The following is a 72,089-nucleotide window of genomic DNA, read 5'->3' on the forward strand; positions in this document are numbered from 1 at the left end:
GCTTCCCCTCCTTCGAGATTTTTGCCAGAACAACATTTCAAACAAGTGGCTTTGCCGATTTACCATCCAAATCAATGCCTTGGCCAGATTATCACTCAAATCATTTGTATTTTGCTTTTCCTACCATTTTAGCATTTCTAATCCTTTTTTCTTTCTTTTCCTCATCCAGGCCACGTGAAATGACACCTTTGCCCTTATCCTTTCCTTCAGCACACGAGACAACATGAAACAAATAGATGGTCGCTCGTTTCTATCCAGCGACACGAACAAAGGAGCGATTGCTCGCTCGTGCCACCGCTGCCACTAGGGCGCGTAGGCCGCACCACCACCGCTCGCCAATAGCCTACGCGCTACCGCGAGCCCGCATCGCCGCTGCTAGTACCTCGCACCGCTAGCCCCCAGGAGCTCGTGTCACCGCTAGGAGCTCTGAAGCCCCGTTGTAAGGACCTCTAAACCCCGTCGCCGATTCGAAGCATGTCGTAAGAGAGCTCATCCTGGTGGGGTAGCAACTCAGTCCCACTCTGATTCACAGGGAAGGTTGGGGAGTGGATTGGCTACCCAGTGGTGTTCAGTCCCTTGTGCGGCGACGAGGTAATCGAGATGCTATCTGGCCTAGGTGCAAGGAGCCCAAATAAGATATATTTCAATTAATTGCTACCAGAGTGAGCAGAATGTCAGTTGTACTTGGTTGTTCAGCCTTGGTTGATTGATGTGAATTGTAGTGATGCTCAGTGCTCAGTTCATCTTTGCATGTTCCTGGGACTTGCAAGTTCTACTTGTTTGGTTACAAATATCGCCGGATGTTGGAGACAAAAAATGTTGCTATTGGTGAATGTAGAGCAATGTCTATGCAAAATGTGAATGCATTGCAAGGGCATGGAAACATGGAAGACAATCTAAGAGTGTTGTAGGTTGAACTAAGTAATGTCAAGAATGAACTTGTACTAATGAAATCAATTGCTTATGGTGTTGATGCAAAAATGTCAAAGTTGATCAACATAGGGCAGCTTTTAGTCAGTGGCATTGTATCTCTTGTTGTCATTGTAGCTTTAGGTGTCTTAGTGATGTTGGTGAAGTAAAGATGTAGATTGCCAAATATGTAATATACTTTTGAGATGCAATTGAAATAAAGAATGGTCTTGATCTCATGTTTTTGAGATGCCTTAACGCAATTTTTATGCCTAACATCACCATAATTCATTAATGATTTTAGAACACATAAATCTTGGTCACAAGTTCCAGGATGCAACCATTTTACAATCCATCGTAGGTTTGCTCTACTGAACAAAATTGAACAAAATAGTAGAGTCATCATGCAGTTTACATGGCTCAACAAAATACATCAGTTTCATGATTCAAAAGAGTGTGTTTAGTAACAGTCTAGCAAGTTCCTTTTCCTCTTCTTGGGAGTAATCTTCTTGGTAACAGTGTTGGCAACAATTTTGACTGGAGTAGATCCTGTTAGAGCCTACACATGCAAAAAAGATAGATAGTAGTGGACAACAAAAAAGATAGATTAGCAGTGGATAGCAAAAAGGATAGATTAGTAGTGGACAGCCAAAAAATAGATTAGTAGCGGATAGCCAAAAAACAGATTAGTAGTGGACAGGAAAAAAATTCATTACCTTCTTGTGAGCATCTCAGGGTTGTCTTCTACTAGTGGACCTCTTGTATTGCTTTGCTTCACTAGTGTAGAATCAGTCCTTGCCTTCTTTGTCTTGTTTGTTCTAGGCTTTCTTGGCCTACAATATAGTTTCAATTTGTAGGTTCATTGAATTTGCAGACATGAATGAAAAAAATATATAGCGATAGCATCAGATTGCCTTTTTTTTGTGCCATTTAGTTTACATTTGTAGCTAGCTTGTCTATGTCCCTTCTCTCCACATCTTTTGTATGTCATTGGGCCTCTAATCATTATCTCCTCCTTCTCTTACCCCTTTGCTATTTGTCTCTTATTCTCATTATCCTTTTCTGATTGTTTTTTTGCTTCCATCCTCTAGAAAGCTTTTGATCCTATTCTTTTTCTGCCTTCCAACTCCCCTGTTATCAAGAGGTGCCCCTAAGGTATAGCCAAGGTCGACCTTAGGACATTGACTTATGTCAGTCATTGGTTGAATCACTCCTTCATATGCTGCTCTAAACCTCTGAACTGAGAAGTACTCGTGAACATAATTTTACCATGGGATATTTCTTTCCGTTGATAGAAAAGCCAAGACATGCTCACATGACTTGCCTGTATGATGCCACTCCTCACAGCTGCATTCTCTCAATAACAATTTGACAACATGCCTAACATGGTTATCTCTACTGTAGTCCCAAACTTCTGCAAAATATGTAGCGGACTTGATAACTCTAAAATGTCTTAAGCCTCTAGTTCTTGCCTTTAGCTAAAGCCTGACAGTTGGTAGTAGCCATTCATTAAACCTTTCTCCAATCCTCCCCCCTCTCCCATGGTACCATTATCATCTCCCTTATCTTGTCAGCTAGCTCCATAACTAGCAAATTTTTGTAGTCCTTTACCTAGTTATTAAACACCGCCAGCAAGATTTTGTTATGTAATCACACTTGATGGTTGGGTTGAAAGCACACCTCGTCCACTTGAGTGAATTGCTCTCAGCTGGATACTTGCCAACATCCTCACATTGTTCAAGAATTTGTTTCATGTGATGATAAAAAAAGGTCTGTTCTATATGCTCTAGCGGCTGGATACATCCTACCAAATGTGTCACCAGAGTACTTTTTGATGAAGTTTTGCATGAGATGCCTAAAGCATTCTCTCTGTTCAGCTTGTGGGAACACTTTCTTCACTGCATTTTCCAAACCTTTACAAGCATCTGTACAAATGGCCAAAGGGAAAAGATTTCCTATTGCTTTATTGATCTGACTCATAAACCAAATCCAATTGGCCTCAGTCTCTGAACCTATGAACCCAAAGGCTATTGGATACATCCAATTGTTACCATCTACATCAGTCGTAGCTGCTAAATTACCATTCCACCTTCCATTAAGTGCAGTCCCATCAATAGATAGGTATGGCCTACAACCAGCCTTGAATCCCTCAATGCAAGGGGCCAATGCACAAAAAATCTATGAAAATAAACTTTTCCATCTACAACCTCAGTGTCAATCTCAACAACTCTACCTGGAGACACCTTCTTGATCTCCGCCTTCCAACTGTACAGTTCTGAAAACTCTCTTCCCAAGACCCATATATATGTTTCAAAGCCAACTCTCTTTCCTTCCAAACGATATCATATCCAATAGTGACATTGTAGTCATCTTGCAACTTTTTCTGTAGCTTTGTAGCACCCATCTTGTCGTCCTTCACGAGGATAGGGACAACTCTTGCATCCACCCAAGACTTAGAAGTTGTAGTAGTTTCTATTCTGGTGGTTTGATACACAGTCATGTTTATCCACTAAAAGGCTGATCTATAATCAAATACCAACAAAAAATTAAAGGATTAGACTATATAAACAAGTAAAACACATGAAAATTGCCGCTTGACAGTTAACACAAACACATGAAAAATAACAAGTTAGTACCACGATGGTTCTCTTATCACTTTGTCTATTGCCGACAATTCTCAAGGGCATCCATCACTTGTGCAGTACCCTCTAAATCACTTTCGATCTGAATATGTTCCCAATTCAAACTCCGAATTGATTGCATACTACCTCACAACCAACTTGAATTCATTCATATCAGGTAACAAACACCAAGTCTAATTGTTGGATTATCCTTGTCATAATTTATATAGCTCTCCTCCGATATAGAATCATTCACTAGAATGGTTGCACCGTCTCTGTCAACTGGTATATTACCGCCTTGGGTTTTAGCATACTTTGTTGCAGCTTCCTTTGCAGCAGCCTCCTTGGCCCTTCATCCTCATCCCTCAACCCCAAAATAATATAAATCTCATCTTGTCCAGTGGTTTCAATTCTTCCTTATCATGGCTTTCCGGAATCTCCAAAGTGTCCTAGTCAATCAATGAAAAATTAGGTTGCTCCCATGGCACAGACTTAAGGAACAGTGGGGGTTCATGTGTGGCATTGTCAGAGAAAGTCAGTCTTGACTGACAACATAACTATTTCCTATGTCAACACTATCATCTTGATCTAGGATGTGCCTAACAAAGATGAAGGGATGAACTGAGTTAGCATTCAAACTAACTATAGTTTCTTCTTCTGCGCGCGCAACAATAGGGAAAGAAAAAAGGGGCCTGGGATTCGAAATTACCCAATAGTGTTGTCCTTCCTGCTAGGCCATAGCCCCCTATCGCTTGTTCTTGTCCTCAATGGCTGCTCCTTGCCGGCATCGCAAACCTAGGGTTTTAGGTTGCCGAGAAGAGGGGAAATTTTAGTTTCAGCCAAGAAAGATGGATGGGAAAGAAAGGTACTAGATCCACTTACCTCGGCTGGAGCAGTAGACCCGCCTACTGAGCTCGCCACCATTGTCTTCCTTGGAGGAGCAGCAAGTGAACCAAAGGCTGAGTAGCTCATGAACACAAACCGAGCAAGGAGCCACGAGCTTTCTATGTACAAGGGATAAGGGGGAAAGGTGTCATTTCACGTGGCCTGGATGAGGAAAAGAAAGAAAAAGGGATTAGAAATGCTAAAATGGTAGGAAAAACAAAGGCAAATGGTTTGAGTGGTAATCTGGCCAAGGCATTGATATGTATGGTAAATCGGCGAAGATACTTGTTTGAAATGCTATTCTGGCAAAAATCCCCCCTCCTTCTCCTTCTCCTGCACCACTGCGACCTTGCCTCCATCCAGTGTCGTGGAAAATGGCCGACTCGGCCGTTTAATCGGTGACGGTAGTAAAACCGTCCCGTATCGATGATACGGTCGTCATTTTACATTTATGAACGTTAAATTTCCGTATTTAGCGATTAATCATCCGTTTTTCCATTTAATCGTCCGCATAATCCATATAAATAGAAAAATCTACCGCCACAATAGCTAACCTATCTAGACTCTATACATTTTATTTTGGTATATTTGACATTTCTATCATTGGCAACTAATTATACTTATATTTGTGCCTATGTTTACTACCATTTATATTTTATTATATTTTTTACAATTTATAATAAAAATAAACTAAAAATATTACTATTTGGAATGAAATTCTAGCCTTTACACGACATGATTATTTTTATGATTGCTCAAATTAATAATGGTATAAATACATCTATTTTATATGATCTTAGACATTTAAATATCCCCAAAAGAAACAGTAATACTAATGTATACATATATTAATATAAACGTTATATTTCCGTATAATTCTGATTAATCGTCCGTATTCCGATTAATCATTTGACGACACCCTCTCTGTCCGACATCCGTATTCCGTTTTCCACAACAGTGCCTCCAGCTAGTGGTGAGGTGAAGGAAATGGATCGAAGCTCTACTGACATGTGGTCTTCTCATCAGCCAGACCTCCACCAATGTTCCCATGCTCAACTTGCTGAGGGAGAGAAGAGAGATGAGGGGAGAGAGGTCATAATAGACATTTCATAGGGGTACATGGAAAAAAAATCAAGGATAATGGTAAAAGCGGCATTTGAAGATTTGCATATCGTAAGAGTGACAAATAGTTAATTTTCCCCTAATTCTTTGACTAATGAAGGGCAATTCTTTAAAACCACCTAAACTGCTAGAAGATGTAGAGTTATTTTTTTATATGTCGACATATGCGGCAATAAGAATAACAAGGTCATCATCTCAACCCAAATTTGTCTTTGGTGTTTTCTCTATTTTGAATCACTAACTATGTGTTCCCTCGATTCCATGTTATAAGATTTTCTGGTCTTGTCTAGATTCATTTGTGTGCTAATCTAAACACATATACAAAACATATACAATGATACATGAATGAATCCAGGCAAACTTAGAAAGTCTTATAATATGGAACGGGGGAGTAAGTTACAATTTTGTGTTGCCATATTGTACGTTTGGATCTTTTGCCGATGTTGCCCAACTAGGCTATGCTCAGCTTGCTTACATGGGATATAGCTTATGGGAGCAAAGACACATGTTTGGTTCTCGGGTTACAATCTTAATCACGTGTTGGTAAACAACGTTTTGACCACTCAGCACATGCTTGCCATCGCGGGAGAGCCAAATCAGCTCTCCTCGCCAGGCAAGAATTTCTCAACAATTAGAGGCTCTAGATTGGTGTCAAAGGCAAGAAATTTTCACCTCTACCAAACACTAGGCCTTGGTAAGAAAGGTTATGTTGCTTTTGCCCAAGATCCAAATGCCCCCATAGTGTTCCAATTAGGGACGACAACGGGGCGGGTCAGGGGTGGGTTGGACAGGGACGGACCTAAACCCGTCACCCGACTTCTATACCTAAACTCGGACCCAAATGGAGAAGCGAGTCAGAATCCATCCCTGTACCTGACCCGACCGGGGACCCGCAACCTGACCGGGTGACCCGCTCACCCGCATTGAGTAATGTCTCACTTCAATCAACACAAGAAGTAAAAGACAATGATGAATTCAATAAGAACAAATATTGAATTGGATGGATGTGCAGTACTGGAGTTCAGTGGATTGCAATAACAATGATCAATTCAACAGATAAATGGTTTGCTATGACAGAAAATGTGGGCTTAGGATTGGACTTTTGTACCTTCTATGGGCTGTAATAATGGGGTCATAGTCTAATATACCCCTCTCGGGTCCCCGCGGGTCACCTACGGGTAGAACTCCATCCCCATCACCTCACCCGCCCAAATGCAGGGCCCTAGACCCGGTTACACATGGGTCAAAATTGGGACCCAGTCCCGCGGATGAAATTGCCATCCCTAGGCTTCCAATTGATAATTGTTCGGTGAAAACAAAATGACATACCCCCACAAACCATGGAAAACATTAGTCCACACATAGTGAAGTCCCAGAGAGACAGCCTAGAGGGGGTGAATAAGTGTCCTGAAAATTCTTTCGAATCGCAGCGGTTAGTAAGGGCTGGACCATTCAGGCCTATGGCCGGACCGTCCGGTCGGCACTCTCGGGTTGGGCGGAGAGCTCTAGCCGGACTGTCCTAATTAGAACACCGGACCGTCCGGTCAGTGAAAAATGTAGAGTTGACAGTCTACTTTTTTGGTGATGTTCCTAGGAACGTGATATGATTGTGTGTGGAATAAAACAGCAGAAAGATTGCAGGAACAAACAGAACACGAAATCACAAGAACAAAGACACGAGAGATTTATCCCGAAGTTCGAATCTTTCGATCCTACTCTCCGTTGAGGCGCTCCTACAAGCGGGATCTCTCTCGATCCTTTCCCTCTCTTGGCTTCCTCCCACAAGGTCAACACGGGTCTCCGAATTCACACCTAAGGACTAGCAACCCCTTCGATTGACCACCAAGGTCAAGATCAAGGCGGCTTGTCCAGCCCTAGGTTGCAATCCGCTCTACCCTGCAGCCTTCTATGAGAAGGCACAAGAATCCATTATCAATCTTACTTATTTCCTTACGGAGGTTAGGCAACAACCTTCACAAACTTGCTCCCGAGCGATCCACAATAATCGGAGGCTCGCGGGCGACGCCTATCCGTCTAGGAGATCAATCTCCAAGAGTAATAGGCCACCTTGACTTCACATGCATCCATCAACGCCCGAGAATGAACATTCTTTCACTCACTAACCTAAACACTCTCCCTAAGATATGATCCAGCGATTAATCTATCTAGGAAGTGTTTTTGGGTTAGTGGGGAGGCTTGAGAGGTGCTACACTTGTCCTAGCAACCAGAGAACTCGAACAGAAAGCCTCACCAATGGCTAGATCTCAAGGGGGCCTTATATAGGCTGGCAGATGTCACTTAGCCGTTGGAAAAGAAACCTAACCGGACTGTCCAGCTAGGGGGGCGGACCGTCCGGCCGACACTTAACTCACTCACTTCGAGCAGAGGCCGGACCAAGGTTCAGACCGTCCTGCCACCGGACTGTCCGGCCAGGAGCCCGGACCGCTCGGTCCCTGCTGCTTGTGAAAAACATCAGCGAGCCTCCGCTCGACTTCGACTCAACCCTAACTTACTTTTGGATGCATACTGAGCTTCTGGTGACCCCTCTTAATAGTACGGAGTTCCTATGACTGAAAACAAAAAATAAAATCTTCTTCGAGCCCCTTCGTCGTCATAGAATTGTTGCTCTGGGTCACACATGCATCAAGTCAGTCACGTATTTCTTTAATCGAATTGATCCCTTAAACTTCTCTGCAATCACAACACATTAGCGCACACATGCTTGACTAGTATTGTCATTAATCATCCAAAACTTCGTTTAGGGGCTAGATGCACTTTCACATAGAACGCCAATATGTCTATGGAAAGGAATCCTTAGAACAAGGGTAGCATCTCGATCAGATTAGGGATAAATGACATACTATGGAAAGATCCCAAGAGTCCTGATCCAACCTAGATATAGCTAATCTGAAGCCTTTGAAGAATTGCCATATGAGTCCCTCATGTGTACAAAGGGATCCAAGGGTATATAAACACCACCTCGGGAGGAGACGAGATCATTGAACAACAAGTCAGGCCAAGAAAATCTGGAGCCCCATCGTGATTGAGCTTTAAATCCGTTAATCTAGAGTCAAAGAGCCTTCAGTATCCGGTTGGCCACCTTCTCGTTGGAATCCCCGACATACTGGACAATAGGTCTAGACTTAGCTATACATATATTTGTAATCATACTCTGTTCATATATTCATACACAAACCCATGACAAAGTCAAATGGAGTAGGGCTTTTACCTAGAAGGGGGGGGGGGGCTGAGATCTGTATAAAAGTCTTCCCTAGTCTGACACATCCAACCCAAGAGATATGAAACATAAAGAAGACACAAGATATACAAGTTTATATTGTTAAGATGTTTATCGATGACAAATTGTCATGTTAAAAAAATATCATTTTTCTTAATGCTAGTATATTAATCCCCGTCCTAGGAAAGACTGGGGGTACACCATAACAAAATCAATAAACATGCACATGTTTAATTATTACATTGGTAATATTTCCAATTATTACAAAGGCCCACAAGGTCTGACATACAAATAAACAATAACGAACTAGCAGGCTTACGTCTCTAACTTCACAAACGCTCAACTAAGGTATAAGCCGAGACTCCACCTAGGACTTCTTCGCAAGAGCTGCCTTCTGAGCATGGGGGAACTTGAGCAAGAATGAGTACTACTGATAATACTTAATAAGCATACCTAGAAATTAACTATAATAAAGGGGAAATAAGTAGTTGGCATAATAGGGCTTATTTTTGCAATATTTTATTATTTGAAACTACATTTATAAATCTAGTTATATGTCTAAGAAATAACATCACGGTTGTGCTAAACAACACGTTGTTGGCCTTAAACCTCAGGTTAACAACTTGCCCAGGTTAACTACTTGATTAAGGGACCAAGAATTCTGACAATTCATCAATCCATGTTATTACAAAGAGAACACTAACTTGGGTACATTGCTAGCCTTGCCGATAACCGAAGGCGCAACTATTCAAATAGTTTTTTTTAACTCTGATCAAAGCTGTGTAATTTAATCCACAAGACACAATACTTCATACTAGCCATGCATCATGATACTGAAGTACCCAAACAATCAAGTTTGTGACAAGACTTTCCACACATATCAACTCAAAACAGAAGGACCCGCTAAGGTTTTGTAGCAAATATTTAACTATTGGCAGATCCCCCAAGACGAGACATGCGCCCTTGCGTTGTGTTAGAATCAGCCGACCATGATTGCAAACTCATTGTACTAGTGGCATATGTTCGGAGATGCCCTACCCTTCTCTTCAGGTCTTCTGCAATAAACATATGGTTGCACTGATATGCTTTGTAATAGAGGTTCGAAGAACGTTCCATATATTGGCCGAGGTACTTCTAACCAAACTGTGCACATTATGCCCCACCAAAAACAGGTTTTGAGGATCTTGAATAGTGATTCATCATGTCTCAGCTATACCAGGCATGATTCCATCATCTAAACCATATTTCAATTATTACCATGGTCTAATTATAAAAGAGTGATTTTATGTTGGATCTAAGCATGGATAAGCTCAATCTAAAGCAACTAGTAAGTCCATCATACAGGGAGTCAAACTAGTTATTTTACAATTTTACAGGGTTCACATGATATGGATAAAGAATATCAAAGTGGCCATAAAGCAAGGTTCATAGGATTAATAACTAAATGAAACGATAAATTTTATAAAGCAACATAGTTTTTGAAATACTAGGATTCAATATGTTCAAGGAATAGGATATGACTTGCATTGCTTAAAGGAAAAGGGCTTTCGATACTTCCATGAGATCTTCTCCGATTTGTTGAAGTTTACCAGAGACGAACAAAACAAGGCTAAACCTAAGAAAAAGGTAACAATGATACGTAAAAAGCTCACAACTAGATTATTTATATTTTAACAGAAAATTAGAGACTTGAACGTAGTTCATATGGCTGAGATACAACCATCAAAAGATTAACTATAGTTTAGAGATCTCCAAATTATTGAATTAATTTTGAAATCTTGATTCTAGCGTCAACCTCTCCAGAGGGAGAGGAGGGTTGAGCTACCGACATGCAGGCTTCGTATGGCAACTACTAGACCACGATGGACCAAGTTCACCAAGACGGTCCACGGGTCTAGAGAAGCGACCACAACAGGTCAACCAAAGGGAATGGCTAACAAGCAGGTAGGAGGGAAGGATGAGACGGAAATAGGAAGCACACCGAAGCAGAGACAAGTAAGGCGTCCGGTGATGAAGACAAACAACAAGCTTCACAAGTCAACGAGGATGATGACGATTCACATGACTTCACATGGTGAGGAGACAAAGCCGGGCTTCATGGGTTGAAGACGACGACGAGGTCTTGCAGTTGTGCGAACTAGAAAATTGACGGTAGAAAGTGCTTACTCTGATGAGCTATAAACAACTTTTACGCTAGTGTCAAATCTAGAAGGTAAATTTGTTGTATTCTTGCCACAACAGTGGCAAGTGAAATATCAAGCTTGTCAAATTCATATTACTAAATGTTTATATAAGATAAGTTACTATATATGGTGATTTTGATACTACTAGTTAGATAAAACAAATGTTCATGCATATGGTTACATTATATAAAGTGTGCACCAAAAAATATAGAATATTCTAGTTGGCCAAACCAAAATATGTACCATGCCCTTTCTCTATGAACCTTCCCACAACACAAGTGCATGGATGCTTCCCCATGCAATGCAATCTTAAAAACTAGCGCTGATTAGAGCATGCATGTCTACTTTTTGGAAAAGAAAAATAAGCATGCCTACATAAGATTTTAAGTGTGTAGAATTAATGCTAATTTTTCTTAGTCACATCTGATTATGGGACCATCTTTATGCACACGAAGCACTTATGTGCTACTATATATATGTGACTAATTATGCACCCAAACTTAAACATATTTTGAAACTAGTCTCTTTTAAAAACTTCAACCAAAAATAGATTGTCTGCTTAGAGCCTAATACTTTGACGCTGAGGTCGTAAAGGGAGACGCCACATGTGTTGGCGTTGAGCTCTGCCAGCATGGAGGTTGAGCTGATACCTCCTACTGACGTGGCTGAGAGCTCAGCGCCAATGTGCCTGGTGCTCAATCTCCACGCTGGCAGAGCTCAGCGCCAACACATGTGGCGTCTCCCTTTACGACCGCAACACCAAACTATTTGGCGCTAAGCTGACGGTCTATTTTTTGTTGAAGTTTTTGAGAGAGACTAGTTTCGATATATGTTTTGGAGAAGGACCAATTTATCAAAAAACGGTTAAAAAGAAGTTTGAATTATCTTTCATAAGGAATGGGCCTTAAATGCATCTTTGTCCGTCTGGTCACCAATATATATGGGAAGAATATCAGTGTCATTTAGCCCAAGTGAGTCTAGAAGATATTCAATTGATCTACCCATTGTCTCAACTTAATATGGGGTGGACCTTTAAAAATTGGGTTGGAACACACATGTTTAGAATGAGTGACAAATTCTGACTTAAAATAAACAATTATATATTCATATCATCTTCCCATGAGTCATTCGAAGACAGAGAAATTCTTACAATATATTAGTAACATTTTTTTCAACCAACTCTCAATCCCACTGCCAAGAGGGTAATGCACATATAGACAAAATTTGTTGCCCTCAATTGTTGCCCACTCAACTTTCACCAAAAACTTGTTTAACACTAATATTTGCAACACTTTCATCTTAGAAATTCATACCCAAAGGGACTTATGACGCCATGTTATGGGGGACCTCAGGACTTGTGCCCTCTCTCTTTTTTTTAGTAACAACAATTTATAAAGAGGTGTTATGCCACACCTAATATAATACAAACAATACATATATTCAAGTTACCTTTCATATGTTAAGGCTTAAAGGTATATTGAAAATATTTTTAACATTAGATAACTAGCGATTCGTATTGCTAAATATACCACATCACTATTTTTTTAATTAACATTAAAAGCCTATTATAATTTGATGTAAACTGAGATTCTAAAAACAAAACAAACACGCTAAATGAGCAAACTCCACTGACCTATAAACAACTTTTGTGCTAGTGTCAAATCATGTAGGTAAATTTGCCGTATTCTCGCTCCAATAATGGTGACCGAAATAACAAGCTTTTCAAATTCATATTATTAAATTTGTATAAGATGATGATTCTGATACTACTGGTGAGATAAAACAAATGTTCACGCAGATTACTACAATATATAGAGTGTGCGCTAAAAAATACTTCCTCCGGTTTTTTTGATGCCGTTGACTTTTTGATTTATGTTTGACCCTTCATCTTATTTAGAAATTTTATGCAAATATACAAAATTATAAATCATACTTAACGTTACTTTAGTAATAAATCAAATCATAACAAAATAGTCAATAATTATATAAATTTTTTAAATAAGACGAAGGGTCAAATGTATATTAAAAAGACAATGGCGTCAAAAAAATTCGGAGGGAGTATAGAGTATTGTAGTTGGCCAGACCAAAATACATACTATGCCCTTTCTCTGTGTACCATCCCACAAGTGCATGGATGCTTCCCCTTATAGTGCAATCTAAAAAGCTGGCGCTGATTAGAGCATGTCTAGTTTTTGCAGCAGAAAAAAAAGAGAGAAGATGACTACATAAGGCCGACTATTCTTAGTCACATGTGATTATCATAGCATTTTTATGCACACGAAGCATTTATGTGCTACCATATACATGTGAGAAATTATGTAACTTAAACCTAAAAAGATGTTCATTTTATCTTTAATAAGGAATAGACCTTAAATGCATTTTTCCCGTCTAGTCACCAATATATATATATATATATATGTGTGTGTGTGTGTGTGTGTGTGTGTGAAGAATATAATATATATGGTAAAAATATTAGCATCATTTAGACCAATTAAGTCGGGAGAGGAGATCTATCACATCTGATTATTATTATTAAATTTTCATGGGTGAGGACATTGGGAATTTATACGACCTCACCTCATTTGAAGAAGCTACAAGTAGTGAAAATTCATGAAAGTAGCTTGAAGCCATGTAAGATGAACTTAAATCAATGAGCCAAAATAAAGTGTGGCATCTAGTACTAATTCCTATCTCCTATCAGTAGGCTATAAGTGGGTCTACAAAGCTATATTAGACTCCAAAGGAAATATGGAACAATTCAATCCAAGGCTTATGGCTTATGGTAAAAGGTTTTTTGATGAGAGAAGGAATTGATTGCAATAAAACTTTTTATCCGGTCTCTAAGAAAGACTCGTTTAGAATTATCATTTCACTAATAGCTCACTATGATTTAGAACTTTGACAGATGGATGTGAAAATGACATTTCCAAGTGGAGACTTAAATGAAAATGTTTATATGACTCAGCCGAAAGGTTTTGTTATGGAAAAAAGAACCATTTGGAATGCAAACTGAAAAAATCCACCTATGGACTTAAACAAGCATCAAGGTAATGAAATCTTAAATTCAATAAAAACATTAAGAAATTTGGATTTAAGGAAAATAAGGTGGACAACTACATCTGAACAAAAAATAAAGGTGGGAAATTCATCATAATAATACTCTATGTTGATGACATTTTATTAGCAATCAAACGGTAATAAGTTGCCGCAAGAAAGCAAATAATGCTTGTCATCAAATTTTTATACGAAAGATCTCAGAGTGGCATCATATGTTTTGAGTACTAAAATTCATCAAGATAGGCCCAAAGGTGTACCAGGACTATCTCTATCTCAGAAATCATATATTGCCAAAGTGTCGAAAGATACAATATAAGCAAATGTTCATGGACATCACCTTCTCCAATAATAGAAGGGGACAAATTTGGTTAATTCCAAAGTTTTTGCAATGATTTAGAAGCAAAAGAAATAAATACATTATCATATGCTTTAGCCATCGGAAGCTTAATGTACACTGTCAACATGAATACGATACCATATGCTTTAGTTATACTGATGGTCGAGCAAGAGGCTGACTATTGTCAACGCCAATGAGGCTTTCATCATCTGAGCATAGAGTAGAAAACGAGCAGTGTCACCATAGATCAAGTAGGCCTAGATGGTGGCGGTGTAGATCGAGGAATGCCTGATTGTCAGATGTAATAGCCCTGATCAATGGAGGTACAGATCAAGGCGAGATTGATATGGGGATGACGGGTGATGCCCAATGGTGGTTTTAGAATATGATCAATGGTGTCCATCCCTTCTATGTGTGGTGATGACCTAAGATGATGATGAGGAGGTGATGCCAATGGTTGAGGTGGAGGGGCTTGACGTGGTAGCTAGAGAGACACATAGGCAACGTGATGGATCGGCGGGTGATGGTGTGACCGTACAATGAAGGGGTTTAGGTGGCAGAGGATCGACGATGAGGCATCCAACGGTGCAGTAGAATGGCGACGAGGAGGCAATGGCAGGGCGAGGGTGGTAGCGGTTGAACGGATCGATGGTGAGGTGGATTAGGCAATGACGCAACGGCGAATCAACCGGCAGAGGCAGCACACGAAGAAGGCGAGGTGGAGATGACGCTGTATGTGGGAGGACATTGTATTGGGGGACCATGATTTATTGAGGGAAAGGATGTGCGATGATGGGCGTCATTTGTCGATGATGGTAGGGTGCTAGTGAAGGCAGTTGATCTTGATCATGCAATTTAATGTGGCAGATATGGAACGTTGTATTTGTCATGTGAAACCATGAGTCTTAAGTCACAGTGCACCGTAGGATAGAATATGGGACGTTAGATTTGTCACATGAAGCAACGAGTCATGAGTTGGTATACTATAAGATAGATTAAGAAAATATCTAATAATAAGTAAATTAATCAATCATCTACTGTGAACCTTTGGTGAATCTATATTCTTATAAAAAGCGGTAACGATTTTGCCAGGCTTTTCGTCCGTCGTGGGCCCCACGTGTCAGCCACGTGTGCTAAATTTTTGTTTGCGAAGAGCGTTTCCTTCATCCGTTAGTCCTGACAGCGTACGTATAAATAGTGGATGCGCTCAAAGCTGGCAGAAGTATAGCTCTCGGACGCGCTGGATAAGGCGCTCCACTTGCAACTTGACGGTTCAGAGTTCGACTCCCGCGGGGAGCAGCGTGTCTATTTTTGCCAGCACTCCGAAGTCCCAACTCCCGCGGAAGCAAGCTGCAAGCTTATCCATTTTTTTCCCCCAAAATTCCGAACTCCCGCGGGAAGCTAGCCTGGTTAGGGGATTAGCGGATTAAAATTTAGAATTGAGTCTCTCTTTTTTTGCGAGTGGGAGCTCTCCTGATCAGGGGATTAGCGGATTAAAAGTTAGATTTCAGTCTTAATTTAAAGTGTTGTTTTTATTATCAAACATATTAGACAATAGATTACAAATTTAACACCAAAATTTTGACACCTAAATAAATTCTTAAATCAAGTCATTATTATTGTGATTTTAGGGTAGATTATTTTGACCGTTGGGATCAAATATATTTCAACATATAAATATTTTATTTAGGTATACAATTTATGAATAGAAATATTTTATTTGTATTTAAATTTTGTGAATACATATGCATAAAGATTATAAAAAGAAATATTTTATCTACGTATAAAGTTTATGTCTATTTATGTAAAAATTTTATAAATAGAAGTTTTTATTTATGTATCATGTTTATGAATCAAAATATTTTGTATAAGTAGAAAGTTTACTAATGAAAATTATTTTTCATATATGTAATTTCAAGTAGAAGGACAAAAATTTAATTGCACTTTTATTTAAAAAGAGAGCTTAATCTAAGAAATTGCAAAGTGCAAAATTATCACCGTGCCGTCATAGCCCGTCTTCGACTCCCTCTCCGCCCTCAGAGGAAAATAATGAAGAAAAGAAGAAGGAGAAAAGAAAGAAGAGAAGACAGAAGGAAAAAAAAAAGGAAAGATAAAATAAGGAGAAAGCTAAAAAAATCAGAATTTAAACTAGGAGAGAGTGTGTGTAATGTCCTTATATCCATCGTACATCCTCGCTGTTCTCTGCTCCATCTAACTAAGGGGTTGTTAGGATACATGGACTTTTTGGTAGTCCCTTGTTACATCGAATGTTCGTACGTTAATTAGAAGTATTAATTATAGACCAATAACAAAACTAATTGCATAAATAAATGCTATTTCACTAGATAAATTTTTTAAGCCTAATTAAGCCACGATTAGCAAATATTTACTGTAGCATCACATTCGCTAATTATGGACTAATTAGGCTTAATAGATTTGTTTCGCGAAATAGTCCAAAGTATGAGGATGGTTTTATTAATAGTCTATATTTAATACTTCTAATTAATGTCCAAACATTCGATGTGACAGGGACTTAAAAAAAGTTGAAGGGAAACAAACACCCCCTAAATAACTTTTGATGGCTTAGAAATGTACATTCCAAGTCATCTGTTCTAAGTACGTACTGATTTTTTTTTATCATTTATGCTAAGTAACATTTTGTCTTCTTTAGATGTGTCCTATTTTATAAAGCGTTTGACAACAAATTTATGATCGAAGCCTCTGGGTTGTTTGAGCCTGCTGATGTGATTTTGATAGTATTTCTTAGTCATTATCTCTAGAATCTTTTTTCTTCATGAGAAATAATATCCTGGCTATATTTATGAGACTAAATGTAAAATGATTTTGCAAATTATGAAGTCTTAGCTAGACAATTTCACATTCACATCCCATTATTGTTGAATCATGTATAGTGAAAACATGCAATGATTAATTGCTCTTTATGGGATTGATTGTTTGTTAAATTTTACTAACATGATATATAGTTATCATAATTAATTAATTATTACTACGTTTCATATATGTTTTAGTGGTTTCTTTAATATATAATGATTTTTTTATCCGTAGTGAAGCACGGTCATCTTGCTAGTATAATTACTAAATGTACGAGAAGCCAAAAATCCATGCGTTACGATCAAACAGAATCATTGCACCGGAGGCAAGACTTATATATATCTCCACTTTTGTTTCACTCGCCACCCCTTGGTCTCCCCTTGAAATCTAATCCGTCCTTTGTTCCTACTTCCTACAGACAGAGAGGGGAAACAATCAGCTTACCTAGCAGCTACAAAGAGAACATATGTCTCCACAATGTGCCGCTCCTGATCAAGGTGATACTAAGCAAGATAATTTTCTTTCTGATGGCCAAAGAAAAAAAAAACAACGGTTTCACCCACAATTGTATGAAACGCCTTGGAGCAGCGTGGGCTCCGTAGCCGTCGTCGTCCCTTCCAGCAGCCCGAGACGGCGAAGGCTACAGACCACGGCTCACGCACGCACGCACGGCCGGCGGCAAGGTCTCTAGCGGCGGGAAGCCGGCGGCACGGTGTCGCCGGTGAAGGAGTCGGGCGAGCGCGTGCGGTGGTCGCGGAGGAGCGGGCGATGCGGCGGTGGAGAGGTTGAAGAAGAAGAACCTTGCCGTGCGCCCGTGGCCCGGGTGGAGGCCCTTGGGTTGTTGGGCTGACAGGAAACCTAGCCCAAACTGTTGTTACCAATTAGGCCGGGCCAGTTCCGATTGGCTGGGCGGTTTATATCGCTTAATTTTTACCCTATCCTTCTCTAAATATTTGACGACATTGACTTTTTTATACACATTTAATTATTAGTCTTATTCAAAAATTTTGTCAAAAATTTAAAATTATATATATATATATATTAAAAATATATTTAACAATAAATAAAATGATATAAAAATAATGAATAATTGATATATACATAAAAGTATATTTAACCAGAAATGAAATGATATAAAAATAATTAATAATTGTGTAATGTTTTTAAATAAGACGAATAGTTAAACGTTTATAAAAAAGTTAATAGTGTCAAACATTTAGAAACGGAGGTAGTATATGTTTTTGAGCTTAAAACTTTGGATTCATCTAATGATTAAATGTTTAGAAATTTTAATTTCATCCATCAAATCTACCCATTGTTATTGGATGATAATTTAAAAATGTGTACGCAAGTTAAAAATTTCATACACGTCCTCGCCTCAGCCCCCATGTATTGCGTGCGTGTTTGACAGAAGAAAAAAAAAATCAAACATTCAATCAATAGCAAAAGTGAAAAATTTTTAACTCTACTGCGATGCTAAAAAAAGTTCAACCAGGTTGGCAATTTTAGGCAGTCTAGGCTGGCAACGGCCTAAAGCTGAGACGAGGAGGGAAGCTTCAGCTGCCCGCTTTGTCCACCGAGCCGGCAGCCTCATGATGCGCCCATGTCACGGCCCACATGCACGCCACAAACACACTACAATAATTAACAAGTAAAATCTTACTCTACTCGCAAATAAGATAGCCATTCCTCGCGTGGCGATCACTGCCGGTAGCTGACTAGTTGGTTTCTCCAATTTCTCGATCGGTTCTCTTCTGCCGGCCGGCGGCCATGAAAGGCGGCGGCGACAACAAGCTGAGGGGCGGCGGCAGAGGAGGAGGAGTGCCGTCGTCGCTGCAGCGGCTGGAGTACTCACGGCGGCTCAGGCTGCTCTCCCTCGCCGCCGGCTCCTTCTTCTTCCTCCTCGTCTTCCTCCTCTCCACCCGCCACGACGCCATCGTTCTCCTCGACACCCGCCGTACGTCAGCGCTTGCTGCTATGCTAGCTCTTCCCCTTCCGTGCATATATGCTTCCTCGATCTCTGAATCATGATCCTCACCTCTGACGCAGCGGGACCGAGGGCGCCGCCGTCGTCGCTGCGCGCTCCGGCAGCTATCTCCGGCGACCGAGCAGCAGCACCAGGTACGTCGTCTAACGTGGCGTCTTTCCACGACCGCACCGACGCACGCACAGGCGGCGAGGAGGATGTGGCCGGAGAAGACAAACCGCTGCAGACTGCCGCCGCCGTGCAAGCGACGTCTCCTCGGCACGAACGACAATCAGGTGCGTAAGTGTAGCTGTTAAAGCATATGTGTTGTGCTTTTGACATTATCTAGGGCCGTTGTTTTGGTCCATCACAGATGATTTATGATAAATGTGAGGTGGTAGGGACATCAAAAATAGTAAGAAATGATTTTTAAACCAATAAAAGAATTAGGCTTAATTAACGGGTTTGAATATGAAAATCTTTTAAGGTTTTAAAAAGTTCGGTAGTTTTTGGGAGTTGAAAGGGGAAAATATTTAAGATCTTGAAAACCTTGATAAATAATTCTTAAAATTAAATTATGGCTCGTGTGTGAAAGGTGAGGGTCTTCCTTAGAGCAAGTCCAATAGTATAACCAACTAATAACTCCAAATCATCTATAGTCAATCTAATAGGCAATTTATATAATAGTTACCTACAAAACATATACTACACTATTAATACTTAGTCCCATCTATCATACACACAATGCGTCTTGAAATCCGTGCTACAGCTGGCTACAAAATTTGTAGCTCGCTGCTCTTCTTTCTACTCTCATATCTCCTTAAAATATGTTTATAGTTGGCTTATAGATTGCTATTGTTCCTGCTCTTATCACTCTCGTAGTTAGGACTTATGATGAATTCTTGAGAAAATTGGGTGTTTATACTAAATTTTATTATTGAGGGATCCTTACCTTGAAAGATGAATCTACATTTCATATTTTACGCGTAAATAGGGGAAGCCTACCAGTCTGGATAATCTAGTTGCTATGTTCACATTTTTTTTGTTTATCCAAAATAAGTTATTAGAGTTGTGCTGCATTCACGTCATCCTCCTCAGGGCGACTTGGGTAGCAAGATAGCAACCGGAGCACCGATAGTTCCGCCCTAGCACCGTCCATCTCCTCTCATTGTCACTAGAATCGGCCGTAGGAAACTGTGCGGAGGAAAGGATGGTGGTGGCGGGGTGTTCTTCTTCCTTGCTTCGTTGGTAGTGATGGTGTGCGTGGGCTCCACAGAAGTTGCCGGTAGGAGGCTCAGGGGTAGGGTAGGATGTGGTTGTCGTTAAGGTTGCCACGAGCAAGGTGGCTCTCGGGTTGCGGCCCGGAGGAGCTCATGGCCGACGGCGACTAAGGGGCTTGGATCTAGCCTTCCCTCTTGAAAAAATCTAGGTGCCCCCAGCCAAATCTGGCGGTGACGACGTGCCGAGGACATGCAACTGCGTCATCTCAATGGGATGGAGGCAGCGACAAGGTGAATGTGGCCAGACGTCAGTCAGATGGAACAACGACTTGTGGCTTGGGCTCACGTTCGGGCAATGGATTTTAAACCCTCGAGGCGATATCCCCTCATTTATTACATGATATTTAAATAGTCATAAAAATTTTTGAAAAAAATTATGACGATAGATTAATATAAGATATATCACTACATAAAAATACAAATTTAAATATGACTTCTACAGTATATAACAAAAATAACAAATATGACTGTGAGTATACGTATACTATCTAGAGTTCAATTTGTTATTTTTGTTATGAATTGTAGAAGTTATATTTAAACTTGCATGTTTATGTAGTGATATATCTTATATTAATCTATTTTCATAATTTTTTATGACTATTTAAATAACATACAATAGACGAGGGGACATCCCTCGAGTGATCAGAATACGTTCCCCTCATGTTCATGGCGACGAACTCCTTGCCACCGATGGGGATGGGGAGAGAACCATGTTCGGGTCTAGTAACACTGGACAATTTGGTGTGTCGTCATGGCTGTACTCTATCTTCCATCGCCTGGATTATGAGACGGCAAGGCAACAACCCAGAGGAGCTAGGGTTGGTGTATGGGGTTCTGAGGACGCGGCGATGGAGGCCGTAGCAGCACCGGTGTGACAACAGGGGTTTAGCCTCACCGATGACTGGCGCAATCGGCGGTGGCGGGAGTAGTGAAAGCATGGATGGGGCGGTGAGTTATCATATCCGGCGAGAAAGCTGGTGGACGAGCGGTGGAGGAAGATGGAACCGAGAAAACGCTGCTGAAGTTTGCAGCACCAAAACTCTCTGAACTTGCTCTGTTCTTCCCCTGTTTTTCAGTTCGCCAGGTTACTTACAGTCACCGTCGGATTCTACCCAAATTTACCACCAAACCCCACAATTTGCCTTGTTCATCTGGTCTTTTGTCAAAAAACCATAAGTATTTAATCCAAATAAGGGCATACGTTACATTTTTTTACAAAAATCTAAGGATCTTTGCAAAAAAAAAAAAAAAAAAGTTTGAAAGCGGCGCGCGAACCGCCGTGAGGGCGAGAACGCCTCGTTAAGCTCTGCGCTGCTCCGTGTCTCGGTTCTCTCCGCCGCATCCTCTGCACGAATTGCTGTAGTTTTAAGCTCGTCGATCGTCGGCGATGAAAGGCGGCGGCGGCGGGGGTGGCGACAAGCCGGCGGGCGGCGGAGTAGCGTCCCTGCTGCGGCTGGAGTCACAGGGGTCGCTGAGGCGTCTGTCCGTCGCCGCCGGATTCTGCTGCTTCTTCTTCCTCCTTCTCGTCTTCCTCCTCTCCTCCGGCCACGACGCCATTGGCCTCGACGTCCGTCAGTGCTGCCACTCCCATTCGCTTTAACGCTCCAGGCCTCGCCGGTGCATGAATGATTCATCTCTGAGCTAGCTTCCGCATGAACCTCACAGCGTTCCCGTTGGTTCCGTGCAGTGGGAGCAAGGGCGTCGCTGCGGCTGCGCGCCGCGCCGCCGCAGGGACAGGGAGCGAGCGAGAGCCACGGCGACCTCCTGCAGCAGAGGAGCAACGCCGCCGCCGCGGACGACGAGGCAGCCAAAGAACGCGTGCACGTAGCCAATGTGGCCAACCAAACGGCGGTGGCCGGAGCGCGGACGACGAGTGACGTGGAGAGAGAATCGGAGATGGTGCCGGCGGCGAACTCCGACGGCGACGGCCAAGCGGCGGCACCAGGTATCTTCGACAACCGCACCGACGGCGACGGTAGCAGTAGTTAATAGCCGCACCTGGTGGCTGGCACGCACTCCCAAGTTTGACGTGCCAACCACCACCCGCGTGCAGCCGGCGACGACGCGGCGGGCCAAGACAAAGCCCGGTTGAGGCCGCAGTCGCCGGAGGTGTGTAGAACACGCCCACGCACTGGATATTTCAGAAAAATTGAATTCGTAAAAGACTCCAAAATTGAATTCTAATCCCTACGGGGAATGGGAATGTTTCCTCGTTTTTACTTAAAAGAAATTTTAGCACGATAGATTAATACGTGAAGTGTGTTGTAACAAAAAGAACACATTAAATTTCGAGTAGTATGCACGCATTCACAGTAATATTTATATTTTTAATATTGTAGAAATCAAATTTGGTCTTAGGTATTCGTGAAATGAAATATCACAAACTAATCTACGATGTTAAATTTTCTTATAACTAGTTAGATACAATGTAAGAAATGACTAGATATCTCCAAAGAGGATTTAAAAGTATTTCTGAAAAATTCCATGGAGTTTCGGCCTCTTCAATATTTTAACTTTTACTTAAAACCTCTAAATTCTGTCGAAATATTAGACAGAGCTTTGTTTAAGGCCTTGTTTAGTTTGTAATTTTTTTTTCAAAAACATCACATCAAATCTTCGGATACACATTTAAAGTACTAAATATAATCTAATTACAAAACAAATTTTAGATTCCCCTGGAAACCGCGAGACGAATCTTTTGAGTCTAATTAATCCATCATTAGCATATGCTGGTTACTGTAGCACTTATGGCTAATCCTATCCTAATTAGGCTCAAAAGATCCGTCTCACGATTTTTCCCATAATTATGTAATTAGTTTTAATGTTTATCATTTATATGTCCAAAGATTCGACGTGATGGTTTGAAAAAATTTTAGAAACTAAACATGGCCTATACAACACAAGCAAAGATGGCAATGTTCTGGCTTTTGTCCCCTCCTACCGTACATTTGTAATAGAAACATTGTCTTTCCCAAGAATTCTGTATAGGTCTTACTCATCGAAAAGTGAATCTCGTCTTTCTCAATAATCATATTTTAGTATAATACCTAGTTATTATTTTTATTTGCTTTATTATTAAAGGAAATTTAAACACTGCTTATTTTTTTCATACTTACATATCAATTTTGTATAGGACAAGTGCTCAAATATACGTATAAAAGCTAACTGCTTTAAATGAAACAATAGAGAGAGTATTTTTTAAGCTCCGCCTATTGATTGCATGTCATCTAAATAGTCATAAAAAAATATAAAAAAATTGACCAGATAGATAAATATGAGTTATATCACTCTACAAACATGCAAGTTTAAATTTAACTTCTACAAGTTGTAGCAAAAATAATAAAAACAATTATGAATATGCATATACTTGGTTTCAATTTTGTTTGATTTTTTACTATAATTGTAAAAGTTGAATTTAAATTTGCATGTTCGTGGAGTGATATAACTCATATTAATCTATCTTGCCAAATTTTTTTATATTTTTAATAACTATTTAGATGACATGCAAGTATACAATGGATGTGCTAAAAACTGTTTCCCATTTTTACATGACCATATACAATTCTAATTTTGATGCACATTAACAGCATGTATCATGTCATGTGATGGTTTCTAACTTTGCATCTCCTTCAGGGGACAACACGACGCGTTCAGATCGCCTGGACCAGCCGCGACCGCCGCTGTGCGACTTCTCCGACCACCGCAGCGACGTCTGCGAGCTCTCCGGCGACATCCGCATGGACGCGAATGCCTCGTCGTTCTTCCTCGTCGTCGACCCAGCGAGCGCCGGCGCAGGCGGGGCGACGTACAAGGTGCGGCCGTACGCGCGGAAGGGCGACGCCACGAGCATGGGCCGCGTCACCGAGGTCACGGTGCGGACGACGACGACGGCGGCGCCGCGGTGTACGAGGACGCACGCGTCGCCGGCGGTGGTGTTCTCGATCGGCGGGTACACGGGCAACCTCTTCCACGACTTCACCGACGTGATCGTCCCGCTGTACAACACCGCGCGGCGGTACCGCGGCGACGTGCAGCTCGTCGTGACCGACGCGGCCCGGTGGTGGCTCGCCAAGTACGGCGCGGTCCTGCGCGGTCTGTCGCGCCACCCGCCGCTCGACCTCGCCGCGGCCCGCGCCGCCGGGGAGGTGCACTGCTTCAGCCACGCCGTGGTCGGCCTGCGCGCGCACGGGGGGGAGCTCACCATCGACCGCGAACGCAGCCCCGACGGGCTCGGGATGCCCGGCTTCACGCGGTTCCTCCGGCGCGCGCTCTCGCTGCCCCGCGACGCGCCCACGCGCCCCGGCGGCGGCGGCGCGCCCCGGCCTCGCCTGCTCGTCATCTCCCGCCGCGGCACCCGCCTGCTGCTCAACACCGACGCCGTGGTCCGCGCCGCGGAGGAGGTGGGCTTCGAGGCCGTGGTTAGCGGCGAGCTGTACGCGACCACCGCCGCCGACGTCGCGGACACGGGGCGGCGCGTCAACTCGTTCGACGCGGTGGTGGGCGTGCACGGCGCCGGGCTGACGAACATGGCGTTCCTGCCCCCCGGCGCGGCGGTGGTGCAGATCGTGCCGTGGGGCGGGCTGCGGTGGGTGGCGCAGCTGGACTTCGGCGCGCCGGCGGTGGCGATGGGGCTGAGGTACATCCAGTACGAGGTCGCCGTCGACGAGAGCACGCTCAAGGACAGGTACCCGCGCGACCACGAGGTGTTCACCAACCCGACGGCGCTGCACAAGAGGGGGTTCGCGTTCGTCAGGCAGACGTTCTTGAAACACCAGGACGTCGCCGTCGACATCCGCCGCTTCAAGCCGGTGCTGCTCCAGGCGCTCCACAGCCTCGCCGCCTTGTAGCTTGTTACTGCATACTCAGTATATATATGCACCGAATTACCAAAAATTATTATAACCTTAGGTTACATTCGTAGCCGGAGCGGGCTCCGTATATATGGTTTGGATATAGAGGCCGGGTTTAGTTAATTCATTTACTACAAATTTATAGCCGGAGCTAGTTAATTAAGATACGCTCTATGATTAATTCTTCCTTGTAGGCATTCTTTGACTCATGGGGCTAACGTTAATCACCCAACATGGAAATTAGAGGATATGAAAAGCTACAATGCATCCAACTAAAATTGGCAAAAAATACATCAAGCTTCCTAGAAATGAAAGGAATAGAGGGTGGTAATATATATTTTATTTGTACTCCTGTAAACATTCCCAATGGTGATGGCTGGTGACAGTGAATCTGCCACCTACCCCACCAACTCTCTAATTACCAAAAGAAAAAAAATAACTTTAGACTTACATGTCAATCACCTTTATTAACTCTATTTTTTTGAGGGAAGAAAAAAACCTATATCGTGAAAAACAGAATGCGAGTATCGGACGGAGAGGGTGTCATCAAACAATTAATCAAAATATGGATGATTAATCAAAATAATACGAAAATTTTATGTTTATATTAATATATGTATGCATTGATACTACTATTTGTTTTAGAGATATTTAAATATCTAAGATTATATAAAATAGATGTATTTATACCATTATTAATTTGACCAACCATGAAACATGAAGTTTGTGCCGGGCAGGGTATACAAAGGTTTGCCAAATTTCTCGATATTTCAAAAAAAAATTAAAAAATGGTAGAAAGAATCCAAAAAAAATCGGTGGTGGTAGTTTTTCTGTCGAGTGAGAGGACCTTCTACTCTTACAAATTACAATTGTTTTTCTGTGTTCAATTCATGATTTCACCTAGTTTTTTTTTTCCCCTCTTGAAGTAGTGCCCTACGGGGGTGTATTTACTTTACATTTCAATACAGGTAAAGAGAGATTAGATCAGAGATTTCAACAAAAGTGACGTGAACATATGATATGAGGCAGAAGTGGTACACATTTTCTTTACGTGGGAACCGAAATTTCATTTCTTTGGCAAACTAAAATATAATCACACGGCACGCAGAACGTAGAATTAACATACAGAGCAAAATGGGGAAGGAAGAATTTACAAAAGAATAGCCCAAGCACCTCTATTACCAAAAAGAAAAAAAAAAGGAAAACAAATACACCGTGGCCAGAAAATTCTCACAAGAAACCTGCTGATTTGCTGAACTGGTGCAGGGTTCATCTTTAGTGGCAATGCAACTAGTATATATGGTCTTCAGATCCCACTCCCAGGTCTCAATGGTTGTACATTAGAATCATGGATAACTCACATAATTGTGCAGTTGCACTTAGATTCTATCTTTGGAGGCTTCAAGCTATCAGATGTAGTAGTAATTTCAGAAGAACGTGCAGGTACTGGCTCTTTAGTAATTACTTCTGTACTGGCAGTATCTGTGATGTATTCACCTTCTGGTATTTTCCTTTCAACCTTGCGCCTCGTCGTTCGCCTGTGAGGACCTCTCAACAAACTATCCTCCCTTGGAATGAATTTTTCTACCATGGTAAGTGTTGGCCGAGGGGCATAAGCGAGTTCGGCTTCCTGCTCTCTCTCCAGTCCAATTGTTGCAGCCTTGTATGCTAGGTCATGAACAATGGAACTACAAAAGAGAACTGTATCCGTAGCCTCTTCTAAAGTGAAGCATCTCTGAATTTGTTTCCCCGATCCTTCTGCAGGCCAGACATGAAATTTATGTTATGTAGTTACAGTAAAAGTATATGAACTGATGTTGGATAAAGCAAAGACAAAAATGTATTGGATGGATATCTGGATCTGACAAACAAATGTTTATGCATACATAACAACAGGTAAATTTAATTCTATAACAGACATGTAAAAGGACAACAGACTGTTATTTAATGGTTATTTAATGTTACTTGATACTTTTCTTTAGAACCACTAACTGTTTAATAGTTTCTCTGTTTAATTCTATAACAGATGTAAAATACACCTTAGATAAATGAAAGGGGGTGAGTTGTAAGATAGTTGCATAAAGCCTGCTCAGGTGATGCATCCACTAGATGCAAAAACAAAAGATTGAATAACATCAATCTTTACTTGCAGTAAAATCTACCACCTGCTTTGTTATACAGACTTAAGAATTGTGAAAAGTCCATGTTTGGTTATATTTTATTTTCATCATGTAAAAGATACTTTAATGGCAGGGTTATATATTTTTCTTCAATTCCTAAAAGCAATTAAATTATTTTTTTTAAACACTCACTACCAACTCTGTGCCTTTGTATATATGATTCTGAGACGGCTGCAACATTTCCATATCAAAATGTACCAGGTCAACACATTACAATTGCAAGTTAATGGAACTAAAAGAAAACAAACTTTGATTATTAGTTTTTTCGGGAGACGAGAGATACTAAAATTAGCAAGCCATGAATTCATACCATCTTTGGTTGCATATCTTGAAGAAACTGACACAACCTCATCTGGGATAGATGATACACAACAATCACCCAACTTGCTTTCTTCTGCAGCATCTGCAACCTCTTCAAACAGAATTCTAGGAATATCAGAACTGTTCTCATCACATGGGTGTTCTAGAGTTTCAATTGAGTAGTCAGTGATGGCAGGAGCTTCTAGAATATCTTCCTCTGTGTTTTGTATGAAGCTACCGTCAGCAGCAGAGGACTGGGGGATGTCACTTGGCACTTCAGTGTATGATGAACACATGTTAACACCTAAATTATCATCATGAACCATCCTTTCTGTATCTTGATTCTGAGTTAGTTCATCTTCGACTGCTTTGCAATCATCATTTACAATGGCTTGTGCAACAGACCAGCACTCTATAGCACTTGAAAGAGCTTCTTGACAAGATTCATGATGTTCTTCGGCAAAAACCCCAGTTCTCGAAGCACTTGTATCCAAACTACAGATCGGGTGGCAAGCATCTACATTTACATAACTCTGAGGGCAATGTGAAGCTGATGAACCGCTAATCAGCATATCCGACACTGGAGCAATGCTTTGACAACTTATTTGAGACTTCTCAGAGTCACTCGTCTTGCCACTTTTAAGACGCTCAAAGCGTGCATCTGATTGCCTTGATGAACCTAGATCAATGGAAGAAGAAGCTGAGGAGCTATCCCGTCCAAAGCTACGCTTCATCAAACTGACACTATCTGCCGCAAAATAGGGTTCCAAACAATGTATGTTGGCAGTAACCAAAGGCCTCCCTTCCAAAATAGGCCATTTTTGGCTTCTTGTCTCCTCCAATAGGAGTACCGATATACCATTGCCCTCAGTATTTTCAACCTTAAGGCTTGTAGAGCCAGTTGACCCAGGTTCATGAGAACCACTGGCCACCATATCAGAGACAAAATCATTGCGTTGGCAATCTGATTCTGATTCTGACAGCCATTGGGGCATTTCATGATGTTGGCTACCTTTTTGTAGTCTGAGAGGCTCATACTCTGTCACATGTGCTGATTCTACTTCTTGATAGTCACTTACACAACATGTATGTGATGAAGTATCATTGTTATTTCCCAATGTGGAGTCGCTAATATCATGTGGACTAGTATTTTCTTGAAGATACATCAAGTGCTTCCCCGACATCTTTTCCTCATTTGTGTGCACCACTGACTCAATCGAGCACCTTTGTAAATGATCAGCTGGAGGTTCATTGCTCACTAGCTGATGGTCAAGAGATGCCTCGATGCTATCTTCTACACAATCTAGGGTTATAGGACAATCTTCTGATGGAATGCAGATTTTAGACTCTGTAAATGTATGGTCCTTGTGATGCAGTCCTTCTGTAGTTTGTATCTTAGATCCTGCAGAAAAAATCCCCTCCCCGAAATCGCATTCTTCACAATAATTACCACCAGCCACATACATCACATTAAACAGCTTTCCACATCTAGTACATGTGGCCATTTCACCTTTTCCAACCTCAGAACTACTTGCAATACCATATGAAATCTGATCAGCTGTTCTACTTTTCAAATCAAGGTCCTCTCTGGTGCTTTCTACACAATTGGCTGTTCCTGATGAGTTTTCTAAGCCACTGCAAGTAGTTGATAAACTGTGCTGATGACAATTGGATCCCTCATTCAGCTCATCAGATTTATCAAACATAAATATCTCTTCATGGATTCTGGGACTGTCATTTGCTTCCCATTGACCAACTAGATCATGTCGTTCATGGTCAATGTCCACACAAGGGCTATAAGTGGCACCATGTTCAGAACTGGCATTACTGCTTGTTGTGACGGAGGAAATGTGTGAAAACGTAGGGCGATGAACAATATTTCCTTTGCCAGCTCCAAAAGTGGTGGCAGGGACACTTGACAGAAGTGGCCTGAACATATTTTGAGGTGCTTTGCGATGATCCTAAAAAGGAATATGATGTTTTTTATCTTAGCAAGTAGGGTCAATTAAAATGCAGTACTAATAAAATATACTGCTAAATAAGGAAGTCAAGAGTTTAAGTTACAGACTTACAGTAAAATAGGCTGCGCAAAAACGTCAGTCTATGTGTACCAAAGAGTATAGTTTATGAGGGAAGATTCAACTAATACAATAATTATATAACAATTTAAGACATGTAATTCCCAAATAAGAAATAATAATATTCAATGCCACAAAAATGAAATGTTAACATAATAGAACAATGCTTACCATCAACCAAACAGCAGAATCAAATGACCTCTTTGGGACAGAACTAGGAGAAAAACTCTTGGATGACTTCTGTGACGATGCAATTGTTCTGGTCTTCATCACTGCCAGGCTTTTTTTTACAGCTGGACTGCTGGAATAATCAATTGGCACAGACTGCATAGAGTCTAGATCATCTTCACCAGAAGATGTCACAGAAGCTCTGCTGTATGAACTGAAATGATCTCGTTCGGTACTATGGGATGAAATAGCCCTTCTTGATGGAGTAGGAGACATCGATTGTCTTCTACCTCTTGAAACCATGTTTAATCCACTGAAAGATGAAGGGGATCCACCCCTTGAGCGGGATACTGGGCGGTCTGACAGAGATGTGCGAAGGTTTGGAGGTGCATCAAAAGAGAAACCAGGATCACTTGACTGCCATCCTTGAAATTTTGGTGAAGATGACCTACGATTAGTTTTCACAGGTGAAACTCCCCTTGCTCCATTAAGTGTTGGTCCACTTGAAGTAGCACTCATCCTCCTTGAGGCAGGACTTGGTGACCTCCGTGGTGGTGTTAATGTCTTACCAGGAGGAGTTGGAGATCTTCGTGATGGTGTGGATGATTGCAGAGAAAGAGGTGGGCTACATCGAGAAGACGAATTCGTTGATCTTGTCCTTGTCAGAGCTGTATTGCTACTTGAGCGTGGTGACAAGCTTAGTCTATTTGGGCTTGCACTGCTTCTACTAGACCTTTGAGCATTTTCCATCTGTGTGCAAACCACAATAGGTAAGTGTTATGATTACCTTTCGTAATATAAAAAATTGGAGTTAACCGTAATAATGATTCCTTGATGATCTTTTGTAAAAATAGGTAAGTGTGCATAAACATATTATTCTTAACATAATTCTTCGTTCTTATGACAGCGTGAAGGTTATCCATGAAATTTACAATTATATTAATAGTTATTATGTCAATTTATTTTGAGTTTACAAGAAACCAGCTTTTGAAAATTTACAGGAACTCATGGTATTTGTATTTATGGTATAATTTACTTATAATATGATGCAAGAACAGGACTCACATAATCTATGGTAGGATAAGCACTTACCGTTGATGACCTTGAAATTGATATCGGCTTAGTCTGAGGCCTGCCCCTAGGAGCTGGACCAGCATGCTTGTCTTCATCATCATCCAATGAACGGAAAAGTGGTGTTTCTGGAGGAGTCAATAACCTGTTCAATAAAAAGTTAGATGACAGAGTGTAACTTTCAAACTCAAAATAATGACCAATAACAGTACAGACAACTAGAGGTGTTTTATGGTTTTAGACGGTATAGCCTTGAAGCATCAAAACACACATCAATACTCAAAACCATGCTAGTTTTTTTTTTTTTGTTGTTGTGTGTGTGTGTTCACATTGGATAACAAAACCTAATAAGGCAGAAGTCTACTTAACTCCCTGAAGTATAAGGGTTGGTCCACTTAACCCATGAAATATGAAAGTATTTTACCCCCTGAAGTACTAGACCAGTTCAAATAACCCCTAGTGTGGGTTTATAAGTGGTTTTGACCATTTCGACGATGATGTGGCAGCAATATTGCTTATATGGCACACACATTAGTCCATTTGGCATAAGTCAATCCAATCGATGCATTCCTACCACTGATAGTCAAGCCTGAGAATTACATATTAGCATTAATGTGCTTATTTTCCAAGTTATTATCACCCGTCATCTTTTTGCTTCTGCTTATGCTTATAAGCCAAATTTTGAATTTTCAACCTTAAATTTAGAGCTGATTTTGGGGGTTTTTTCACCTAAGTTTATTTTTCAGTCTTGGCTTTTAGATCGCTAAGAATACATATATAAAAGTTTTATTCACAAATTATTTTTCGTTTGTGAATATGGAAAAGGCCAAACAATCACCTCCTATGCTTGTTAAAAAGGTACGGAACACACTCCATTGCCATGTCATTATCCATATCATAGTCCATATGTCCAGAACAACTTATTAAAGACTCTATGGGGTTAGATTTGAATACTTTAAGGGGTATAATAACCGGTTTCATACTTTAGGGGGTTAAGTGGACTAACTCTAATACTTCAGGGGGTCAAGTAGACTTTTTCCATCCTAAAACAGACAGAAGAAAGGAATCAAAGAATCCAGTCCAGGAAGATTTTGAGGCTTACTTCATACAGGAGAGATGAGTTGTTAGCATAAGCCAAGTATGAATATCAGTGAGCAAATTTCTAGATGATATCTAATTTCTGGCAATAGTAAACTAGTAAAGTTTATATTCTTTGATAATCTTAAAATGATGTTACATGGCAATACTGTTTAACTGATACTTACAGAAAAGGCTGTGTCAAATATTTAACGGAAGGGCAGAGCTAATAACTCCTACAAATTCATTGCATTCAAAGAACAAGTAGGAGCATTGCACTAGCAATATATCAGTTATCTATTTGGAACATTCAAGAAATGTTTATTAAGTGTCAACTAAAATATCTATCTGCAAGTCGTCCTTTTGCTCCTAAGAATATGATATGACTTAAATACAGCCATTTACCTGATGTTAAAAGCACTAACCATTTCATGCCATAGATTCTAATCTCAAACATCTCATGTGTTAAGCAGCTGAATAATGGTTCATTTTTTATGAATAAACAACAGCACATGAATACAGAATGGGCAAGAATCATGAACAGTTCACATTTGAAGGTTTATCTAGCAGTCTATCTACAGAGAACGAGAATAGACCTTGCATTGTTACGTACTGAACAAAACAAGGACAAATAGCCGAAATTAAAAAAAAAAGAAGAAGCTGCAGTCTATCTTAAATCTATGGGTGTTACATTAAGAGACATCTAAAACAAATTAACAGGTACAAACAAAAGAAAAATAAGCAGTGCTATGAATTGAAACAAAATAAAGTAAAATGCAATACTAAGCATGCATGCATACCAATCATAATCATTCTTTTCACCGTCAACATTAAGAAAATCACGGTTTTCTTCTCGTCTGGCAATGTTGACGCCAAGCTTGAGATCCGGAAAATAGCTCAATTTTGCTGGTACACACGAAGCAGAAACCAGTAGTGAGTATCAATTACATAACACATTTCACCATCGAAAATGAATATGACAACAAAAAATAAAAACAAGATGATTATACAAATGGGGATGATGTTATGAGCATTACAGATCGTTTCATCAAAATTATCTGATGACTCCAACAAGAAGTTGTCCTTGTCATTTTTCTGCATATCACTGAACAATGTGAGCTCATCATCCTTTGATTTAGCAGGCACTGCACTCCCAAAACTGCGGCCCCTCCTGTGGGAAATCTCCTTCGAAGGAGACCTCCTCAGGGAGGGAGATGGTGGCATCTTTAAAGACTAGTAGTCTCTTTGAGGGAACTTCCCTATGCTCCTCCTTTCCGACATATCAGATTGAGGAGACGACAATCCATAAAGAACAACTGCCTGCAACACAAGCTATTTTACCAAGAATTCAACACAAAAAAAAATAACGGCATCAAAACATAAAGAATCCATTGAACAAACAAACAATCTGAAAGCCATAAAAGAGTTGCTAACACGGTGCATATGGAAGATAAGGCATAAAAGGCAGTAAGCCAATGAGAGAACTCTTGAGCCACGCAATTGCCCAAAGTAACCAACCAATCACACCACCAGACGAAATTATCCATCCAACCACACTAACAAAGCTAAACGATTGCTAGTGGCATCCTGAAAAGCAGTCAAACAGGATCAGGGACCAACCAAAAGGGCCCGAGAAAGTAGCCTCCAAGAAACGAAGCTGCCCATGTCCATGTTGGAGGGCCTTGCGGCTGACCTAACGTGGGGGCACTGGGGTTTCAGCTGAACCCCAGTAAATTTTTTCAGAAGAATTTTTTTTTTTGACAAATCGCGCTGTCAGTACTGCACCACGCATCAAATGAGCAAGGAATCGGATAGAGGCTAGTAATGGGTGATGAACAACTAAATCCAAGCCCGGATGGATCTCCATCTCCGGTCTACGCCCCCGCGGACCTCATCCAGTGGCACCGCCCCGCGCCCAAGGAGAGAGGAACCGAACGAATACCTCCGATTCGCCTCGCACCGAGATGGAGGCCGGCCGCGTGGGACCCGCGCGCGAGGAGGCCAGCGCGCCGCCGCCGCCGAACACGCACTGCACGCTGCGCCACCACCCTGGCTCGCTGGCCGGAGCGACCCAAGGGGCAGGAATTCCGGCCGGCCCCCCTGCTTCAGCGCATTCCGCCAAAATCCAGTGGCGGCCTCCGCGAGGGTGGGAGGGAGGGGGCGGGGGCAGATCCGGCCTAATGCCGGTCGTCGCCGGCGGGAAGGCAGCGGCGGTGGCGGCTAGGGTTTGTCGGCTGATGCTGATGCTGCGGCGGGCGGTGGATGCCGGTGCGTTGCCGCGGCGAGAAGCAAGGGGAGGGGGCGCGGCGCTGGCTGGCAGTGGACTCACTGCAACTGGAAACTGGAAGAGAGAGTGTGCGTGGGAATGCGACTGCGACTGCCACTGCGAGCGAGGGGGCGAGCTAGAGAAGACGCCTTTCTCTCCCTTTTTTTTTAATTATTGACGCCGCGATTACTCGTCTTATTTAAAACATTTATATAATTATTAATTATTTTTATATCATTTTATTTATTGTTAATATACTTTTATGCAGATATATAGTTTTACATATTTAAAAAATTAAATAAGACAAGTAGTCAAACGTATATAAAAAATCAACGGAGTTTAATAATAATAATAATATTATTATTATTATTATTATTATATTATTATTATTATGGGTTTTGTGGGATACCTATACCGGGGGTATCCGGAGACTATACAAATACGTACGGTCAATGGGGTACCGAATAGGAAGAAGAATATACATGTACGGTATTGGTTAGGAGTCCGGTATGTACCACATTGCATGCCGTGTACATCGGACCCTGGCCATAACCGAATTAGGATAGATCTTAATCTTACTAGATTAGGACTCTATCATATCTATAACACTTCCCCCACTATATAAGGGGTTACGGGGTACCCCTCGAGGGCAAGAGAGATTCATCTACGAAATACAATCGCCAAGCAGGAGTAAAGTATTATCTCGCCACGTTGGGAGCCTGAACCTGGGTAAACTCATCCCCCTCTTCATTTTAACCATCGAATTCCGAGCTCGATAGTCACCCCATAAGTTTACTGCCGACCCTAATCATCAACAGGTTTTTTAAGGAAAAAATGGGAAATGTTGCCTGAGATTTTTTCCTTGCTAAATTTTACCGGAAGTATATAGCGTAATGTAGTTATGTTTTGGTTTGGTGGATTTATATTTCACTTAATTTTATATTAGTTTATTATAAGTCGCGTGTCTAATAATGAGTCTGAGAATACAGAAAGAAGAAGGTATCGTATTAGTAAATTATAAATTAAGGATGAGCAATTGTATATTTTAAAAATTGATTAATATAAGTTTTCGAAGTAACTTTTACATACAAAATTTTAAAAAAGATACACCGTTTAATAATTTAAAAAACATGCTCATGCAAAAGAGTTTTCTCCTACCCTGCACTGCATAATGGAGCCTAAACGTGTCTTTGCTTAACACACGATTAACAGGATTAAAGGATGGAGTCTATTTTATTTTTTTAATAATTAATAATTAATTAATTATGTACTAATATATTATTACGTTTTCTGTATCGGATAAGTTAACTTATCACCCATCAGCCAAACTCTACCACTGGCTATGTCTCTGATGCAAGCACCCACGTCAGATTAGGACATGAGCATACATGAGCAGGTTCTACCATAAAAAAGATTTTTTTAGCCTTTTTATTTTTTTAACTTTATACCTAGACCATACTAAAACTTATTTTTAAATATAAATATTTTGACCATATCACTCCACTTAGCGTTGCTAAATAATAATATCACAAGAAAAAAATAACGTGACATTGTTATTTACAAACAACAGAGAATAATGTAACAGCGTTATTTGGTCACCCAGCAAGACTTGTGTGACAGAAGATTCCAACCATGTCAACTCCTCACGACATTAGGATATTATTTGGTCACGCTAGGAAAGGTGACGTGGTCAACAGGCTCAGAGAGTGACATTACAGTGTTACAATACATATTTCAGAGGATTTGATTTTAAATTAAAAATAATAAGCTTAAAAATAATACAAATTCCCAAAAGAGACAAAGTAACTCAGTTTGATACCCACGTGTTAACGTAGCAATATAAATGGTTAAAACAACATGCATCCCTCTACTGAGTCTACTCCTACTAGGTTATGAACATATAAAACTTAGATTATTGCAATACATTTTGACAAAGGTGGTGTTTAGATAGCAAAATTTTTTAGGAAATAGGTCACATCAAAGGTTTGACCGGATGTCGGAAGGAGTTTTCAGACACGAATGAAAAAACGAATTTCATAGCTCGGCTGGAAACTGCGAGATGAATTTTTTGAGCCTAATTAAGCCGTCATTAGCATATGTTGGTTACTGTAGCATTTATGGCTAATCATGGACTAATTAGGCTCAAAAGATTCGTTTCAAGATTTCTTTCACAGCTGTGCAATTAGTTTTTTAATTTATCTATATTTAATGCTCTATTTAAATGTCCAAAAATTCGATATGATGCTTTTGGGAAAATTTTTAGGAACTAAACAAGGCGAAAATCAAGTGAATCTTTTACATGTTCATGTAATCTTTTCCTCCACATCGGGAATACACAATAAAAAAAATGGGTTTTGTCGCTTAGTCATATATAATATGCCAGATAAATGCCAAATCAATACACTTCTGAGGTCCAAAAAAAATATTACTTTCTCCAATTTTTAATCTGTGATGCTAGTGAATTTATTCGACCAGTCATCTTATTAATAAAATTATATAATTATCATTTACTTTATTGTAACTTATTTTGTTATTAAATATATTTAAGCAAGATTTATATTTTTATACATTTACTAACTATTGTTAAATAATATAAATTATTAAACATGCATTTTAAAATGAACAACATCATTCGTTTTGTATTTTCGATGTCGATATACCTTACATTACAGATACGCAATCTCAAAAGAGCTCAAGTAACTTGTACGGCTAAAATTTGTCTTTTTGACACCGTTACGCTGTTCTAAAACACAATTGGCCGTTAATCAGTTTTATATACTGCACTGTATATAAAACTAAAACGAAAATAATGTAAAAGCATATTTCAAGACAAACCTTATTTTTCTTTACTCATTCTCTCTGCTTTTATCCGGGGAAAAATCACACAAGGCTCATTTTGTCGCTTCGCAATGAGTGCTCACATTGATGCACGTGCCCTCCGTAATCATCCAATCACTATGGCGTCACTCTTGATTTCATTAATTTTTTAAGACAATGCTGATTTCATTCGCTAGAGCAGGTACGATAAGAGGTTATAATTCAGCTATAAAAATATTTTAAAGAGATGAAAAGAGAGTAGTGAACTCCAAGACGGAACATGTGTATAATATGTGAGATCATGTATTAGTGTTTTGTAGGTAACTATTATATAAATTGGCTATTAGATTGACTATAGATGTATTGCAGCTCCAACTACTAAGCAAGTTCAGGCCCCATTCGGCCACCCCATAAGTTCACTGAGCTTCCCTTGTTTTCCATGTGCACGCTTACTGAACTATTAAACGATATATTTTTTGCAAAAATTTTCTATAGGAAAGTTGTTTTAAAAAATCATATTTGTCAATTTTTTTAATAATTAATTAATCATGTACTAATTTATTACTACGTTTTTCGTGCCAGGGCATAACTTAACTAACTTACACATGCCGAACGCGGCCTCAATAGTATAACCAACTACTAGCTCCAGTCAATCTAATAGTTAATTTATACAATAGTTACCTATAAAACATTAATACATGATCTTACATATCACATACACGTTGCGTCTTAGAATCCGTGCTGTAGCTAGCTACAAATTAGTACTCCCTCCGTTTTATAATGTAAGAAGTTTTAGCTATGCTTAGATTCATCTATTAACCAATGTATATTGTTTATATATATGTTTAGATTCATTGATTTCTATATGAATTTAGGATACGCTAGAAAATCAGAGGTAGTAGTCCACTGTTCTCTCTTCTCTCTTTATCTTAAGGTTTAGTCGAATGGAATGGACAGCGACCAAATCTGTTGGATACTTCCTCCGTCCTCACACCTAAGTTATTTTTTTAGTTTAGATACAATATTTAACTTTTTGTTTAATTTTAAAAAATTATGATTGATATTTTATTTTTATTAGATGATAAAATATAAATAGTGACTAGATTTTTTTAGCTCTTTTATAAATTTTTCAAATAAAACGGATGTCAGAACACAAAAACCAATAAATGATGTCTGTTTTTAACGGAGGTAGTACGTCTCGATCTAAACCCATACGATGATACCAATTGCATCAACCTTTTCTCATTTTCATGACTACCGCCTTTATATTACACGACTAGTCACCAGAATATCAGATGATGGAAACCAAATTAATTTGTTTTCTTCTCTTTTTAAAATTTAACATTTCTTTCTCTTAGTATAGAGAAAAATTTTGAATATAACCTTGTTTCAAACGGATAGAATTTCATAGGTTGTCACATGAGTGATTGAAGCAATGCTGATGATGCACAGATGCATGCGAGAACACATAGATCCAGGTCTGCGTGACAATGCAGATAATAGGCAATAATAGCACATAACAAACTTAACAAGCCTGGTGCATTGCAATAAAACAGGCTATAAATACAGATATTTAATCTAGTAAATTCACACTTTGGACAAACCCCCGATGGACCACATGACAAGCAGAAGATTTGACAAAACAAAACAGAGGGGAAAAAAAGAATTTACAAAAGAATAGCTCTAGGTGCACTTCTGTTACCTAAAAAACGGAATGCACCATCACAAAAAAAAAAAAAAAAAAAATCTAGCTGAAGACCTGTGTCACTCACCAACTGTGGAAGACTTGGACGTACAATGGAACTACCATGCATCAAATTCCATCCTCTAATCCAGGTCCTCTTGGCGTAAAGATTACCTTAGTAACTTACATAATTATACAGTTGCACTTGGATTCCAGTTTTGGAGGCTTCATGCTCTCAGATGTTCTTGTGATTCCAGATGAGGAACGCACAGGTGAGTGATCTGTAGAGACAGCATCTTTATCTTTCTTCTCGGCACTCTCAGTTATGGTTGTTTCGCCTTCCAATCTCTTCCTTTTAACCTTACGATTAGGTGTCCGTTTATAAGGCAGCTTAAGTAAACCATCCTCCTTTGGAATGGACTTTCCAACAATGGTAACAGTTGGACGGGTAGACGCTGCATGTACCCGTTCCTGCTCATTGTCCAGTGCAATGGTCGCTGCCTTGTATGCGAGGTCATGAACAATGGAACTGCAGAGGAGAATTGTATCGGTAGCTTCTTCTAGAGTGAAGCATCTTTGAATTTGTTTCTTCGATCCTTCAATTACCTCAGGTGATTCTGCTACAAGTGAGAACAAGATATAAACGTTAAATACATAATTAATTGTATAGCAATAAACTCCAAACATAACCCAAAAAGAATATGAAATCGACACAAGAAACATATTGTTTGCATTGAACTATTTGATGTGAAGCATGTCTTAAGTGGATGCTGTTTATTAGTGTCACTAGTTCCTCAATAAAATGTTTTTGTTTCTCCAGGCAGATCAGATTACAACACAAATAGAAAGTTACATTTATTTTTATTTAATAAATAAATAAAAACTTCTGTTGACACCTGGCATTCAGAAATTTTTAAAATCTCACATGTCTTTGTTCACTTTTATATTTACTACTCCCTTTGTACTTATTTATGTGTTGTTTTAGAATGTATGTACTATCTCGAAATTTTACTGCATTGATATATGAAAAATATTAAGATTTGATATGTGAAAATTACACTAGTAGATTTGTCATCTAAATTACTTTCATGTAGTTATATTTTTACTACCGTTTATGAATATACTATTCGAAAAAGAACTTATAAAATAAAACATGTGGATTGGAGATTGTGTTGCATAAACACTGTTGATTACAAATTATTCTGTCTAGAAAGAGTAGTGCTATAATGACTAATAAAATCGTTTATGCCTTATACATTGATACATGGATGAATCTATGTAAAACTAAAAATTCTTATTATATGAAACAAAGGGAGTAGAAGTTTATATTTGTGGACACCGCACTGCGTTGAAGAATTGAAGGACAACGTTGGCCAACATTGTGCAACAGTATCAATGGGCCTATTTCAAATAAAAAAATTATTATTTTGATTTTCTCCATTTTTTCCTTCTTTATTTCTAAATGTAGATAATATTTTTACTCTTTTATCCTCAGCTAGCCAAGATGACACTGCAGCTCAGTCTGATGTGATAATTGCTACATCCCACCTTTTCGAAACACCTTCACACACATTCAATACGTCGTATTGTTACTGTCATGCTTCCTAGTACTGCATGTCCTATTAGGCACTCTACATCTACTGAAAAGTGTGCAGCAGCTGCAATCTCGTGATGGTGACACATGTTAATGTGTTAACAAGGCACTAGTCACCAATCACTACACCAAACGCGGAAACAAGACCATTCTGCACATGCAGCAGAACATATGTGTGCATAACCACATAAAACATTAGGAGCTACCAATGCCAAGATCCAGTGTGCATAAGACAAATAAAGTGAAAATAACATGAAGCATATGCCTTTAGGTAAGTTGAAAAATTAGATCAAGATTATCTTTAACATGGAAAAGGTCAAAAAGGGTGTGTTTGGTTGCTCACATCGCCCTAGCCTGATCTATCTCTCCTATCCAGGCTAAGTGTGGCCTAGCTGTGAGGGTACGCATGCACTTCTTTGGTAGTTTGTATCAGATTAGCCTGACTAGCATGGGACTGTGTTTGGTTTCTTGTATGAGAGATATAGTAGAGGAGAGATTTTGTTTGGTTGATTGCATATACCATATGCAAGGGTACCTATATATTTTTCGGTTAAGAAGACCAATTGATGAAAAAAAATCTACTATATAAACAAATTAAAATTTTCCACACCCTAAATTCAGAAAATTCACTATAGTATCTTCTATACTATATAAAACAAATATTTTTTTTCTTCAGAAAATCAATGGAAAAGGAAAAGAAAGTGAGGACAGCCAGCAGCGATGGATCTGGCGAGCGGTGCGGCCGTGGTGACCACCGACAATGGTGGTGGGTCTAGAGAGCGGCGCGGCCGTAGCGGCCACCAACAGGTGCGAGGGCAGGGAGCTCAGGCTGCCGGTGACGGGAGGAGGTGGCTTGGGGGGTCTTCCGGTGGTGGGGCCTCGGTGGGGAGGAGGCAGGGGCTCGAGCCAGTGGCGGAGTGCTGCATCCACTCGGCCTGGCTGCCGAGTGAAGCTCCCCTCTCGCGTTTCTTCTCAGCCTGGCCCAAAGGCCGAATTTGCACGCACTCAACCAGGCTCGTGAGCCGGTGCAGCTAACCAAATAGACCACTTGTTGCACACGGGGTACAAGATTGGGCTGGTGCAGGCAACCAAACACACCCAAAGTACTTCTATATGACTATGTGGCACCCCTTATCCAAGACAAGACACAATCTAAATGAATTACTACCACTGTAATTTTTTCTTTGGTTTGAAAGAGTAAACCATTTCTGTAAAGCTAAAAAAACTATAATATGAGATCCTTTAGTACACAAAGCATGATTCTCAGACAAGACTTTTAACAGAGGGGCCATGCATATTTGATGCAAGTATAGGATAAGCATGAGTTATAAGAAAAGTAGAATAGTTGACATGGCAAATTTTATATGAAAAATAGAAATCATGAATCCATACCATCATTAGGGAGTTCCTGTATGTTGTTATCTGTTCCAGAAACCAATGCATCATCCTCAGAGACAGCAAGCGTGCAAAGGGCATCGGATTTATTTTCCTCATTTGAAGACTGAACTGCTTCAGACTGTATTTGAAGATCACCAGAGTTGCTCTCATCACTTGGATGTTCTAGGGTGCTGACTGAATAGCAGTGCTGTTCGGTGGAAGTATCTTCCTCAGTTTTTGGTATATAACTTTCCTCAGCAGCTGGAGATTCTGGGGCATCACTTGGCATTCCAATATCTGATAAACACATGTTACTGCTTAAATGATCATTGTCAGCCACCATTTCCATATTGTGGTTCTTAATGATTACATCTCCTTCTATTTCACTCAACCTATGAAAACCTGAGGTATTCAAGTCAACAAGGGTGTCATCATTGATGATAGGCTGCACAGCAGATGAACACTCCATACCACTTGATAAAGCATCCATATAAGAGCTGTCATGTTCTTCAATAAAAACTGCTGTTCTCGAAGCACTCCTTTCTGGCGTGTCAATTGGGAAACAAGTGTCACCAATAACATCACTCTGAGCCCAAAGTGAAGCTGATGAACCACTAATTGACATATCCGAAACTGAAGCAACGCTTTGATGACTCATGGTACTGCTTATTCGAGGCTTCTCAAATTCAGCCCTCTTGCCACTCCTGAGACGCTCAAAACGTACATCCGATTGCCTCGATGACCCTAGATCTATGGAGGAAGCAGCTGAAGAGCTATCCCGTCCAAAGCTCCGCTTCATAGCATTGATACTATCCCTTGTATAATAGGGTTCTGAACAAAGGATATTTGTTGCAGACAGATTCCTTCCTTCCACAACAGGCCATTTATTGTTACTTGACTTCTGGAGTAAGAGTACCGATATCCCAGCGGCATCAGTGTTTTCTACCTTAGGACTTGCATATGATGTTGATCCCAGTTGATGATAATTCTCACGAGAGGCAGTTTGAGAGATGGATTCATTATGTTGACAGTCTAGCTCAGTAAAGCACTCCGGCAAACTTTGATTGTGGCGGTTAAGTTGGTCTGTAAACTGTTCACGTTCTGCAGATATAGGTTCTGCTTGTTGGATATCACTTACCTTGAATGGATGAAATGAAACATCATTGTTGTTTCCTAAAGAGTCCTCAGCATGATATGGCTTCATATTTCTGGTATGATTCATTACCTCATGTGCCAGCAGCATTTCCTCATTTGCGTCCACCATTGCCTGAAGTGGGTGGCATGTTTTATTACAATCAGTTTGAGGTTCATCATTCATTTGATGACCAAGAGATGCCTCTTCCCTATACCCTACACAGTCTGAGGCTATAGGAGATTCAGATTCAGCGTATGATTTACAATTTGCAGTTATTTCATCCTGTTGGTATGCTTCTTGTAAAGTTCGTGTCACAGGGCCTGCAGAACATATATTAAGCAATAAACCACATTCTTCACAATAATCGCCTTCTTCATCCAAGTCCATCATCTTGAAAAACTTTCCGCACCTAGTGCATGTAGCCAATTCACCATATCCAACATGAGAACTGTTTGTATCATTGCATGAAGTCTGATTAGCTGTCCAACTCTTTACCATGTCAATGTCCTGTTTATCTCTTTCTACAAATTTTGTGGTTTCCTTATGGCTGGTTTCTTCATTCAGTTCATCCAATTTATCAAACATAATTATGTCTCCATGAACTTGATGGCTATTATCCCATTCACTGATCTGATCATGCTGCTCTTGGTCGTTATCAACATATGGGCCAAAACCAGCACTATGCTCAGAGCTTGCATTGCTGCTAGTTGTCATAGAAGAATTATGATGAAACATAGGCCGGTGCACAGCATTCCCTTTTCCAGCATTAAATGCGGTAGTAGGGGCATTTGATAGTAGTGGCCGAAACATATCATGGGGAGCTTTGCGATGATCCTGGAAAAAGATCGCATTTCTCATCTTAAGTGTGACTTGACGAAAATCAAGAACACATAAACCAAAAACAAGATTATGGTATACTAGCTGCATAATGCAATTTTTTTAGCAGATGAACATTTATTTATTGAATGAAATGGAATTACTAGAGAACAAGCAACTACCAATGCAAAAGCCCAAAGGGAATGAATACATTTCATAATTTTAAAAAATGGTCATAAATACAAGTAAAAAAAGGCAATTCTTATAGAAAAATATCCAAATATGTAATTCATGATACCATAGATCCAAAACATTGGGCCACTAGATAAATACGATATAACCATGCACATATCACCATCTTGCCATAGAAACCAAAAGAGTTGCAGGGTAGTTGGGTTAATGCAACGACTAAGAAAGCAAGAGAGACAAATCACATTAACTGCATACTTAGATTATCAAAAGCAAATTGTCTAAACTGATTTATCAGTTGGACATAAGAAACAGCTATCATTTCGCTAAGGTGGAGGTAATTTATCATCATAACAGAAACTAGAACAATGCTTACCATCAACCAAACTGCAGAATCAAATGACCGCTTTGGGACAGAACTAGTGGAGAAAGTTGTGGACGGCTTCTTTGATGAAGCAATAGTTCTGGTCTTCATCACAGATAAGCTCTTTTTTACAGCTGGGCTGCTGGAATAGGAAACTGGTACAGACTGCATGGAATCCATATCATCTTCACCAGAAGATGTTGCAGAAGCTTTGCTATATGAGCTCAAACGATCACGTTCAATACTGTGAGATGAACTTGCTCTTCTAGATGGAGTAGGAGATAGTGATTGGCATCTGCCTCTTGAACCCATGTCCCTTCCACTGATAGGAGAAGGGGATCCACCCCTTGAATGGGATACTGAACGATCTGGCAGAGAAGTTCGAAGATTTGCAGGTGCATCATGAGAAAATCCAGGAACATTGGAATGCCATCCTTGAAGCTTTGGTGAAGAAGATATGCGGTTAGTTTTAACTGGAGAAGGACCCCTTGCTCTACTTAACACTGGGGTTGAACCAGTACTCATCCTCCTTGAGACAGGACTTGGAGACCTCCGTGGAGGTGTTAATGTTTTCGCAGATGGCGGAGTTGAAGGCCTCCGGGATGGTGTTGGTGGCCGCAATGCAAGTGGTGGGCTAGAGCGAGAAGCTGCGCTAGACGGTCTTGTCCTTGACATGGAGCGTGGTGATGGGCTAAGCCTACTAGGGCTTGAACTGCTTCTCCTAGACCTTTGAGTATTGTCCATCTGTGTATAAGTTAAACAAAAAATAATGACAAAATTGATAGGTATGTTGCCATGAGGTGCAGTTTAGAACCCTAGCAGAGAAAGTATGCTGAACAGATGCACTCACCGTGGATGACCCTGAAATTTGTATGGGCTTACTCTTAGCTCTGCCCCTAGAATCCTGATCAGCAGACTGGTCTTCTTCATCATCCAATGAACGGAAAAGCGGAGTTTCTGGAGGAGTCAGCAACCTGTATTAAAAACACAAGTAGCAGTCAAGTTATTAGTCACAAACAAGATTTAGATGCTGCATATAAGCATAAGTGTAGGTAGCATGAACAGGCTAAGAATCTATCGACTAAACACAATTTGGTAAGTTACACTACAGAAGGATTACAATTAACTAATGAAAGCAACCAAGTTATGGTTAGTGGTCACATCCATGTTATTAATTCTTCTGAGCAATGATCCTCCAATAGCAAGAGTGATTAGTATCATAGTTAACCATCTCAAACAGTTTATCAGTAATAGGTCGTTCTTAACATTCTTCATACATGAAAACTAATCTTATTTGCTAAGTTTAGCATTTTGAGGGGATTCTTCTTACATTGTTGCATACTATATCGCCAAGTCCAACCAGCATTACATGGTTAGTCACACAAACAACTAAAAGGCTGACTGAGACGGACTGTTCCACTGCTCAACTTTGAACTGTCATCTACCCGGTGGAAATTTATGGTTGAAGTTGAAACTAGCCACAGGATAACATTGAAGATTATTTCCAGATCTAGCCAGTCTGCCAGTGAAAACCACAGGATGTCAGGATCAGGCAGTTTTCTCCATGTAATCAACTTTTTACTGCTGGACTACTTCTGGAAACCGCATTGGAACAACCACCCTAGTACCCATATAGTCAATTTCCAGACATGACAGCTTATTTCGGTTCAACAGAATCAATCTTAATTGCCAACATTCAACATGTCTTAATTGCCAGCTAGTGACCTCACCCTTAGCACCTCTAGCAGCAGTTTGACTAGTCGCTCCTCCTTTCCACACATGACAACACAGCTGTTATGGTAGCAGCGCCATGCACAAACGTTTACCCCGCAAACTGTAGCAATAGGATTAAGTTATCTATTTTCCTAGATAATTAAATAGTTTCCCATGATAGGGATTAGTCAATCGATATCCTATCTATCAGTTTTGAAGTTATAAGTTAATTAAGGAAGTTAGTTATGGTTTGTAAAAAAAGTACAGATTGCATTTTTAAGGCATTGTTGATGTGAATAGTGCCATGATTACTGTAGTTGTCGAACCATCCTTTAACAAGGCAGTAGGGCGCATGTACCCCATTATCAATTATAAGTAATGAAGCTCTACAGTTAGTCCAATAAGACTCAGAGCCTCTCTTGGCTTTGACAGGGAGAAGCTCTGCTGGTACTAATTGAGGACAAGTGTCCTATCCACTTGTCTTCGGATCCTTAATCATAAATCAATGCCCATAACATCATTACCATTGCTGGTTTTTTATATAGCTGATGAATGAATATGTAGTCATAATAGACAATTGGCTGAAGAAAAATCTGAATAAGTATGTAACTTTCTATTTTTAGCATAAAGTGTAACCCCTGCCATATCAATAAAACCTTGCCTTGTTTCAATTCAACTCACATGACATATAGGGTATAACAAGTCAACAACTACATGCAGCAATATGCCAGGAAAGAAAAGCACCTTAATCCATATAATAGCTAAATTATATCTTGTCGGTAAAAACATCACATAATAGGATTAAGGTTGGCCACATTGCAGTCTTTAAATTGAACTTTGGCCATAAGTTTTTCTTTAATCATATTACTACTACTTAGAAAATCAAGACCATATGAAGCACATTAAAATGAATTCTCGTGGTAAGGTGACATTTTTCTATCACTAAAACTATACATAGTTAGCTTAATTTGATCAACATTTACAAAGAATGAATACTGAAAAATGCATGTACAACTTGTAAATCAGAACTGGGAGTATAAAGCAAGCAATATTGATAACCAACATATGACTTGCAACTATACTAATTCAAATAAAACAAAATAGTGGGCTATTTAGTTTGCATACCACTCATAATCATTTTTTTCACCATCCACGTCAAGCAAATCATGGCTTTCTCTTCGTGTAGGTATGTTGACACCAAGCTTGACGTCAGGAAAGTAACTCAATTTTGCTGATCCACAGGAAACATTTTATTAGAAAAGAAAGTAACGGTAATTTGCAGTAGCACATCACTTTAAACACAAGGCATGGAAAAAATAAATAGAAACTGCAGTATTGTACAGAGGATGATGATGGGTTATAAGAGCATTACAGATTGATTCATCAAAATCCTCAGAGGGTTCCAGTAAGAAGTTGTCGTTCTCAATTTTCTGCATATCAGCAAACAGAGTGAGCTCGTCATCCTTCGGTTTAGCAGGCAGAGAATTCCCAAAACTGTTGGTCCTCTTCATGAAAGTTTCCCTTGAAGGAGATCTCCTTGTTGAGGGTGACGGCGGCATCTTTTATGGCCTTTTTTTATCGGTCTAAATGGTTCTATGCACCTTTCTGCGATATAAGACTGGAACCATAATCTGTCTTGAAATAACTCCACAAGCAAATCAAAAATCACAACCTGTAATCTGTGACATGACAGTACTATTAAAGAACTGAAAAAACAAAAATGAACCCAAAAAAAAAACTTGTAGCAGCTACGACAGTAAGATGCAATAAAAAAAGAGAGATAAATTAATATTCATTTCATCATGAATCTCTCAAAATAAACAACCCCTCACACCGCCAAAAGAAAGTGTCCACCCAATTTGGCAAAGAATTAATCATGCTGATTACCCTTAGCAGGATGAGCCACCTAGAAAGAAAGTACCAAAAAGCACACAAAAAAGGTTGCAGCTATTGTAGTTTGTCCCACTCGACTGCCCAAACCGCCCAATCCGTCACAAGCCTGGGTGAAATCAGTCACCCAACTGGGACAAATCAGCCACCAAACTTTCGATCCACTTTGCTATTCTGCAACACCACTATACAACTTGTTGTTCGTAATGAATCAACAGACAAGGAACCCTACCCAAGAAACAAAGCATCTAAAACGCAAAGAAGAGATAATTCTTCATAGAGCCCATGCCAGTCAATCTAGTTACTTGTTGCTTAAAGCAGCATTTGATCGACAAATCAAATTCTAAGCAGGCAGTAGCAGCAGCAGCAGCACACAAGTTCCAAATTTACTCCTTGCCCCCCTACATTTCACGTCTTGCAAATGCCGCCTGAGAGTTGTAGTGCATTGCAGCCAAATTAATTGGTCGATTGGAGGAAATATAGCGCACACAAACACAGGATTTGGACGAATTCAAATCACACATGAAATGGAGAAAAAAAAACCACAGTAACAAATTGTAGCACCCCCTCCATTTCCAAAAAAAAAAAAGCACCGCGAGCAGCAAACGCAACTGAATCAGCAAGAAATCGATATTATCGATGCCGAACAAATAGAACTGCAACCAAAACTGCATACCCAACTTGGGGGCTTGGGATTAGGAGCTCATCTGAATCCCCCAACCCCTTTTTTTTCTTCAAACAAACTGCAATTATTACTGCACCAGCACGCATACAACCAAGAACGGAATCGGCAAGAAATCAATGGGAGAGAAACAAACAAACCAACCAAATCCAAAGAGAAGAAGAAGAAGAAGGAAGAAAAAAAGATCTCCAACCCTACGACGCCACTCCGGCTCACGAAGCAGCGTGGGACTCAAACAAAAGAGCCACACACACACCACGAGAGAAAAACAATACCTCCAGCTCGACCCGACTCCAACCGCCGGCGTCTGCTCCAATCCAGCCGCGCCCCCCAATCCCCTCCCCACACCGTCCGCGCACCAACAGAGCACACACTAGGGCGGGTCCCAGAAGGAGACACAGAGACACAGAGAGAGAGAGAGCGAGAGCACACCGCCGGCGCCCGCGCGCGAGAGTGCCACCCCCGTGCCCACCGCCGGAAGCAGAGAGGAGGAGGAGGAGCTAGCCGATGCGAGGCGAGGCGAGGGGAGGGGAGGAGTGAGACGGAGGCAAGGAGGGGGAGAGAGAGAGAGGAGAAGCAGTTGAGCTGAGGAGAGCGGAGGGAGGGGGAGAGGGTTAATCAAATAATTTGGAGGCTTATTTTGGGCTCTAAATAATGGAGATTATTTAATTATTTTTGCGTTAACATTACAGCATTTTGGGGTTGGGGGGCTACTAGAGTAGATGGGGTTCGGCTTGGTCGTAATGATTGCGACATGGTAACCGGACCGCATTCGTTGAAAGGAGCGTGTGTGTTTAGGCCCGGGATTATTTGTCATCGAAAATATTACGAGACAATGTCATCGAATTTCCTTTGATATTGTTGTTGCTCTCTCTTTCTTAGATTGGACGTTAAGATATAGAGTGATGAGAGGGAAACTCCAAATATAAATGTTCTCTTTCCAATATAGAGAATATTCTATTTTTGGGATTGGATAAAATATCCGATGGGTTTTTTTTCCAGTAAGTATTTATTTTCATGATAGAGGATTAGATGTAGTATCTACTAGAAATGCTCTAGGTTAATCCACTCTCTATGGATATTCAAGCTTTGATCAATTTTGTTTTGATGGGATAAAATTACTAATACCTAGAGTACAATGTAAAATCAAGTACTTTCCCGGTCCCCTCCATCGTAAATTGAACCGGAATATTGAAGTTATTTGGAAAGTGTTTGCTCAAATTATGGGCTTATCTTTTCACTTATGTCTAAGTCAGTATTTGAATTAAAACTTAAACATAGAGTTAATTTTGGAGGTTTATTCATCGTATTTTATTTTCTAGCCTTTGTTTTTGCATCGCTAAGAATACACCTATAAACATTTCATCCCCAAATTATTTTTAACCATTAATAAGTACTTTCGCTTATGCTTGTTAAAAGCAAAACAGTGAGTCTTTATGTCAGTAGAATATTATATATTTATATATACATATATATTACATACACATGTGGGATTTCTAAATTTAAATGATATAAGATTCTCACATACCATCAGTGAGCATGGAGATTTGTGCACCTCTTCTTTCCCATGATGCGTATGACGCCAACTAGTTAGATCTCAAGATTGACATGGAGGTTGAAGAGGGATTGGGGATACAAGATAGGGTTTACTTATGCTCAAAGGGGTCGTTGACGAGGTGGTAGCCCGATGGTGGATAGCCCACAAGAGCGTGGCGATGAGAAGGAGATGGCGTCGTCAAAGCCACAAGGTTAAAGGATGGCGAGGAGCAAGGATGAAGGTCAGGGCAGAAGAAGCCTAGTTAGGAGGTAGGGGAGAGTAGCGGCGGATCCAGTAGAAAGAGCGACATGAGACGAGAAAGACGGGTGGGGAGAGGGATTTCACGAGTAAGGAAGAGAAAATAGAGTGGCGTGGGTCGGTGGGAGGGAGAAGTTAGTAGCGTGACGGTGAGGGATCACAAGGGGGAAGGGGATTAGTTGGTGTCGATGGCATTGTAAGTAATGCGTGAAGAAAAAAATGATGATACTTTTATTTCTTTTACCTTTCTAATATCTAAAAAAAATTTTCAAAGCTTATTTTCACGTCCGCACCAGCTTTTTATGCTAGCAGGACTATCGTGATACGGTTTTGCCATGCAGTAAGATAGATGAGGCAAAATACACCGCAACACTAACAAATTATAGTATGATTATATTATATTGTCATGTCAGACGGGGATAGTGTGGCTAAATAATACAGATTTTCGAAATAAATTTGGGCAAATAATGCAGATTTTCGAAATAAATTAGGTGACGGTTTATTGAATAAATATTGCTCCTAAAAGGTTACTTTTAATTAAAGAAACGATGGGTATTACTTTTAATAGTATGTGGCAAGCATAACCTAGTTTAGTCGGGACTCATGGACTCATCGTCAAATAGTACCTGACCATAGTTAATTGATCGAATTGTTTCCATTTTATATTTAACACCTTAGTACTAGCAAATATATATTTCCTATTGTTAAACAATTTGCATGCCGTGGTCGTGAGCCTATGGATAATGGATGTGACGTGGTCTATCATATTTGGAGTTGTTGAGCTTTATTTTATCACTAGTGCCAACCCAACCGAACGTATTCTGTTAATTACCTGCCACAACGAGTAATAAACAGACAAATCAAAGCATTTTTCAAGTGATGAAAAGCAGTTCTGTCCGTTTTCCCTGTGTAACTTATTAAGGACAATTTTCATAGGAAATTGTTGGAATGAATTTATATAACTTTACAAATTTATCGTCCCGGTAAATATTTATCAAGTGATGAACCAGAGTGTCCCTCGCGGTTGAAGTTATGGTTATAAATATTTAACATTTATGGTAAGTTTCTTAAAAAAAAGTTTTGTTCATTAATAACTTGTTGCATGCTTAATCTAAAAGCAATATTAAATAATATCAGTTCGCCTCTAAATTGTTGGACTCGTAAACACAAATATTTATAATCGGAAGAGTATAATAAACAACTAAATAACATTTCTTATGAAGAGGTTTCTCTAGGCAAAAACGAAGGGAGAGTACAGACAAGGGCATGAATCATCAGCATCCACAAACTCCTTTTTTTTTTTCCCTAGGTAAGCAATTAATATAAAAGATACACTAGCTCTGGATTTTTGTATTCTGAAACCCATTTCTTTTTGTCATCTACAGATAGAAAGAAACACAAAAAAAAATGATGAAAAGAAAAGGCTCATATGTACTACGTGCAACCGCCACCGCTTGATCGAGCCAATCGAGATGTGTCCAAAACCAAATTTGTCCTTAAGACGAAAGCACAATGATGGCCTTAATCACCTCCGATCCTGATTAAAATAATCTCCTCCGGCAAACTAAACCACAGCTTAATTTAATCGCTCCAACAAACTGCCACCACTAACAACATAATACTGGATGGTTATACTCATTTTACTGCGCAACACATGAATAAGTTAAATATTATTAACAGGACAGATAAATATATATTAAAATATTGTAAAAAAATTGACGTGGGGATGATTATTTAACATGCTTGTATATTAAGCTCTAAAGTCTATATTCAATTATAGATGAGGTTAAAATATAAGATTTTTTAGTTAAGCTTCAGAGTCCTGATTTTTTTTCTCCCGTGATGACGGTACAAACACGTGCACTCGTAACATACGCATGTTCACCCTATAAATACACGCGTACCTGTTGTGCCTCCATGAGCATATCCGAAAACTGAGCTAGCTATATCTTAAAATTGATAAAATTAACAGCGTATTGACAAGAATATCGTCTATCGCTAAAAAATAATTACCTATAAATACAAGCACCCTTGTCAAATCTAAAATTTGAACGTGGTGAGCTTGTTACATCACAAGGAACATAGCTACATGAGCTTAGGGTTGAAAAAACTATTTAATCTATTGAAGCCATTCCCCAGCAGAAGCATGATTATGGTGTGAAAACCACGAGGAATTTGTCTTTCTAAATTTAAATTCAAAATCAATAGTAGGGAGGCTTTGTCGTGGCAACCGCATAGGTTGTCATGGTTATCGTCTAGCTTAAAACAAAAACCACCAGTAATTGAACCAAAGAAATCCATGATAGGGACCATTTCGTCGTGATTTCACCGCTGTAACCACATGCCTACCATTTAAAGTAAAAACCACCGTTGAATCGAGAAAAATTTAAATTTAGAGAAATTATATCCAGATAAAACCACCGGTTACCGTTACGGCCCCAACGATAAGTTCGATTACCACCGGTTACCGTTATATACTTATATAGATTGGCATCTAATATTACTTTTTTAATTTTTTTTTGGCAGTTGGCTCATCTGTAGGCACTACCAACCAGTAGTTTGCTTGTTTGTCTGGCTTCGTTTGGCATTGCAACGTCTCTGCCAACTCCCAATCTGGTGGGGACATGCTGTGTGTGTACATACACAAATTAATTAATTAATTAATTAATTAATTAATCAATTAGTTTTTAAGTCGGATACAGGCTAATCCGTGCTGTCTAATTGCGACAAGAATATATTCTGTCTTGCCCCTGGGCCTTACTCTCCTTTCATCCGACAGAGATGCGACCTGCTCAATTCTGTAGGACACTATTTTTTTTTTGGCAACTAATTAAATGTGTGGACGTACCTGGGCGTATTATTCATATAATCATTTTGTGTAGGTTAAAAGTATGGCAGCTTGTAGACAGTGAAGTAAGCTAGGGCTCAGTTCTTTTTAGCAGATAAAGATGAATATATGTGAAGATTTTTTTTGATTTTTTATATAAAATGGTATAAATTATGAAATTGACTAATATAAAGTTGAGGATCTATATGAGATAATAAACTTCTATAAAAAATAAAATAATATTATTTAGTTATTCAGAAGCACGTGCATAAAAGTCAAAAAAATTAGATGTAAAGTAGGTCTTGTAATTAGGCTTAGGTTGCGAAGGCTGTGCACCAATATTTTTGCAATGTCAATGTGAACAACTAATATGGTATGCAATCATACTAAATTACCGATGTCAGAAAACGTTTTTTTTTCATGTGAACCAACAATATGTCGCAAGCGGCTTACTTCTCAGCCGCTTGCAAACATAGTGATCAACTAGAGCACCAGACCGGCCACGAGCGAAAACGATTTTCGCAGGGTGGCAGAAGCGACTAAAGTCACATGTGTGAAAAATATTTTTACAGGTGGCACATGGCATCAATCGTATGTGAAGATGTGTTTTTGTATATGGCTAGGTAGCTACATGCGAATACGAGTACATCTTCACATGCATCTCCCATTCTATCTATAAAAATATGCTTTGATCACCTATAAAAACCATTTTCAGAATAGCATAGGTACACCTGCCAACAATTATAATAATACACACTTAGGCAATCAGCATTATCACGCTTTTATTCTGACTTTATGTAAAAGGTTACTTATGTTTTACAATGGTCGGAGTCAAATCTGCTGACTGTTGCTCATTTTAAACTTCTAAGATGATAATAGATCACTAACTGTAACCATTTTGGGTTACGTGAAACCTTAACCACACCAATGGACTACGGTGTTACGTATTCGTATGTAAGCTTGTATCCTTATTTCTATGGACGTATAGTGTACTGTTAGTCATATATCGAATCAATAGGGCATATGACCTGTCACTATAAGTTTTGGAAAAGTTTCAGTGAATTTATCAAAAATTTAAATGCTAGCAGGTTTTATTATTTTCAGTACTTTTGAATAGTCGCATGTCAGGATTTCAATCATAAATTTTATATATAGCACAGTGTATGTTCGATCCTACTTACAACTCAAGTTAGGCCGCCAAATTCTTGAAAATGTGTATATTAATCATCTGAACTAAGACCCTGTTTGGAAAAAAAGAGGGACTTTTTCAGGACTTTTTCCTAGAAGTCTCTCAAAAATCAGTAGCCTTTTGGGAGAGACTTTTATGGACTTTTTCTTTCTCTTTCCACGCGTTGCCCCTCTTCTTTCTCCTCTGCCGACGCCCACCCGACGCTCCCGCCCGTCCCTGCCCACTGGCGTCGTCCGCCCGCTCGCCGTCCCCACCAGATGTGCGTTGTCCCCGTCCGCCGGTGTCGTCCGCTCGCCCGCTGGCCGGCGTCGCCCCCGCCCAATGCGCGACGCCGCCCTCGCCCGATGCGCGCCGTCCCCGTCCACCGACGCCGCCCTTGCCCGATGCGCATCGTCCCCACCCGCTTGCCTATCCCCGCCCGTCGGCCGATGCCGCCCTCGCCTGATGCGCGCTGTCCCCACCCATCCGCCCGCTAGCCGGTGCCGTCTCCGCTTCTCCCCACTCTACCGGTGGTAGCGTCAGATCGGTGAAAGTTGGAGGGGGTAGTATCTCAGGGGTACTATAATACTACTCTATAGTAAGATACTTTTAGTCCCTCCTCCTACACAGGAGAGACTAAAAAAATTTCTAGCGACTACTTAAAAAAAGTCCAGAGACTACTAAAAGTCCCTAAGTCCCTGAATCTAGGGCGTAAACTACGGAAAACATAATCGTCCTCCTTCCCTCCTCTTCTCCCGCCACGTGCAGCACATGTGTTTGCACCTTTCCGTATATGTCTAATATCTAGTGGTCATTGTTACGCTTTTTAGGAAAAAAACAAAACAAGCTATTTAAAAAATAGAAAATGATTTTTAAATAAAATATTAGCAAATTAAAAACAAACGATAAAAATAAAGTATATAAAAAAAAATCTCAAAATCAACCTCAAATTTAAAATAGAAATTTTAAACTTTGACGTGTAAACGTAAGCAAAAAGTTAAAAAGCTGCTAATGTTTACTTACATGCCCATCGGTGGGTATCTTTTCGCATTTTCAAAGAAAAAGCCAAACGACGTATTTATAAATTAAAACTAATTTAGAATAAAAGGTTATATACGTTCGGTGGGTATCTTTTCGCATTTTCAAAGAAAAAGCCAAACGACGTATTTATAAATTAAAACTAATTTAGAATAAAAGGTTATATACGTGTTCATAGCAATGTAAAAGTTAAGACCGAAAAATAAACTACAATAAAACATCAAAATCAACTCTAAATTTATGCTTAAAAATTTAATTTTTGGCTACGCATAACTTAAAAAAAAATTAGGGGTGTCAGATTTTATGGGACTGGCCTGGAAGCAACGTACGGGTTGATCCGTTATGCGTATCACTAGTGTGTTTTACAATTGGTTCAACCAGGAAAGAACGTGAATTTTCAACAATACGATGTGTACTCCTACTAGCAATATACGGATTGATCCGTTGCGCATATCACTAGTGTGGTTAAGCATCCGCACACATATGTGTATATATATATATATATATATATATTTTTTCAGTTCACTACACTTATCACCGTTAAGCACGTACAAATAGGGATATACATGGACCAGCCCGCGAGTCTACTTGTAGGTAGCCCACTAGGGTACCAATTGTAATGGATTACCCATTTAATTGGTCTTAGGTTGACAGCAGCTCCGCTTACACCCTTACATACAAAATCTTGTTCGCCCGTTTCCTACCAACAGATTTGTAAATAAGGGCGCGAGAGTTTGATTCACCCAACTTTTTCGTTTAAGTTTGCGTATATCCCAAACTACTAAATGCTATGTACCAAGGTTTGTAACAAGAGTTGCTTTTACAAAATTAAGTAAACACAATTTCAAATTTATAATAATTAATAATTAATTATACGATAACGGTTTGTCTAGTTTTGCGTGTAGTAAAATTGCCACGTCTACTAGCTGAATTTAACTCACCTACACTAAAATCACGAAAAGCGATTATAATAAAGTAACAAAAGCGAACTCTAAAAATTAACACATTAAATTTGTGCTTACGTGTACGAGAAAGGCAAGAAAAAGATAAGGAAAACACCCTAAAGGTTTGCAGCAAACTATATCACAAACATCAAAACAACGCGTGTACTAGAAATGCATCATATATTCATAACTTAGATGTACATGTTTATATATAATTATTATACTACCTCCATCCCTAAATGTTTAACACAGTTAATTTTTTTATACGCGTTTGACCATTCGTCTTATTAAAAAAATTATATAATTATTTTTATATCATTTTATTTATTGTTAAGTATACTTTTATGCATGTATATATATAGCTTTACATATTTTATAAAAGTTTTTAAATAAGATGAATGGTCACACATATATAAAAAGGTCGATGACATCAAATATTTATTTAGCGATGGAGGGAGTATAAATTAAACCTTAAGTGAGCCCTCATGATACGAAAAGTTTTCAGAGCAAGGAGCTAGCTAGCTCCTGAGTTAACCTCGCTCTTACGCTCAGCAGTTACGTGTGGCGCGATAAGAAAAAAAGAAGGCATAAGAGCAAGGTGGATAGGATAGCCAACTGCTAGCTCCAATTCATCTATAGCCAATCTAATAGTCAATAGCTACAAAATATCAATACATGGTCCCCATATATCATACGTATATTTTGTCTTGAAGCCCGTCTGCAACTAGCTGTAAATTAGTAGCTCATCTCTTTTCTCTCTACTCTTATCTCTTTAATATATACTATAAGCCAGCTATTATACATGCTCTAAAGCAGCGTGAGCATGAGCAGAGCCGGTAGCTGTAAAGAGCGATGCAACTAACGGTGGTGGGCAAGGCAACGGCAACCCGAAGAAAAGAGAGAGAGAGACCGGCGGTATGAACCTGAGGCGTCGCTTTCGACGACAGCCCATTCACCCCCACGCTCCCACGTGCCCATCCCCCTCCCATCGGTTTCGATTTCACTTCGCTTCACGCACGCACGCCCGCCCCGCTTCGCACTCCTGTATAGGCGCCCGCTGTCCTTTGCTTTCCATCCGTACACTACCGTTATATATATTCGCCTTGATTAGTTGCTAAATTTTTTTTTCAAAAACATCGTATCGAATTTTTAGACACCTAAATAAAGCATTAAACATAAATAAACTAAAAAACTAATTACACAGTTATATAACAATCTTAAGACGAATTTTTTGAGCCTAATTAGTTCATTATTAGCCATAAGTGCTACAGTAACCAACATGTGCTAATGACGAATTAATTAGGCTCAAAAGATTCGTCTCGTGGTTTCTAGGCTAGCCGTGAAATTCGTTTTTTCATTCGTGTCCAAAAACCCCTTTCGACATTCGATCAAACATTTGACGTGACACTTCTCCCAAAAATTTTCTCAATCTAAACACCACCTTAGTAGTATAAATAAGAGTGAAGTGCACTAGCGGTTCCTAAACTTGTATGCATGTGTCATCTAGGTTTCTGGACTTCCAAAATGCATTTTTGGGTCCCCGAACTTGTCCGGGGATGTCATATAGGTTTAAACGGGCTCCGACCCGCTCCATCCGCTGACGGGGCATGCCACAGTGGCGCCTACGAGAAGGGAGAGAAAAAAATAAGGAGGAGAGAGATACTGACATGTGGGACCCACATGGCACCACCAACACGTAGGCGCCACTGTGGCATGCCACGTCAGCGGATGGAGCGGGTCGGAGCCCGTTTGGACCTATATGACACTCCCGAACAAATTCAGGGACCAAAAAATGTATTTTGAGAGTGCAGGGACCTAGATGACACATGCATACAAGTTTAGGGACCGCTAGTGCACTTCACTCTATAAATAATATCATAAATTTTTCGCTGCAATCATATGTAAACCAAAAATTCGGAATTGTTTCTCTACCAGGTTTTCCTCCGTACCAGGTATTCCTCCATCCCATGTTATAAGACTTTCTGGTCTTGTCTAGATTTATAGATGTGTTAATGAATCTAGATACGTATACAAAACATATACACTGATACACAGATGAATAGGCAAAACCGGAAAAGTCTTATAATATGATACAGAAGGAGTATGTGTTAATCTAATTATCTAAATAAACTCTAAGGCCATGTTTAGATGGTAAATTTTTTTGGAAAATGGGGCACATCGAACGTTTGACCAGATGTCGGAAGGAGTTTTCGGACAAGAATGAAAAAACGAATTTCACAGCTCGGCTGGAAACCACGAGACGAATTTTTTGAGCCTAATTAAGCCGTCATTAGCATATATTGGTTACTGTAGCACTTATGACTATTCGTCTTGAGATTTCTCACATAACTGTGCGATTAGTTTTTGGTTTTTATCTATGTTTAATACTTCATTTAAATGTCCGAAAATTCGATGTGATGTTTTTGGAAAAAAATTGGAAACTAAACAAGATCTAACAAAATATCAGCAAACCATTAGTTATCAGTGACTGTCATAGCTTTGCATAATTAGTTATACGATGGATCATATTGTAACAAATTATAAGTTTTCAAGTTGAGATGGTAATTGCAGCACTTGCAAGGCTAAGTTTATATGCTAATATCAAAAACATTGCAGCAACAAAACTGATACACTAATTTTAGAATCACTAAATATTAAGTTCACATATTGCAAGGATAATTTTAATTAAAGAATTTATTCATATTATATAATGTTAACATAAAATTTAAACTCTATAAATCTAAATTTAATGAAAACCACTTTAGACAAACATGAGTTGCGTCACATACAACTTTTCACCTTCTTATAATTTTTAAAATTTTGTTGACACTTGTATATATCAAAGGAAAAAGATTGTGCAACTATCAACTAACATGTAATTCAAACCAAATTTACTATGAGTTTAAAAACAAATTTCATTATGCCTTCTTATATTACATAAAAATAAATTTAAATCAAATATTAAGTGATAGCAAATATTTATCGCACAAGTTCTGTGTAGTTTAAAAATATATATAGACAGTTTTTAACAAATTGAAATTACTAATAACATTTTTCATTAGTTGTATTTTTAGTCCGTTATTATCAGAAGATGCACGTATCTTTCAAGGACTTAAAAAAGATAATGCATCATCTGACATATCAATAAATTTACTTATTTCACATAAAGGCATGGTGTTTACAAAACATTTTTAGAACAACAAATACTTATTACTTTTACCATATATTTATCTATGATGTACGTTAGTTATTTGACTATTTGGACGTCTAAAATAGTGGTTTACAACCTTGATTGATCTTATTATTACTGTAATTGTGGTGTAGTGTTGAACAAGAGTTTCATTGTCTTGTATCATTGGTGGTGTTTTAAATGTGCAATTAAAAATTATGGTTGAATTTTGATTCTAAAGGTATACATTGCATATTTGTAGAAACTTTATGATTAAAAATATAGAATATATTTATCTTTATATAAAGTTGAATATATAAAATGAGTTTGTCTTGTTTCTAATTAGAAATAATTTTTTAATTTAGAAAGTCTCTGATATATGAAAAGTTTGCATAGGATTGGTGGAGTGTGTCCTAGCCATCCAATCTTACGAAGATAATTTTAGCCGTCAGTTTTGAACAATTATGAATGAATGATGCAGAATGAGTAAAATATGTTTGTGCAATATAGTGTAAATGTTAGATTTTCTTTATTGTCTAATTTGTACCATAGCTATTCCTTGGTAAAAATATTTATTATTTAATATATGATTTGATCGCAATTTCCAATCCTTGAAAACTAATATTATCTTAGGAATAGTACTTTTAAAGGATATCATTTTTTATTCAAATTAAGGACTAAGGAAGTTGTAGATGGTAAATTGTACAAATGTTCTAACCTATATATATATATATTGAACTGTGAGAGTATTTAAGGGTATATATGACCGAGTGAACTACTCAAATATATAAATATTGCTTTAGAAAAATAGATATATGACCTTTGCATAATTAATTTTATAAAATCCCACGAAAACCCAAAATTAAATAGAGGAAACGAACTGGTCATGCATTATATGCACGTAGATAAACCTGCCAGTATGGCGGTGGCTTTATTTTTTAAAAACATTTTTAATTTTAATTTTTAAAACTAAACACTTTCAAAACTTATTTCCTGATCTAAAATTTTTAATCTCGTCACTCCATCCGAGTGTGAGTGTCAGCAAATGACGAATCTAGAATGAAAATAGTGAAGGGGGCTAGTTACATTCTTCTTGCTCCATTCACCGTCGTCTTCTTCCTCCCCTTCTCCCCCTGTTTTTACGGGGATCCAACATGTAGGGGGCTAGAGTCCCACACTAGATCCATACATGCGTGTCGGTTTTTGGCTATATTAGGTGGGGTAGCCACTACAAAAGGCTTAGATATTTTTAAAAAAAGTTTTAGGAAATGATTTAATTTTAAAGTTAACAAATACAACATCCATCCTAAAATAAATGAATTTATGTGTTTTTGGATAGAATTTTTGACTCTTCGTCTTATTTGCAATTTTTTATGATTAATATTTTTTTTTACTACGTAATAAAACATGAATAGTACTGAATAATTTTTTTAAATTTTTTAATAAATTTTTTAAATAAAACGGATGATCAAACGCTCGACCTAGGGAACACATAATTTTTTTTTGACAGAGCAGTAGAAAATATTCAAAAAATAATAAAAATCCGTGGGCGGTAGGTGAGCAGTTACCGTTAGCAAAGAGGACCGGTCAGGTCCTAGCTCGCTCCGAGTACAGAACACAGCAGATACCATTGGCGTTTAGCCGTTTTGCTGCTGTGGGGATGGAATGGATGGATGTACACTTAGGATTGATAACGGGCTAAGACCTTTGTGTTTTTTTACAGCCTTATTTAATCTTAAAAAAATTAGTTAAAAACACTATATAATTTTATTTTTAAACTGTTTTATATCCGACCCTTAAATTTTATATTTAAAATGGTTAGTCACACATGTGTAGAACGGTCTCTCAACTCCCCAACTCTGAACTCTGCTGCTGCTGCTGCTTAATTCATTGAAACAAGAACGGAAAGAAAAGGCGCTTTTGTTTCTGTGATCGTTGGGTGAATTGGCATTGGCAACGTTGGTTGGTGGCCATTGCTACTTGTCTTATTGAACTGGCATCTTGTGTTACTGTTGTTTGCCTTTTGGTAGCGCCGAGTTGAGCCGCGATGGAGGAGGCCCTCTTTTGCCATTTTCGCGCATAGAACGAAATAACATATTTATAAATAGAAAATAATTTATGAATGAAACTTTATATACGTGTTTCTAGCGATCTAAAAAATACTAGAAAATAAACTATGATAAAAAAAACTAAAATTAGCTCTAAATTTAAGGTTGAAAAATTTAAGACCTTCATTATTTAGGTTTTCTTGGAAAAAACCAAATGACATATTTACAAATAAAAAACCTAAGATAAACTAAGATTATATACATGTTTTTAGCGGCCTAAAAGCAAATGTTGAAAAATAAACTAAGATAAAAACCTCAAAATTAACTCCAAATTTAAATTTAAAATTTTGGCCTATAAGCATAAGTAAAAACGAAAATATGATGGTGCAAATTTTGTCTTGCAAGCATAAATGAAATTATGAGGGTGAATGCTTCTTTTAACAAGATGTGGTGTTCATGTTTTTTTTTATTTCATACCGTGTATAACTAAATGTCTAGGAATTTCATCTACGGTAACAAATTGAATGACAGGGGAGAAATGATTCTTTTTTTTGTTTTGGAATGGACAGGTAGGAGAAACATGTTTTCACTTGATGCGCAAAATGAGTCTCTTTGAAGAAAACCAGCATCCAAGATAGTTTGAATTTTGGTTTTTTTGAAACTTTTAAATTTAATTTTAAAAATAAACCCTCTCAAATATTATTTTTAAAATCATGCAACTTTTGACCATGCCATCCAAAATGATGTTGCAAGACAATACCGCTGGCCATAAACGGTGCCTGACATATGACGATACGTTATTTTGCCATGTCAATTAAAAATGGTATGGCCAAAAAATTTCTAATTTATAAATAATTTTTTAACAATTTTTTTAAAACTAAACTTTGAAAAGGTTCAGACAATTAAAATAAAAAAAAAGAATCTGTTCCCTAGCTTTCTTCTCAATGAAAAAGAGAAAGCACTACGATCTTTCTTAGAACTACCCCATGATTTGCACAAGTCGGCTCCATCAACAAACGATCACTCACAACACACACATGACTCTGCATCTCAAAATTCTACTACCTCTCACCCAAAACACACACAAAAATGGACAGTTTGAGCTTAATTCGGTTACACAACGGTAGAGGGTGACCTACCAACTCGATCATGGTGTGATCAATCCCATTTAATTAGGTGCAGCTAGCACACGAGATAGAAACACACCGTTTTTACACATATGAGATATGTGCATGCATGACTGTGCACCTCAGTTTCTGCCTCTCAACAAGATGGAAAACCGACCGTTTTGAGCATGGATGGATCGGTTACACAACGGTAGAGGTGACCTGCCTACCAACTTCTGTCTTTTGTTAGGTGCAGCAGATGATCGTATTCATACGCAGGAGCTTATCTTCCCACATCTTTTTCTTCTGCTTATACTTATAAGCTAAAACTTGAATTTTTAGAGTTTTTTTTGAAGTTTTTTTCACCGAAGTTCGTTTTCCAGACTTAGCTTTTAGATAGCTAAGAATACGTATATAAAAGTTTTATTCACAAATTATTTTTCAGTTACAAATATATATCGTTTGGTTTTTTACGTTAAAAAGCCAAACTATCACCCATAGATAGGAACGAGGAGAAATATAAATATACTTGACTAGCAAGTATTTTGGTCAGGTCCATGGATCCCTTCTCTCACCAAACATATCCTTTTCTGTTCTTCTGCGCAATGACGCCAAGCAATTTGCTTCGATTCCAAGCATGCAATCGTTCGGTTCAAGATAATATATAGCAGTCAGCCAGCTGTTATCCCATTCAATCGCTTTATTAATTTTTTCCTTTAAGATAATCGATGCTTTTATTTTTTTCTGCAAGGAATTAGTTATTTCTTAATTTAATCAATATGATGGCGTGAAAATACATCCATGAAACCTTATCCAGAGTTTTTTTAGACAATGAACGATGAAATGAAACATATATAGCCTCTGCACAGTGCACCCCAGCCAAGAGTCGATATTTTTTTTACAATATACTTTTTTCTCACAATTTTTTAAACTATACGTATTTCTGGGAAAAAAAATTAAAAGTATACTCGTGTCTCCATGACCTGTGGCCCTTCCGGTCCCACATATACCCCACCAGGCTTTTTGGTGGTGTCACCTCCTAGTCCCACTGTCAGTGGCGATACAGATATATTTTTGATTTTTTTGGAAGATATATTTCTAAGAAAATGTGTGAAAAACATATATTTTAAAGTTTAATATACTAACAGCCTAGCAAAATTAACACCTATTGGACAATCTCGAACATATTCAAAGCCTGAGACAAACAACAGACCGGCCCGTAGTTTGTTTGCTATTTTTTTTAAAAAACAAAACACTATATTTGCAAACGAAATATTTATAAAAAAATTATATACGTGTTCTTATCAATCTAATAGCAAAGACTAGAAAATATACTTAAAAAAACTCTAAATCAACTCTAAATTTAAAGTTAAAAATTTTAAATTTGATCAACGACTATAAGAAAAAGCGAAAAGATGAGACCCAAGGAGCAGAGTAAGTCCAGCACAGTAAGGTATAACAAGTCAAATTAACTTACTAAAAAAATAATGCATTATGTAGCTAAGAATCGTCTGAGTCTCTGAGATGGATATGACATGAAAAGCAATTCATTATCTCTTTCTCTTGCCTTGCTGAGATCCTATGTGTGGTTATTTTCATAGAACCCATGTGTGTGACAATAATGTTATCTAATTAAACCATCTGAGACAAGCTGTCTGGGATGGCTCTCTCTCTCTGTAGTAGTAATGCGTGGACTTAGATATATATCAGTACTAAGTAGATAAGACAATACTAACGAACAGCAAATTAATAAGGATGTCATAAAATGATTTATTCCATCCACAGATCAATGGAGGCCCCCCATGATTAGGCGAGGCTTATCCATGTTGGTAGCACATGCATAATCAAGGACAGTGCTAGTAATTACGGTAGAACTTTGTGGGTATTAGCCTCATCTTTTCGCGTCTGCTTATAATTGTTTTTGGCTAAAATGTTCTTAAATTTTAATTTAGAGTTAATTTTGATGTTTTCTTTAGTTTATTTTTCAGCCTTTGCTTGCAAACATGCTATTTCGCTTTTTTCTCCAAATAGCCACAAGATGACCATCCGGATGATCTGGCCCCAGATATACATATAAATTAATCAATGCTATGCTTGAACAAGAAAGTGACATATCGGAGAGGCATCTTTTAATCCTCCAATTAATCTCCGTGGTTGTGAAGAACAAAAGGCACTATCATTTAACTAATCACTCAACAGCAACTGTCCACCTTAAAAATGCTTCTTAATAATAAATTAATTAAACATATTAATGTCTTCCTCTCGATTGGCCACCGCAAGATCTTCCATGCAAATGCAAGGCGCCAGCTAAGCTTGAGAGGGGTTGTCTTTTCACTTTTGCTCATGTTTATAAGTTAAAATTTAAAATTTTAACATTAAATTTGGACTTGATTTTAAAGTTTTTTTATTGTACTTTATTTTTTATGCTTAACTTTTAGATAAGTAAGAACATGGATATAAAATTTTTATTCACGAATATACGGTTTGATTTTTCCCTTATTAAGCCAAAAAATCGCCTTTTGCTGCCGTTGGCTACTGTAGCTACCCATGCATGTGTATATACTATCTGCTGAACTGACACGCGTTGACCCTGCTGTTGAACTACTGAATACTGATGACTGTTCTGCAATGTCCTCATTTATTTGTGTGTGTTTGTGTTTTTGAACCGTCCTTCTTTGTTTATGAATTATGATTAGGGAAGGGTGCTTGCTGCGTAAAATTGGTTAATCCAGCTATAATTTATGTGGTAAGAATTGCAATTAATGTTTCGATTATGGGGCACCTACAATATATTTGTCAAACCTCATTTCTTCTTTCTTATTGTTATTGGGGATAAAACATGAATAGTAATTTATACATGATTATTTTTAAATTTTTTAATAAAACGAATGATCAAATGCTAGACATAAATTAAAAAATGAAGTCTTTTGGGAAGAAGATAGTATCTACAAGCTAAATGTCAAATGTTTACTTAGTTTACTTTTTCAAAAAAGTGAATATTATATTCAATAAACTGCACCTTCAAATGAGTACTCCATCCATTCCAAAATTAAAATTTTGTTCTAGTAACGATTTTCGATATGCTACTTCGATAAATAATATTTATAAAATATGTCATTTCAAATTAAAATAGCTATATTATGGTAGGTTATTTATTGATAAATCTAGTAGCATTGTTCTTATGTGATTGATCTTTTTGATTTTCTTTGTTCTTAATGGCCAAAGTTTAAAATGTTTTGACTAAGCATAATTCTAAAGGTAGACTTTTAAATTGCAGTTAGACTTTCTAGAATTACATGCTCCCCGTTCCATATAATGACTATTAGTTTATCAGTAAATTATAGTTCGGGCCATCTTTTATTATTAAAGTTTCACTTCGAGTCATATTTAGATCGATCACGGTAGCTTTATCTTTATTACAAATTGGGTCTTCAGCACATCGCTAATTAACCTCGAGCACATCGGCTCTGGGACTGATGGACTCATCTGTCTATGCACATGCCATATATATCTTTGCTAGAGAAGAGGTTGGACAATGCAAATCAAGAGAGATGTAGTAGTCCAAACTTCAACAAATGCAGAGTTAAATAATCCATGATCTAAGGGTAGTCCAAACCGAAACTTAATTTGGTAATCAAAAGTGGCATAAACTGCAAATCAGTCATAGTGTTCTAATTACAGTCTCTGACTTTATACTTTGATAGTTAATTTCCTTCATAATATTATCAACAACTATAAAATAAAGATCATATGAAAATACTTTTCAAGAAAAATCTAACGACACAACATTCATGAAACTATAAACTATATGTTCAGTTCAATTATTCGTTAAAAAATTGAAATATTGATTTCCAGAAAACATGGCTGCCTTTTATTTTAGAACAGACACACACTTTTCACTATAAGTTAATTGTGTAATTTTAGGTGCATGGAAACTGAAAACAATTCAAAAACAACAAAAAAATATTAATTAAACTATAATAATATATAAGAGATTGCACAGAATCCCCCTTGCCTTCATACAGTTTCTAGGACAAATGTACACTCCATCAGCAAATAGAAGAGAAATCTCATATGCAGTCCATCTTTTTTACATCATATTGATGAGTAAGCTGTACAATTAATCAATGTCCTCCACGTCGCTGTGCTCAATCCTCTTGCCTTTTCTACAGAAATCTTTTGTGTACATTAAACTACTCAAGATTTTAAAGAAGCAATCCTTGTCATAAGGTTATTGCAATCCCTATCACAATTCATGGCATTTAGTACATTTTTGGAAATTTCATATGTACGCTTTTAACTACTATGCATATTAATTTATACTATTGTAGTATTGTGCACAAATCCATTTTGTGACTAAAAAACTGTGTCCTCTCCATTAAATGTCAGTGAACACCAGTTTCAGAAAACTACAATTTTTTTAGAACACAGTACAACGCAGATGCTCATAACGCACACACGCAATCCCTAGCCTTATGAGCACCTCCGAAGTCTCGTAAACACATCCTCACATAACTACATACTTAAACCATTGATATAATGATATGGCAAAACTAGAAGTCTCATGATAAATTTGATGATCTGGAAGGTAGTTTTACCATAATTTTCTTCCAAGTACCTGCAATTTTGCTGTAGTTTACTCGGTTTGACAATTCGCTCTTCTTGTTGCTTATTGCTAAAATTTACTACATCCACATGGATATGTTGACAATGGATGAAGACACCTAGCTGTTGGCTAGGACATGCGACAATTTCAAGCAAAATTCCACTAGAGAAGTAGAAAAACCTAAGTAGCAAGTTCAGTGCAAAACAAGTACTTTGGCATGTAGAGTCACCGGTGTGTACACTTATCTGTAAAGGCAGGAATCAATACAGTGTGGTACTTGCAATGTACACCTGGATGTGCTTGATTGCTAGCTCTCCTTTACAACATAATGTGCCCCATTTTCCCTTCATAACTATAAATTTTTTTAAGGGTGAAATGAGGCTTGTTGATAAACAGTATGATGTTTAAGGGGCAATTGCAAACTTGCCATCGGTTTCAATCATTATGATAAAATTATCATTAGAAAATTACAAAATTACCATAAGAACTGTGTCATTCGAGTAGCATCCTTGCAATATAGAAAAAACAGTTGTAAATTTACAAAAGTTCTAATGTCCAAAGTTGATACAAAAATGGGTGGACACTTGGAGACATTTTAGCTAGGCCATCTAAGCATTTTTTTTTTGCCTTGTGGTTTACTCATGGAGTCATGGGCCGTTGCAGTCCTGCAGAGCCCATGTGTGGCGATGGAGACATATCAATCACTTTGCTTAAAGTTCAAGAACCCAATCTAGCGGCAGTAGTCACAGTACCAGTACCAGAGAACCCACGAGAAAAAAAATATTAACATGGAAATACATTTTCGTCCATCGGCACAAGGCTAGATTAAAATTCCGTTCAAAAAAATGTCCACTGGTCTGATCAGAAATATTCTAAACTACGCGCGTGAGAAATGACTTGCGTAACTATTGGGCCGCGTTCGCCGTCCCACTAAATTAACTTATCCCCTTGTTTTTCGCACGAACACTTCTCGAATTACTAAATAGTATACTTACAAAAACTTTCTATACAAAATTTGTTTTAAAAAATCATCTTAATCTATTTTATTTTTTAATAATTAATTAATCATGTACTAATCTATTACTATGTTCTTCGTGCTGGGGTAAGTTAACTTACTCCCTCTCAAACGGACGCAACCTAGGGGTGGTAATAGACCTAGCCACGTTTGGTTGATGGGGGATAAGTTAACTTATCCGATACGAAAAACATAGTAATAGATCAGTACATGATTAATTAATTATTAATAATTAAAAAGTACAAAATATATTAATATGATTTTTAAAACAACTTTCCTATAGAAACTTTTTATAAAAAATACACCGTTTAGCAGTTCGGGAAGCATGCGCACGGAAAATAAGGCGGTTAACTTAACTTTTGGGTGCTGCCGAACGCGACACTAACCATTTTGTCTATAAAATTTAAGTGTTGATTTAAAGTGGGATAAAAATAAAATTTTATAGAGGCTTGAGCTAAAAATTTTTAAGGATTAAATATGGTTGCGAGAGAACTCAAGGGCTTTGACCATTACCATTCCCAGTCGTTAGTGGTTGAACATATCAAAATATTGTTAGATACCAGGACAGTCTCTAATAAGGTTAGGACTTAGTTCTATACAACCAGACACCATCGAGAGACCATCCCCTATCGCTCAACCAATATGTTTATGACTAATTTATGAACACTTATATCATACCTGAATATGGAGGATTACAAAAGACGAATATGACTATTACCACATGCCTCCTACCGCTACAACCCGTGGGACACATCCCTATGCAATAGAGTTTAACCAACCCAAACACCATACTTTCATTGTTAAACAATACTCTAAGGCCACGTTCGATAAGACATGGATAAGTTAACTTACCTGACGCGGAAAACATAGTAATAGATTAATACATGATTAATTATTAATTACTAAAAAATATATAAAATAGATTAATATGATTTTTAAAACAACTTTTCTATAGAAAATTTTTGCAAAAATACACTGTTTAGTAGTTCAGTAAGCATGTGCGTAAAAAACGAAGAGGTTAAGTTAACTTATCATCCGTGGCGAACGCTGCCTAATTCCCCTATGACTCCAACCCTCCAGATTGACCAGCACATAACTAGAGCAATTAGTAAAGATCATTGAACCAATATCGTGGCATATATTGAATAGCATAATCATGCATAATATAAGATAATTAAATAAGGCATGATTGACAAAGCAACATATGAACTGAACACATCAACGAGTAAACAACATAATAGAATTGATAAGCTTAAAATCTTACAAAGGGAAAATGATACAGGGGCCATACCTGAATCTCCAAGACTTGGGAACTAACGAGTAAAGATATTTTTAGCGTAAACTTCATTAGTCTAGAAACTAGAGACGGTGATTGCATTTTGATGTGTGCTTAAGTGAGAATTCTCCATCCACAATAGCATCTTAAAAATAGTTGTTTGAGACGGTTTCACCCATAACCGTCACAGGGGACAAATGAGTAACCTCTACGTGAAACATCTATGCCTCTCTTTTGGAAGCTGGGCCTTGAGATGCTGTAACAGAAGAATATGGCAAATAGAACAGGGAAGACTGGATTAACATCGATTTATCTATTTTAACATGATATATGACACAAATTTATCCTAGAGTTATATATTTTCATTTTAATATATCCTTATAGAATTTCTACTACACATACTACCAGTATAATATAGTAAAATTAGATCCCATATTCAATATAATGGACTGCTCGTAATCAAGGCATTGGTAAAATAGCTGTATGCAGTTTTATTAATGTTGAAATGTGATTACATGGATACCCGAGCCCGTCTGAAATGGAGCAGTACCCGATCCAAAGTCATATCCACATCCAACATAAATTCGATTCATATTCGAAAATCCGACTCAACCTATATGGTAACCGGTAATGGGAATAAGGTTTAGCTATTGAACTTTTTTATCATTCTTAAAAAGTAACTTAAGATACCATACTTTTTAGTGTAAAAAGTATAGTATCTTAAAGATACATTGTATTCTGATGTATCCTGAGATACTAATACTAAAATTCTTGGTACCTTAAAATACTTTTTAAGGATGGTAAAAAACCCTTAGCTATTATCCAATTCGTATTATTTTGACTGCTTACACCCCTGACCTTTCTATCTCTTCTGGAAGTTGAACCTCGAGATGCTGTATCCGTAGAGGACGGCAAAAAGGACAGAGAATGATGCCAACACTATGGCTGACAGTGGAAACAGCTCTCGGCGAAAGCCAAAGTAGTCTCTCACGAACGCTGCAATAGGCTTGGTCTCTCCAAAGACAAAGATGCTGTGGTCGTCCTCGAATCCGAACTGTGATGTGAAGAGGAGATTCAGCGTCCACGACATTGGGGAGATGTAGTACAGCCAGATCCAACATTTTGGTATTTGCTGCATGGCAAACAACCACCAGTTTATATATATGGTAGTAGCATCTAATTTTCATATATATATATATATATATATATATATATATATATATATATATATATATATATATCCCTTCAATATTAATTCAGGCAAACTAATAGCACCTCTATTTTTAAGTGTAACATTGTTGAATTTAAACATAATGTTTGACCATTCGTTTTATTAAAAGAATTATATAAGTACCGTTTACTTTGCTCTGAGTCCGTGACTTGTTTTATCATTGAAGATACTTTAAGCATAATTTATATTTTTATATATTTGCAATAAATTTTTGAATGAGATGAATGGTCAAATATTATTCCAACAACGTATTCCATTTAAAAACGGAGGGAGTAATAAGCATGATCAATAAGCATATATAAGACTTTCTAACATTTTTTAAATTTATCTATATATCAACGAATATGTTTTATATATGTGTCAAATTTATCATTTATATAGATCTAGAGAAAGCAAAAAGATCTTATAATATGAAACGGATCAAGTAATAAGTATCACTTACTGAAGGAGGCACGACGAAGCCAGAAAGGAGGTGCTGTGTTGTGTAGAACATCGATGCATATATTGAGGCCACTTGTCTGTTGGGGGTGATTGACACCGTCACCATTCCAAAGTAGAGGAAGTAGAGCAGAGTGAAGAACATGGTGTAAAAGAACCAGAAAAACTTCGCTGCTGTCCAGGCAAACCCTATCATTGGGTATGCTATCAACATGTACAACACTAGCATTACCAACACATATGGAATTTCCATAGCGACCTGTTGCAAATCACAGTCACATAGAAAGAATGAAAGTCTGCAAACAGTAGCATTATCTGCGAGATGCAGTGAGCCCTGCAAGGCTGAAACCAGTACATGAAGCATATGTATATATGTGGAGATTTGCTCTGTTCCAACAAAAAGTATCTCGAGGTACCAAATTGTTTTTCACCATTAGATCTAACTGAGCAGGATGAGCATTATTAGATCTAACGATAAAAAACGATTTGGTGTTGTGAGGTACCGATACCTCGTGATACTTTTTGTTGAACTGGAGTAAGTCTCATATATGTGATCAGTCTGACTGACCTGTGCAAAGGCGTAGGCCCAATGAGAGTACATTCCAGCAAACCTTTCCCTGTACAGTACAGAGCGTTCAACCGCGACGAATGGCATCACTGATTGACTGTTGTTAATACCAGTGAAGATTGTGGTGCCATACATGCATCCCAAGATAGTGAACAGACTTTGTTGGTCCTTTCTACGAA

At 38.6% G+C, this 72,089-nt stretch overlaps 4 protein-coding genes across 6 annotated transcripts in view; 1 reads left to right on the plus strand and 3 right to left on the minus strand.

Annotated features, from left to right (window-relative positions):
* Nucleotides 1–18,903: 18,903 nt before the first annotated feature.
* LOC102718135 (alpha-1,3-arabinosyltransferase XAT2-like) lies at nt 18,904–25,702 on the plus strand. Of its 2 annotated transcripts, none has more exons than XM_040529584.1 (3): nt 18,904–19,141; nt 19,234–19,446; nt 24,064–25,700. In XM_040529584.1, exons 1-3 carry the CDS (start codon nt 18,955–18,957, stop codon nt 25,275–25,277), a joined length of 1,614 nt encoding a protein of 537 aa, XP_040385518.1. In that variant the 5' UTR covers nt 18,904–18,954; the 3' UTR covers nt 25,278–25,700. The 2 variants fall into 2 exon arrangements, with proteins under 2 accessions (XP_040385518.1, XP_040385517.1); XM_040529583.1 differs by lacking the exons at nt 18,904–19,141; nt 19,234–19,446 and adding exons at nt 21,686–22,001; nt 22,118–22,375 and having other exon boundaries at nt 24,064–25,702.
* A 590-nt stretch (nt 25,703–26,292) lies between these two features.
* Nucleotides 26,293–33,645, minus strand: LOC102711930. The gene is made up of 6 exons (XM_006663862.3): nt 33,192–33,645; nt 32,955–33,060; nt 31,099–31,222; nt 30,010–30,756; nt 27,771–29,721; nt 26,293–27,038 (listed from the first exon to the last, which is right to left on the minus strand). The coding sequence occupies exons 1-6, from the start codon at nt 33,376–33,378 to the stop codon at nt 26,638–26,640; spliced, it is 3,516 nt and encodes a 1,171-aa protein (XP_006663925.1). The 5' UTR covers nt 33,379–33,645; the 3' UTR covers nt 26,293–26,637.
* A 5,092-nt stretch (nt 33,646–38,737) lies between these two features.
* LOC102712212 lies at nt 38,738–49,173 on the minus strand. Of its 2 annotated transcripts, none has more exons than XM_006663863.3 (7): nt 48,957–49,173; nt 47,482–47,788; nt 47,235–47,340; nt 45,247–45,370; nt 44,409–45,140; nt 41,908–43,861; nt 38,738–39,541 (listed from the first exon to the last, which is right to left on the minus strand). In XM_006663863.3, the coding sequence occupies exons 2-7, from the start codon at nt 47,666–47,668 to the stop codon at nt 39,105–39,107; spliced, it is 3,540 nt and encodes a 1,179-aa protein (XP_006663926.1). In that variant the 5' UTR covers nt 47,669–47,788; nt 48,957–49,173; the 3' UTR covers nt 38,738–39,104. The 2 variants fall into 2 exon arrangements, with proteins under 2 accessions (XP_006663926.1, XP_006663927.1); XM_006663864.3 differs by having other exon boundaries at nt 38,738–39,538; nt 48,957–49,172.
* A 20,955-nt stretch (nt 49,174–70,128) lies between these two features.
* Nucleotides 70,129–72,089, minus strand: part of LOC102718417 (ABC transporter G family member 49) — a 12,297-nt gene continuing 10,336 nt past the window's right edge. The window contains exons 20-22 of the mRNA XM_040529644.1: nt 71,911–72,082; nt 71,347–71,601; nt 70,129–70,805 (exon numbers count right to left, since the gene is read on the minus strand). Of these exons, the coding sequence (XP_040385578.1) occupies nt 70,536–70,805; nt 71,347–71,601; nt 71,911–72,082 (697 nt within the window). The 3' untranslated portion in view covers nt 70,129–70,535. The remainder of the gene's footprint in view (nt 70,806–71,346; nt 71,602–71,910; nt 72,083–72,089) is intronic.

The sequence above is a fragment of the Oryza brachyantha genome, chromosome 12 (genome assembly GCF_000231095.2).
Source record: "Oryza brachyantha chromosome 12, ObraRS2, whole genome shotgun sequence".
In the NCBI taxonomy this organism is placed as follows: domain Eukaryota; kingdom Viridiplantae; phylum Streptophyta; class Magnoliopsida; order Poales; family Poaceae; genus Oryza; species Oryza brachyantha.

Bases quoted from the DNA above. Each gene is read 5' to 3' on its own strand.
- LOC102718135 (XM_040529583.1), top strand. From the start codon at position 21,818: ATGAAAGGCGGCGGCGGCGGGGGTGGCGACAAGCCGGCGGGCGGCGGA. The intron at 22,002-22,117 runs GTCAGTGCTGCC...GGTTCCGTGCAG, and splicing joins CGCCATTGGCCTCGACGTCC to TGGGAGCAAGGGCGTCGCTG. The intron at 22,376-24,063 runs GTATCTTCGACA...CATCTCCTTCAG, and splicing joins CGGCCAAGCGGCGGCACCAG to GGGACAACACGACGCGTTCA.
- LOC102711930 (XM_006663862.3), bottom strand. From the start codon at position 33,378: ATGCCACCATCTCCCTCCCTGAGGAGGTCTCCTTCGAAGGAGATTTCC. The intron at 30,757-31,098 runs GTAAGTGCTTAT...GTTTGCACACAG, and splicing joins CAATTTCAAGGTCATCAACG to ATGGAAAATGCTCAAAGGTC. The intron at 29,722-30,009 runs GTAAGCATTGTT...ATTCCTTTTTAG, and splicing joins ATTCTGCTGTTTGGTTGATG to GATCATCGCAAAGCACCTCA.
- LOC102712212 (XM_006663863.3), bottom strand. From the start codon at position 47,668: ATGCCGCCGTCACCCTCAACAAGGAGATCTCCTTCAAGGGAAACTTTC. The intron at 45,371-47,234 runs GTATGCAAACTA...TTTTTAATACAG, and splicing joins GAAAAAAATGATTATGAGTG to GTTGCTGACTCCTCCAGAAA. The intron at 43,862-44,408 runs GTAAGCATTGTT...ATCTTTTTCCAG, and splicing joins ATTCTGCAGTTTGGTTGATG to GATCATCGCAAAGCTCCCCA.